Below are 63,410 nucleotides of genomic sequence, written 5' to 3'. Positions count from 1 at the left end.
TCCGAGACTAATTTCTAGTAGGAATGAACTTTTTCAATTATTGGCTTGTCCTCGGTCATTTGAAATTTTAGCTACTCTTTAACACATTTTTTTATTATTGCATCATTGATTCCGTACTTTTTTTTCATAGTTTCCCAGATTAACTTGGTAGATTTGTCTTTGATGAACAAATCAAAAAGACTATTAGTCATGTGACTGAGCATATAACCTCTAACCAACTTGTTGTCTCTTTGAAATTTGGCTAGAATGGCAGTATCTGTATTGTTGGGACCGTCGAAGGAATTGTAGCTTCAATAATGGCAAATGGGTTGAACATCACATAATCAAGCTCTAGTTGTTTGAAGAAGATGACCATTCTTTGAGACCAATAACGATAATTGATTTCATCTAGGGGCTCGAAGTTGGATAAATCGGAGATGTATTTGTTGATAGTGAGAGACATGTTGAAGATAAACAATTTATTTTTAAATTGTAAGAAATAAGCTCTGAAAAAAAAACGAATTAGTAATGTCAATTACAAAATAACCAAACGAAGAAGAAATTGTTATTGGTCGTGATAGTCCACTACTTTAGAAGTGGACTCGTTCCGACCAATACAATTGCAAAGTGAACGGTCATTCCCAAGATTAACATAACCCTCTTTGATTTGTACATTCGAACGAAAAAAATAAAACTTGTTGATTGCTCTTTTCTTAAAAATCAAAAGACAATTGAAAAAAATAAATAATAAAAAAAAATCGATCGGCTAGCAAAGGTCAAAGGGAATAGAGCGACTGCTTAACAGAGAAAGAGGATTGGAAGATGCTTTAGATGAGTGATGAAGAATGAATAGCAACCTTCCTTATATAGACTTAAAATAGGGACATATCTGAAAGAAATCGATAAAAATATCCTAATTGATTACCCCAAATCTCGTCATAAGATCACAACAGAGTTTAACTTCCAAAATTTGAATAAATAGGAAACAAAACTAGAATTTTATATTTAAAGATTTCATTGATCTTGAGTTTGTTAGTACTCACATTAAAATCTTTTTTTTTTCTTGAAATTTTTTAATTTTGATAGTTTACTTCATACTTGATTTTATAAATGCATATTTATCATAAAATCTTTTGAAATTATTAAATTTATGATAAAATAACAGATAATAATTTTTACTTATATGTTTGATTTTTAGTTTATTACCCATAGAAGTCTATTGATTTTTACTTTATTAGTATTCACAATAAAATCCTTTCTTCTATGAAAATTTATTTTTATTAATTTACGCACGAATTAAGTAATTTTTGTGGTAAAGAAATTGTTGTTGTTTCTTAAGGTCTCGAGTCCAAGCATCATGAATGCTAATGGTATAAGTGTTCAACGTCAAATGGTTGAAAAAACATATTTACCTTGTATTTATTTTAGATTAATAAAACTTTCTTTTATTAGTTCACTTCACAATTGATTTTATAATTGCATATTTCATTTAAATCTTTTAAAATCATTTAATTATTGATAAAATAACAAATATTTTTTTGATTAAGTAAAAAGATATTATGTTATCAAGATAAATGTCAGAATTCAAATCCATATATAGGAAATATGTACATTCTTAACCACTTGATCAATTAATTAATCTTAAATTTGATTTTTACTTATCTTGTCATAAGAAACGATCAAAACAAAAACTTTTATGAATAAACATTAAAGAAAAATGAATTATTTAATATAACATACTGTAAAAGCTTATTTAAATATGGATGAGTTGTTTGGTTTTAACGTAAGTTTTTTTTTTAATTAATCATCGGTATCCGATTAAAAGATTTATTGATCGACTAATCTAGATCGGGTACCGCAGAGATAATGGCAATCCTCCTAACCCAATTTGCTCCATTCGCAAACACTAGGATTCGAACCTCTGATCTTACTTAAAAAACCTAATGTCTCATCCCATTAGATCAACTAGTTATTGGTTAACTTAAGTTTATTAAAAAGGAAAAAAGAATAGAAGTTGAAAGCACATGATTACAATAAATGGAGTTGGTATTTAATCCATCAAAGGCAGCATGAAAATGGGTAAGGTAGGAAGGCGGTGAAGAGAACAGTTACTTAAATGCCTAAATCTGCCTGCACATGCAAATCATCTTTTAATATTCCTAAACTATAATTCACACTCACCTTCTGCGTTTCTTTCCACATCTTAGCGGCAACTGCCCCCTCACCTTCATTCTCTCACAGAAGAAAAAAAATATTCACGACTGTAATTCACTGTACGAAGTTGATTACCTTTTTATTTGTAGTAATATTTCGTATTAAATCTAGTAGTTGACACTTAATATCACGACTTTCAACACATTGAAAACAAATTATTTAATATATACTGAATGCAATTAGGTTATACATCAACCAATTTTATTTTTAAAAAATTACTGTCGAGCATCCGTAATACAATAATAATAATAATTTGGATACAAATATGAGATTCCTAGTTATCTCAAGAGTTGCAACGATATGAGTGCACTTTATATCATAGACCCTTTGTATGTTTAATTGTTCTCTTTGTTCATCATAATCAACAATCTTGACATTCAATTAACCTCTTTTAATAATTATTTTCTTTACAAAAAGTGACTGAGATGAAATATTTCATTAATGCCACTATAATTTTAAAAAAATCTAAAATCCAATGTCATTATTAATTAGGAAAAATGATGGTTTACGTGTTGGATCAAACTCTAATATTTGATGTCAAAATATAATAATTGAAAAAGATAAGAAAATGAAACCTCTGAATCCCACTATGCCTGAATTATACTTTAATCCGGGAATAAAGGACACAATATCCTCTTGGGAAATTGGAGGACTTCCAAACTTCCTTTAAACTAGATTAGTTTTATGATGGAAAAGGAGAAGAAACGACCTGCAAAAAAGAAGAAGAGGAAACAATTTTAAAAGTGAACAAACAAAAAGACACCATTGCTTAAACTAGAGAGAACAACACTCATTTTAACCATTGAGGTCGGTTGATGAGTCATTTGCTAATAAACATTAACACTATATTAAAGGGTATATATTATACGTAATATTCATTTAATGCATTTAAATTTATAAACAAGCTTATAATTGTTATATTGAATATACGTGACAATTTTGTGTTGTTTCTAGGCGGTGCGAATCATGTTTGAAGTTGATTTTATGAGGGGGATCATAGCTTGCCCAATTTGGTTCCAACAATGAAAATGGGCACATTGGGAGCACAATTACATTTTTTTGTAGACATTTTCGTAACTGGTTTTGCTAATCAGACAGCTCCTCTATACCTCAAAAATCTTAGCCTACTGTATAATCTTGCAGTGCTGAAATTCACTAAGTGAGAAGTCATAGGTCATTGATTTGAATGATCAGTCCAATTTCACTGAAATTGCTAGAAGCTAGGATCACAAGGCTGTGCAGCCAATTAACTCACCGGCAGTGTCCCCATATTCTAAGGGAACGTATACCTATCTAAAATCCCACTGCATTACTATGACTTCTTTTTCTTTCTCGTGAAGTCATAATCAGCATGATGAAATCACCTACGTCCATCAAATATTCCTTGACCCCATCATTTACGCTGGAAAGGTATTTACTCATTTTCTCCTTCTCATTCTTGGCAGAACCCATTTTGTAGGCCTAAGTTGAGACTGGAGTAATTGGTCACTTAGCATTTGGGCCCGGCCAATAAATAAATTTAAAAACCTGAATACTAGATTTTGTATATTCTCTATGTGGTGTGTAAAATAAAAAAAAAGATAAATATTTTGTTTATTTTGTTATTTTTGATCATATAATAATTGTATATTTAAATATATAATATTTTTTATGATTTATTTTTATCTTTTAAATTATCTTCGAGATGATAATGCTAATAGACAAATATTCCCAACAATACACGTCCCTATTCGGCTATTTCTCCATTTTAAAATACAAAAATCAAGTCATTAAAAGTGATGGGGACGTTCCAAAGAATTTAGCCTTTAAAGTTTTAGGGTAAATTACACTGAGATACCACTGAAGTTTAGGTGATGTATAGTCTACATATAGAACTTTCAATTGCTTCAATTAAACCATCAAATTTTTATTCAATTATACCACTAACTTGGTAACGATGCAACGACGTGGATGCCACATCAAAATATCATTATTTTAATCGTACTATCTTGATCCAAAATGATGTCATTTTGATGAGAAGAATTAAAGAAAATCAGAAAATGCACCTGACATTTTAGTGGGCTATTCATTAGGGCGACTTGCAAACGAAACATGCAAATGAATTAGCCGGAAAGGGTCTTGATTTTTATAGCCAACTTAATGATTGGTTGGGCCACATACAGCCCAATCCCCTGTCTGGATTTGAGTGCTAAATTTAATTTAGTTTTGATAAAGCTTTCATGTTGCTCAAGTATGTAGATTTAATTGTTAGGTATTAATTGAAATTTTAATCAGTTTAATTTTATTGTTCGATAATTATTCATTGATTTAAGGTTGTTTAGTATGTGGATAGCTTTATATTTGTAATTGATTATGGTAAAGTTTTCATGTTCTTTAATATTTGGATTTAGTAGTTTAATTAAGTTGTTACTAATATATTATTCAATTAAATTATTATTTAATATATATTAGATTGAATTCGTGGCATAAACTAATACCAATATTATTAGAGAAAAAACCCCCAAAATACTATAATTTTAAAAACAACAAAATATACAATTGTAATAAATGTTTCTATGGATAAAAACCTAGAGTTACAGTAATACATGCAATCCTGCAGACAGACAATCGTATATTCGTATACAGTTAAACTAATATTATGCCTATGAATTAAAGAATCTCAATATACACCTGTAACCTTCTCGTATCTTGTATCCCTTCAGATTCTCCGAGTCAAAAAGATGACAACAAACTCTCCAAATAATCACTCCCCAGATCCTGAAACTCAAGTATATCATATCCATCCTCTGCAATACTTGCCGTCCTCTTTATATTAGGCTGCTCAACCATAAGAAGCTCACTGTTTTCCTCCCAATCTCTAGACTCTCTTTTCCGATGACTTGTGAAATTCTGGCCGAAGCTGGGACCTGCGCAAGCAGATTCGTTACGATGACAGTTAGTTGCAGGCAAACACCGGTTGACGTTAGTTATTGTTTGATCGATCCCCATAGCCTTAGCTACTCTCTCAAGTGGGAAGTTAAGATATGCCTTGGGGCCTCTAATTCTCAAAGCAGCCTTGTCGTAGGCCATAGCTGCTTCCTCAGCTGTGTCAAACGTCCCAAGCCAAACTCGAGCTCCTTTCCTCGATGAGTCCCTTATCTCTGCTGCATACTTACCCCAAGGCCGCCTCCTCACCCCCCGGTAGTGTCTCGTTGCCAGTTTCTCTACTCTCATCGGATTCGCTTTAAGCCCTCCGGTACTTATGTCTTTGACGGTTATATCGTTACATGATTGGTCTATGTTCCGTGGAGGAATAATTCCATCCAGAAGATCCTCCCAGGCGTCAGCTCCCATTGATATCCACCTCCCAAGACTTGGTAGCCTTTGTAAAATCTCCATGGATCCGTCTCTCCCATCCAGGCTAGGCAGATCTTCCCAGGATTTGGACGATGATTTCGTTCCTCTATCGGCTTCTTCTCCACCAATGAAGTTGGCCCATACGTTCTCCAGTAGTGACTGATCATCTGCTTCATGATGACCGCTTTCTACAGCCATCTTTCTAAATCCGCAAATAATAGGGTTTTGAGAATTGAGATATGTATATAACCTATAAATACTTTTAATTTCTATCTTTATCCTATCCCATTAGCGAATTCCAGTTGGAAACTTGTGCTCTAAGCGACTGAGGCGTTTAATTCATGGACTGATTTGGAATTCAAACAATAAAGAAGGATGTGGAATTGTGTGTTGTAAGGCTCATGTGGTTGGTCTAATCATTTGGCGGCTTAAGTTATGGAGATACCTGCACTTTGTCCGTCCTATAATCCATGATCAAGAACCCGCGGAAGCAGGAAACTGAGGAATCAATTGACATTTATACTGTTTAACAATTGACTTTTGCCATTTTATATTACTATTTAAAATCTTCAAAGACATAAATTGCCTCGGTTTCATACTTGAATTAAGCTCTAATTTCCCAGATAAAGGCTTAACCTGTAGTTTAAGCTACCGAAACAGCAAGGATAATGGTTATATATGTTTGAAGAAAACGAGGGTCTGAGTTTTTTTTTTTTGGACACACATCGTATAATCACTTCTTAAAAATGTTTGTTCCCATTGAGATTAATTACAGGTTTATGTTAATACTTGACACCCCATCTGTTGCTAAGCATATCTACTCAAGTGGAATGACTTTATGGCCATCCAAGAAATCTCATGCCAGAAGTTGAACCTTAATCACTGAAAATTAAGAACCCAACACGATTAAGCATATCTACTCAAGTGGAATGATTTGTGATTGTGAAGGGAGCAAATGTAGTAGTTTGCAAAATCCAAATTTTCTTGAGATCCAAGCATTGATATCCTTAATTAAGGAACAAGTTCCATAATAAAAATAGAAGGCCACACGATTCAACATTTTAAAAAGAAGAAATTTTAAAGTGGAAAGGGAGGAGAATTAAAGGGTTAATTAAAACCAAAGAAAGATGGGAGAGTGTTATGCAAATGCGGCGGGTAGGATTCGATGAATGGGGAAGAAAGCTTCAGAGACAGATCCTCTGTTTTGAAAATTGGATCGGACCGGCCGGTTCAACCGGGAACCGTTGCTTAGTCCGGTTCAATTTAAACCGGTTGAACCGCTATTAGTGAACCGGCCAGAACCGCTGAACCGTTCGAACCGGACCGGCTGAAAACCGGAAAAAACCGAAAAAAATGGGAAAAACCGGGATTTTTGTTTTTTTTTTAAAAAATTAAACCAAACAACGTCGTTTGTTAAACGAACCAAGTCGAACTCGAGTATTGCTGAGCTCGACTCGAACTTGAAAACTTTAAAAGTAAGCTCAACTCAACTCAAACTCACAAGCTAAAAATTATCAAGTTCAACTCAAACTCGAAATATAATATTGAAACTTGAACTCAAAAAGGCTTGAACTCAAAAAAAAAATTAGAAGCTCGATTGAAACTTAAAATTCGAGCTTGATTGAAGTTAAAGAATAATTATATAATTTTGTTATGATTTTTTTAACCTCAAATTTATTTTTTAATTATAGTTATATAATTATATTTATTATTTAATATGTTTTACCTTAAATATTATGTTGTACTTAATTTGAATCATTTTGTTTCACTTGATTTTATGGTTTTTAACTTATATATGTTATGACTTGCTTTGAATATGACTTGTGATATAAAAAATTATTTTTATTAAATATTTTTGATATTTTTATTTAATTTTTTAAATAATTATGACGTCATCCGATTCTTCCGACCGGTCAGACCGATTCGATGACTTGCTTTGAATATGACTTGTGATATAAAAAATTATTTTTATTAAATATTTTTGGTATTTTTATTTAATTTTTTAAATAATTATGACGTCGTCCGATTCTTCCGACCGATCAAACCGATTCGACCAGTTGAATCAGTGAACCGATAGCATGACCGGTTCGCTAATCGGTCCGATTCTGAAAACCATGGACAAATCAACGGATTTGATTAATGGGTTCAGGCGCTATCAAATCATTTGACTTTTGCATCCTTGGTTCAACCATTATTGTTTAATTCTTGATAAATACATATTCATTTATTTATTTATAATTAATATTCATTGATTTGTAAAATAATTTTCCCATTTTTTATTAACATTAAATGATTGACTTGTGGTTAAAAAATATTATTCGTGGCGATAAATAAATTATAATATATAATTTACTCAATGAATCATGAATATATTTATTGATAATAATTAAGTTCAAAATACATTTGTATGTCACTACCAATTCTTTGAAAAAGAGGTATTTCAGTTAATAATCGCTTTAAAATTATATATTAACATCTCGTATCTAATATATATATATACATATATTAAAATTATTATAACAACTGCATTAATTTTTATAAATATTGAAAACAATATTTTATTATTATTAATTTTATTAGGATACAGTAAACTTATTTTACTTATAATAATTTATTCTTACCGTCGTTATTAAGTTTCATTTTACAACATTCTTATTTTAATCATATATATGTGATTGTTTTTATGGACTACTAATTAAAAGATATATTAACTTTCAAGCAAATTGGTGGTTGAGTTCAACCTTCACAAGGAAAAGAATAAGATGCTTCAATCTTTTGTTGAAAATGGTGGTTCATGTGTCAACATTTAAATTCTTGCAGCTTACCACAAACTTTTACAAATATGCACTACATGCCATAACATATGTATTCTTTTTAATCTGACATATATGGAACTATGGTGTTTATCGAGCGAGTCGATGGTGAATTAGATAGTGCTCAATCTTTATTTGAAAATGGTGGTTTATGTGTCACCATTTAAATTCTTGCAGCTTACCACAAAGTTTTACAAATATGCACCACATGCCATAACATATGTATTCTTTTTAATTTGACAGATATAGAAATATGGTGCTTATTGAGCGAGTCGATGGTGAGTTGGATAGTGCTCAACTCGTGCTCGTTAAAAAAATTATTGTTCAACCCGATTTGTTGTTCGTTAAGCTCATTAAAATTTTGTTCGACTCGTGCTCGTTAAAAAAACTTGTTGCTAAACTCAATTCGTTGCTCGTTAAACTCACTAAAAATTTTACTTTGTTCTTTAACTATAGGTAAAATCTACTAATATATAGCTTAATATAAACATAAATTAAAAAATTTAACTAAAACAAAATATCGAAGAGTGTATGAAACAATTTCAAGATCTAAACTCCAAAGTACAAATCCACAAATACACTAACTAACATATTAAAATTAAGGTATCAATCCACAAATACATCAAATTAACATATTAAAAACATTTTTGAGAAGAAAAAGAAGTTCAACAATACATAATAAGTACTAAAAACAAGGAAATCAATATCTTTTCACTCCATTGTTGTTTGTAATCAATCTATTAAAAAAATATAAAAAAAATTAACGAGTTATTCGCGAATTTATTGAGTCAAGTTGGACTTTGCTCGAATTAACTCATTAACTCGAGGCAAGTTCGAATTGAACTTTGATAGAATTTTAACCGAGTCGAGTTCGAACAGCTCACGAGTAGCTCAACTCATTAATCATTCCAAGGAATGACTTGTACAAATTAAATTCATTGTAATTATTATAAAATTTTCTTGTCTTTTTATGTAAAGACTTGAACTAACATTTTTTTTTACTAATATGTTAATAATTAGGTAATATTATCTGTTTTTATAATGATATTGGGATCTCTGTCAATTCATATATAAGGGTCAGTGAATGCTTTGACCTCAAATTAATACAATGTCATTTTAGTCTTTTCAAAAAAATTAAATATTATAATATACCCTATAATATAATAGTATAATTATACTATTAATCTCATCAAAAACTACTAATTCTATACTAATGGGAGTTGATTTAAGTGATAAGTAACTTGATATCGCTTTATCAGGTTGTGTATGCAAAAAATTATCGCTAGAAAACTTACCCATCACAACCAAGTGTGCGACCTAGATCAATCTAAATTAGTTAAATCAAACTTTGGAACAAGGAGGGAAAAGGAAAGCTGTTTTCTAAAATGAAAAGTTGGGAAAATCACATTATTCTCTCCTTTTTTAGAATTTCTCCCATTAAATTATGCTTTCCATATGAGGGGCACTTGCTTCAACCGCAGAGTGGAGACACTTCGCAGTGGCCCATAAGCTATTATGGCAATACATTTTCAATCCGATTGGCTTGAAAATTTAGCTGTCTGTCTAAATATTATTAATAACTTTAATGTTTTTGGTGATGAATTCTTTTGGAAGCAACTAAAAAAATACAGGAATCTGCTCAGCAAGCACCAGCGTTTGCCCTCCCCGTAGCTCACTGCAGAAGGAAACTTCCTAGTATTATGTTTATGGATCATCATCCTCACCAATTCTCAACTGTTTTTTTATCTTCTCGTGTTTCCTCCTATCAAGTGGCTCCACATCTTTAGTACTAAGTATAAAACATAATATATATTTGATATTGAACGTCCCTTCACTAATTGGTACCTACCATCTTCTTATAGTTAATGTTCAGTACAATATAGTTACTTCTTATGTATAACATATTCAGCACAACTTTCACTGACTAATTTTGTGAAAAGCCCCTTTCTAGTTAATTTGGAAATATTTTCTGTATATTTAGTAGTTGAGAAGCTTTAGACTTATCTGGAAACGTTAGGTTTCCAAACTGCAACAACCAAACTAAAATAGAAACAGTGACGAATCGCACTGTACATTGACTACGCTGGTTTTGTCGAGAAACTTCAGCTGGTTCTTGAGCCTGGCCCAACTTAATTTTAAAAAAAAATGACACTCGCTAATGGGAGTGTATATAAAAACAAGCTTATCCTATATGCTCAAAAGTCATAAATCAGTCCACAATATATAATATTGCTCAATTCCGAAAATCAAAACTATCTGGTCACATGGAATCTCATGCATATTATCTTCCTTTTCTTGCTGTTTTCTCTCTCTGCATGTCATTTTTTTTCGTTGCGGATGTTGAAGCTTCGACATTGCAAGGCCCTTCACAACAACATTTCGTCTGTTTTTGTCTTTGGAGATTCGACGGTGGATCCTGGGAACAACAACTTTGTGCAGACCCTCTTTAGGAGCAATTTCCCTCCCTACGGAAAGGATTTTAGAGGCCAAACTCCGACCGGAAGGTTTACTAACGGGAAGCTGACCACCGATCTCATTGGTAGGTTGATAATTATTCATTGAAATGAATCGTGGTACTTGGTATTCTTTTATTTTGGCACGTATGTAGCATTATATGCTGCAAATATATGTGAGTTCGTTGTATAGCTTGCTTTGATTATTTTGGTCCATATGGGCAGCTTCATATAGGGATAAAGAATATTTACCACCATATTTGGATCCCAAACTTAGCATTGAGGAGCTGATGACAGGAGTTAGCTTCGCCTCCGCCGGCACCGGATTGGATCCACTTACAGCACAGATAGCTGTTGGCATCTCTCCCTTTCCTTTTTCCTTTGATATACTATAATTTATGAATTATTATTCGATATAGTAATTATAGAATCTCTGAACTTCGCAAATAAGATTAATAAATTCCTTTGTGCCTTATTTAGTTATTTTTTGTCTTTTTTAAATCAACTAAGTTTGAATATTAATTTTTGAATCCCAGAGCGTGATTTCATTACCAAGCAGCTAGAGTATTTTAAGGAGTATAAAAAACGACAGCAATCTGCCATTGGAAAGGAAAGGATGGAAGCTAATATCAAAGCCGCCGTGTTTCTCATCAGTTCTGGCACTAATGACTTCGTAGTAAACTATTTCACCTTACCAATTCGACGAAAGGAGTATTCTGTGTCAGCCTATCAACTGTTCGTGATGCACAATATGAAGCAACTCCTACAGGTTTGGCTTAAGAACTGCTACAATTATTAAGGATATCATAACATAATACTTGATTTAACGAATCAAAATTTCCTATTTATAACAATATAGCATCGAGCGTATTTTAATCTTGTAATTTTAAAATGAGTAGAAATATCTTCAATATTTTTTAGTGATATAAATAGTTGTGTTTAATATGTGGACAGAGATTGAAATTAATTATTTATTTTGATAATCTAGGGTGAATTCAATATAGTATATGTTTAAAGATTCTCAATATTTTGATAATGAACGTTCATACTCATGCATATGCGGTGCTCGAACTCGAGTCTCAAGAGATAATAACAAATCATTTAACTATTGAGATCGTTTGGTTTTTACCTAGATTGAAATTAGATTATATAAAAGTAGATAGAAAATGTATTCCTGCCATACTTTTACCCAAAAAGTCAACTAATCGAGCATGAATTAAAATTGGCTACATCCGTACAAATATTTGTTGGATAATTTAAAGCTAGTTAAGGCTGTATGATAAATGGGAGTCGAGTCTGAGGACTCTGAACCTACTTGTCATAGAAAAAGGATCTTTAGGAATGCATGGGGTCCTAACATTAACTACATGGTTAGTATCCGTATGAGCACCAGCCAATTCTTCCATTGTCTGACTTTATTTTATTGTAATCAACTTTATGGGTAGTCTTTAAGAAGTCGCTTAAATATAGATTTTCAAGCCCTGCAACTTGGAAGAATTGATTTTTATTAGTCAGACAGGATTTATGGGATGAAGGAGCTCGGAGAATCGCCGTTACAGGACTGCCCCCTATGGGCTGTTTGCCGGTTGTCATCACCCTCAATTCCGGAAATGCCACCCTGGAACGTGGTTGCATTGAAAATTTTTCTCGGGCCGGAATGGAATATAACCAAATGCTCCAAATTGAACTGAACTCCATGCAGGGTAGATTAGCTCATCTCGGTGCAAAAATCACTTATATCGACATTTTCACACCATTGGTTGACATGATTCAAGGCCTTGGAAAACATGGTAAGCATAATCTTCTATTTTGTCCTAAAAAGCATAGTGGTTTCTTCTTTGCAATTATATTTCCATTTTCCTCTTAACTTCTCTGTAGATTTCGACGAGGTTAGCCACGGTTGCTGTGGGAGTGGTTTCTTGGAAGCAGGATTTTTGTGTAATCCGGAATCATTTGTGTGTTCTGATGCGTCAAAATATGTATTTTTCGATTCAATTCACCCTACTGAGAAGACATACACAAAATTATTTGAGGCTAATCGTTCTATCATCGATTTATTGATTCGGGACTGATATCTTGTTGATTCATCCGTGATATAATTAAAATTAGCGCTAATATTTCTCTTTTTTTCTTTTCTTTTGCATGTTCTGGTGAAGTAGTCCATTAAGTGATGGGTCACATTTAATTTCTTTTGGCCACATGTAAATTCAATGCAACATAAATTATTGAGAATTTTATATGTGACTGAAATTTTCAGTAAAAAAAAAAAGCTTTATGAATCATAACTAGAGCAGATGCGTTCAACTATTACCTCTGATGCAAAATTAATTCATTTTGTACACTAAATTAAATTCGTCTGCAATTAGATTTATCATGTTTTGGATATGGCGCATAGCCAGGGATAGAGCCATTAATGGCTTGGGTTGTCACACTTTTTTATATAATAATATTTTAAGTTTTTCAATTTAAATATTAATTAAATTAAAATAATTTCCCTTATACTTTTGAAATTTAAGTATATATTAGATTTTTATTTTATGTAAAACAACTTAATTGTTCTTATAGACGACGTCACGAAAATAATATAAACGTAAACAAATTATATTTTTTTCAAATAAATACTATTTAATTTATTGCTGATGATGAATCTCACACACCATTGATAGATTATACGACGTCACATCATTAATAAATAAACAAAAAATCGATTAAAGACTTATAAATAAACGAGTTCGTATACTTGAGCATAGCACGTGAATAATTGTATGCATAACTTAAAATCTATATGGTTTTCAATTATATATAAACTCAAATAAATTGTATAAATATAATAATATTTCACTAATATCTTTATCTAATGCACGAATGTATAAATTATGCATATGGATGATATTAATATATTATTGTTATTTTAAAGTAAAATTCACGAAATAAATATAATAATATAGATGAAGATGATATTAGTATATTTATATATTTTAATAAAATTAATATTAAATTATTTTAAAAATGAAAATATTTATTTTATAATATAATAAAATTTTTATATTTTTTAAAATAAATTGTATAAATATAATAATTTACTTACATTTTATATTTTTTTAACATTTTCTTATTAATAAGACATTGACATATATCATTATCTTATTTGAAGATATTAATTTATTAAAGAATAATTTTTTTAATGTGTCATGTCAGGTTGTCGTTATTAATATAATAATATTTAATAATTTATCGATCAAATACTATCAATAGTTTAATTAAGTGATGACAAAATAATACTATCAATAGTTTAAATGTAACTTTTTAAATTTTAATGATAGAAAGAGAAATTAATTCAAATTCTAATGAACGTTGACGTTATTTACCTGATAAAAAATTATATTTGAGAAGGGTGAGAGGTAAGCGGTAACGGGTGAGGTACTTGCTTGGGGTTTAAATTTGGTATTTTATTCATGGTCCAACTTGTTTTAAATATACAATTATCTACAACTTTAAGCGGTAGAGAGTGTTCTTCAAGTCGTGGATCCACCTAAAGTTGTAGCTAGGCCATGAGCTGTTTCCGGAGAGATTCAATGGCCTGGCCAGCAATTATTTCATACATTCTTTCAGTGGGATGAACAGCATCCCAGAATATATATTTTGATGCATCAGCACATGTGCTCATGCCCTTGCATGTATCTCCATACTCTACAGTCCCCGTCCCGCAACACCCTTTGGATGTCTCAATCAAACCTGTCATTTTTCAATCCCCCCCCCCAAAGAAAATTGATTAGTATTACTACCTTATCTTCTGCATCTTTAACTAAATGAAGAAGAAATAGAAGGGATAGATTAAAAGCTAACCATGTTTTTCTGGGTTATTGACAGCATCCTGAAAGATACCGTAAGCGTCGACGTAGCCAATTTCATCCCTAACGTTTTCCTGGCGATATTCAACTTCACATTTAGCTTGGAATTGAATGATGAGGAGAAATTGTTATACTTCTCCACACATGTTTCCTGGTTCATTAGAGTCTTGATAAGGGGCATACAACCCAGGGCAGGCACCCCAACTACCACTAATCTTGTAATTCCAAGACTTCGCATCGTCTGTAAGAATAAGAAACCAACAGATCTGTAAAGTGTAACTCTTTCAACTAATCTTCAAGTGTAATGGAAGTTCAGAATGGTTGAATGTTAGTGCTCAACATAAGATATAGACTATGTTATAGCAGAGAGAGAGAGCAAGGCACCTTAACGTCTTCAGACATACAAGAGGCCAAGTAATTTTGATACTCTTCCAAAGTATACTGCTTGGGGCGAATGGGTTCTAAGTAGTAGTTTTGAAGAAAATCATTTGTGCCCATACTCAACACAGCTACCGCATTTTTTATAATACTTTCTGCTTTCCTCCCTCCAACCATTTGCCTCAACCGCATCTTATATTCCCTGAAATACTCCAGCTGCTTCGAAAGCGGCAGCACATTCTGTTTCACCAACAAAAACCAAAAGGGAAAATATAATATATACATATATTTATGGTAATGAGAGGGACGAAATTTAAAACTGACAGAGAGATTGGCAGTGAGCTCATCATAACCAGAAGCAGCAGATGCGAAACTAACACCGTGTAAGATATCAACTGGTCTCAATCTCTTGTGAAGGAAGGGTCGAATTGCTTTAGAGTAACCCAAAGCTTCAGCTGATCAATTATTAATAAACAGAAGATGAGATCATCAATATTAAACTAATCATGCATGAAACAGGGAATATTTGCAGTTTTCACTGCTTTTGAATTGACAAAGATGTTTGGCCAAAGAATATCGAAGGTGATCGACTAAATAGTTAGCTCCAAACAATAATACAATACGAAGCTTGTCATCAGCTGCAATCATATATGATTTTTAACATATGAAAGCATCATCGGTAATTGAACCAACGATTTGAAAAAGGTTTTACGTAATACCGCCTACCCGAGACGGGATTTTTTGTACCATGATAAAATATATACGAAAGTAAATTACCAATAAAATCTGTGGCTAGCCTTCCATTGCTGAAGCGTCCAGTTGGGCGGCCTCTGAAGAAGTCTTTCCCATAAGGGAAGAAATTACCCTTCATGGGCGTCGCGATATAGTTGTTGTTGCCTGGATCGACACTCGAGTCTCCGAACACTACCACACAAGTCACGTTGAATTTAGCTGCCAGTAGCTTTACTTGTTGATTATCCAAACCTCCTGAGAGCAGTGGCATAACAGCGGCCAAGGCTAGCGCCAAAACAACTGCTCTCCTCGCCATTTTTTGGAGCTATATCTGGCTTGCTCAAGTTTGGAAAGGGAACCACCTCCGGTATGTTATTCTTTCACTGATGAACTTGCAAACTTAAATAGGCCTCAGACGGTCTGGTTGGTGTTGGTTGAAACATTTAACAGCATCCACCAAATTAGAGAGAATTGCTAGGTAGAAAAATAATTGCATTAAATATTGGCTTTTAACACTTACTGCCATAATACTGTAGGACTTGTAAGGTTGATAATGGATGTTCTATTAACCAGATTTTTAATTTTCCACTCGGTGGAAACCACGTTGCAGGAAATGAGTACGTAGATGTTGAGGAGGATTGTAATCCAGCGGATATCAAGTCATACGAATCTTTCCAGTACCTCGATTCCAAAGTCATAATTTGAACAGTGATTCAATTTTAATTTAAAATAAAAATCATATTACATGAATTTGTTTAATGAAAAATAATTTAAACTCTCATAGTCAACTTTATCCTTTTAATTATAAATTGAGCTTTAAACTTCTCTTTGTAAATTGTCAGATGAAAAACCCTAGCGTCTATTGTTTCCTCCCCTGGCAGCATTTTTTTTTTTTTCACTTGGTTTCAAAGGTGACTGACACAAGACTTAGTGATGGTAGTCGATTTCCTGAATTCTTGATTTTTCATTTAATTTTTATATGCATATTTACGTTTTGTATTTTTTACTTTCTAATAATTATGTTTGTATGGTATGTTCTTTATCGTTTGTCTATTTTTTTAAGGTTGTATTTTATATCGTCTTAACTGATCAAGATGATACATATTTGTTATTCCGTTGATCTTCCCTACTTTGGACCCTCGGATTGGACTTGGACACGTGATTTGCGTTCATAGATAGTTTCTCACAACGCTCGATTCTGATTTGTTGTTATCGTTGGTCTTTTACTATTTTAATCCCATGTTGTGGTTCATTTCTCGATGCAGTCAAATTTATTCGAATCTATATTTTATTCGAGTTTCTTGGATGAGTTTTAACTTTTTCATTGTATAATCATTGAATGATTTCGAGAAACTAATTTATTGTATTAATTGTTATTGAAAAATATTCTAATAATTGTTTAGTTTTTGAACTTCTTTATAATTTTGAATATCTTTTTCTTTTTAATAAAATTAGGGGCTCTATTTGAATAAAAGAACATTGAATTCCATTATTTATATCTGTTCATTTCAAATTTAGAGGTTTGAAATTGATTTATTTTTTAATAATAAATTAAAAAATTAACCAAGTTCAAGAACTAGATTTAAAATCAATTCACTCAATAATTAAATTATTTAAATTCAAATATAATGAAATGATAAACCAAACTAATCCAAATAAATTTTAATGTTTACAGTTTAAAAAGTTTTTAAATTGATACTATTTTATAATTATTTTTTAATTAAAAAAATCTATGCCGAATATAGATATATTTTTAAGCAAAATAAAAATCAAGGTTTGGTTTTGACAACATATCATGAGTAATTAATATCTAAAAGGCATGTTATTAGGTGAGGTCCTTATTCGCCATGTAAATTCCACCAAATTAGACAACCATCAGCATGAAAAATGATTGTGTGAAGATTTAATGATAGTCTGTATAGAAATCAACATAATTTAGTATATGTGAGAAGTTATTCTAAAAAAAATTAAGGAAAAGAGTAGTAAAAAAAAGTAATAGTCGATCCACAAGGACTTAGAAAATTCTCAAATTTAAGTTTGAGTTATCTATGATCCAAGCAATCTGCAATAAAATAGAATAAATGGGGGGGTTTTGATGGAAAAAGAATTGGATAGGAAAAAGTAATTTATAGTGAAAATAAAGAAGATAGAAATGTAAATTTGAAAATAACTATGGTAAAAAGCAGCCTCAAACATCGCTTTGATTCAATTCGTTTCTGATCATTGAAATGGATTTTTACTTCGTGATTCACATCGGTTACAGTTTGAAATGCTCAAACCTTATAACTTGCTTTTCACTTCTGTAATCGATTTTCCCAAGGCCAATCTTTGGAACTCAAGCTTTTAATTGAACCAACTATGATAATTGTCCTTAGCACAAAAATTTTAGTTTGGAAAAAGTCCGACTCGGACTATGTTGTGTCGCTGAGAATCGAATCCGATCTCAGTTTTCCTTAACAGATTGCCGCTAAGTGTGTTAACAGGAAATCGGATATACTACTCACCGATCTTTCCTCCAAACTTTAAATCAGAACAACATTCAAACCAATGTCGATTTATTGAAATGAAAGTGTTTTGATTTTAAAGGATAGGTCGATTACCTATCCAAGTTTCCAGAAAAATGAGAATGACATCCTAAAGATGTCAAGTGCTTTTCAATTCTCACATATTGAATCAAGTCATTGCTTAGCCTTTTGACTTATAGAAAATTAGCTAAGCATGACAAGAGTCGTACTTAGCATTTTAAAAAATAAAATTAAAAATAAAAATAAAAAAATGAAAACGAAAGAAGAAGAACAAAACTTTTTTTATAAAAAACGAAATCACCGAAAGTTACTGAATCTAAAAACAAGTGTGTTATGAGTCTTATCCCAAGGGTATTTATAGCTTCTAAAATCCTAGAAATATGAAAAAATAAAAATAATCCTAAAGATAATTTCAAAATGTTTTCAAATTCAAACTTTAAATTTGAAAAACAAATTCTCTTAAGATATCTATGCCCGTCCACCTTTTAGAAGGTACTACTAAATCTTCTAGAAACTGCTACTGACTGAACCTTCTAAAACATACACTCATCAATATGAATTAGTAAAAAAATAATTTCATTTATTTTAAGGCTATATTAGTATTTATTTGAATTTTTATCATCATTCCAATTTTAAATTTATAGTATACTAATTATGCTTTATATCACATAAATTATTTTCAAAATTATATAATAATTGAATTTTTTTATGTTACTATTTTTTTGAACAATTTCTATTTAAAGGGGGAAAAATAAAATTTTGTTCATATGAATATTAATCCTATAACCAGAAAGAAAGAGTGTGAACTGAGAATTTTAACCATTACTTTAGAAATTGTTAACACCTTAAGTTAAATCTATAATCAAACGTAGTATTAATGATATATAGTGCTTATTAAAGAGTAGAGCAAATAATTAAAGTGGACCTCTCCTTGTCCAAGAACATATTATTTAAATTTGGATCCGTTGGAAATTTAAAGGGTGGAAACAGTGTAAAATGTTGGGTATCTAGCCGTTGCCATATATATATATATATATATTTGGATAAATTGAATTTATTATTCAAGAACCAAAGTCTGGTACAAGCACTTCCAGTAACAGATACGAATCAAACTAATTACAGCCTACATACAGAAGAATTATCGGTTAACCTATACTCAAGCATTATAAAGTTGAATATTAACATAATTTAATTGGTTAATTTTCTTTTCTCTGAATTGAATCCCTACTATCTCTTTGATAGATTTAAAGATATCTTCAGGTGGTCTGAAGCATCCTTGAAAAAGACGCTTGTTTCTATTGGCAACGCGTTGACACATATAAAATCGAAAATGCTGGCTCCAAATCATCTGATTTGCTTGCCCTAAATGCCGGATTGGTTCTAACCAAAATGTAGCTTATTGATTGCGTTTGCACTACTCTTTGGTTTAAACTGGCCACGCCAACTACCACAATATATATATATAAACGAACATAAAATTTTATATTAGGTGATGCTTTTTTACAATTTTAGGAGGGAATAAACTTATAAAATTTCAGGGAAAGAAAACATATTGTCAATAGAACATACATAGAAAAATTTAAAATATATGATAATTTTAAATTTTTAGTGACGACTGTCCCACTCATTGTATTGTGTGAATTCATGTATATAAATATATATCTTAAAAGCCGCTCAATCCCTACTATGGTGTTGGATTCATGCTTCATTTGGATGATCCACGTGAAGTTTAGTCTAATATATTTAGACCACATTAAATTAAAAAGTCAAAATTCAAAGTTAAAAATTATGGATCCTTTTGATCTTCATCGTAGGTAAACAAAACAGCTATTATCGTTTTCAGCAGTGGATGCACTAAGCTGCTAGGACTCAAGTGTATCTATTTATTTTGGAGAAATAATTAAATTTAGATTAATATGTTAAGCGAAAAAATTATATACCCATCCTTTTTTAAGAAAAGAATATTAAAATTTGGGATCTTATTTTTTAAATTTATAGGTTTTCCATTGAATTTTGAAGCCCTGTTGGTCATGCACTGTATGGATTGAATTTCTGGCGGCAGAAGTAGTTGTTTTTAGTGTTGTTCCGATTTTTTTGGTTGTCATAATGCGTTAAGCTACTCGACCCAATAAAACAATAAATGCAGGGCGTGAATACTTAATATTAGAAAAAAAAAACCTATTCATGAATCATGATATTTATTTTCGTAAAGTCGTTCCATTTTAAATATTGCATTATTTTGCTTTGTTTATAACTGAATAAAAACTGATAAAAGCAAGGTGGGTGTCGAATACAACAAATAATAATATTTGCTTTTAGAAATATAAATTTGTAGTAGCGGTAAGCAAGGTCAAATCCATAGGGAATGGATAAACTTATTTTAATGAAAATTAAAACAAATAAAAGGGATTTTAAAATTGATAAAAAATCAAAAAGAAAAAGCATTTAAAATCAACTAAAAATTTAAAGAGATCAATATCAATAAAATATCCAACTAAATGTATTATTTCAGAATTGGTTCAGAGAATTGATCATAGATGCAATGATAAAATCTTCTACTTTTCACTAAATTGTTTATGGTTATTAAGAAGCTCTAACAACCCGTCTCTCCTTAGTTTCTCGATAATCAAGAGAAGCTCTTTGATTATTTCCCTTGTTAATGAACAATCCTAGACAATCTCTTAAGATTTAATCTACCAACAACATTAACCACTAGAGGGACCACCAATTCTAGCCAATGAATACACAAGCGCGATTCATTTAGACTAGGTTATATACCTTCATAACATAATCAAAATCAACTATGTTACTTTATCACTATTATTAGAACGTTTAAACAATTACGGATTTAAAGTTCTAAATGACAATTTATCAACCTGATAATTGAACAACGGGCCCTTTACACAATCAATCAAGACAATAATTCTTAATAAAAACAGAAGATATATAAATAACAAAGAAGTAAAAGAACAATGAAAATTATTTAGATCTCACAATCCTTGAAGAACCAAAACTTCAATTATCCTCCAGTTGGAACAAAAGTATTTAGCCACTCATAATTGAAAGAACACCAAAAGAAAAACTTAAAGAAAACCTAATGAAAATTTGATGCCCTAGCTCCCCTTTTATAAGGATTTTCCGACTCTAGATAAGGAAGTTTCCCTTGAAGAAGATCCCACAAAAATATGAATTTTAAATACCATCATACTTTTCTAAAGATAAGAATAATTCAAAAGAGTCTTCCAGCCGTCATTAAACTCTTTTTCTCTTGTAAATTCGTAACCCTAATTTAGGGTTGTACATACTGGTAAGGCGAGCCCACGCCTTAACTGAAGACTTCTTATGCGATAGCTCATGATGAATAAGCCGTGCCCATGCCTTATGTGAAAACCTCTTTTGGTCTTGTCAACTTTTTGAATTCCGATTTTTCTTTCTTAATTTGGGGATTTTGCGAAGATCATGTTAATCATTAGATTTTCAACTTGTTTTATCTAAATCTTCAACCTAATCCACAAAATACGAAATATAATTAAAATCCATGATTTAAGCCATTTTAGTTATTCAAATATGAGGAAAATATCATAGAATATATGTCTAATATGCATCTTATCAAAGCATTAGAAATCATTCACATAATGCGTGTGATGTAATCTATAGTTTAACAAAATAATTTGATAAAAGCAAAACAGGAGATTAATATTAAGTTGAACATGAATTTACAACTTGATTTTTACCATCTTCTATTCTTTTTAAGGTTTTACGAGCGCAATTATCGTGAAAGCGTTTTCTAAAGCACACATAACAATAACTACTTCAAATTTTGACTCTAAATCTGAAGACGCTTTATGATTTTGAAGGTCAAATATGTCCGTTTTGGTAGTTTTTTTTTGGGTACACTCCGTTTTGGTAGTTTATGTAAAGGAAATAGTAACTTAAAATGAAACAGGAGCATCAGTTTAATGGTGAAATCTACCAAATTTCCTGCTAAGATACTTCAAAAAAAGAAAACATTTGAGAGGTAATGGAAATAAAATGTCCCATCTCCCGAGCCCCGATTCAATTCTCTAGATATGCACACAATCCCAATCAATAAATAAAAGAGCCTACAACTCAAAAGCAATCTGAAAGGGGGAAAACCAAAAAAAGGAGAGAGGAAACAAGCTGCTTCACATGTGCATACTACAAACTTTCCGTTTCTCTCCATGTCTTCTTCCCCTTTTGACACCAATTGAGCCCATTTTGTCCATAGCCGCCGAGAAGGCCTGGAAGAACTTGGCCTTGTCTTGACCAAAAGATTGTACTATAGGCTTCGTCCTCTGGTCCAAAAACAGACCTTGGTCCGAAGCTAAAAGCCCCAATTTGATCTGTAAATTTGCGTAATAAGCATGGTCGAATGCAAATGGGGTAGTGACGTCAATGGAGCCACAATGTCAGTATTGCCAGCAACTTGTGGGCATGACATTTTCAGGGCCTTTAGTAGCCTTGGATCAATGGAGGGATCAGCCTGCTTAGTGCCTTTATAATTGTAGAGTCGGTCCAAAAAGTTATTGCAGTGGGCAAAGCCGATAGTGTGCGCTCCCGAGAGCACAACCAGTCCTGGATACTTAACCCCTTCGAGCTAAAGAGTTTGATCAGTTGATCGACGCTTGAATTTGCATGTGGGAGGTTGTAGGGTACCCTGGATGCCATTGATATTTTCCCATCCCACCTTCCTGTCTTCACCGGGTAATAAGGTCCCCCAGCCTGGAGCACATTTAATTTCGATATCAGATCATCATAAAACTAATGCCCAATAGATAATAATAAAACCAACAGATTCGATTTTCTTAACATTGATAATGATATAATAAAATCTAACAATCTTGGATACATAAAGATCAAGTCAACAGCAGGCAGGACAAGCTTAGCGGTAGATCATTGTCTGTAAATGAACAATTTTCGTTGCTGACAAATTAGGCCCATAAAACATGAATATCTTTCGTGTCTTATTAGAACACAGCGTGAACTGTTCAAGTATAGCTGTACTGCAGAAATAAGTATATAAAATTTTCACCAATCCTTCGGCTCTAGAAGCATCAGCCAAATTGGAAAACATGCAAACAAATATAAATTAATTTCTTTTTTTTCTCTTCTTTTTCCTTTTGTAACAGAGATAATATCAAATGCATGTGAAGCAATCGACAGTAAAAATGAGTGAAAATGGTTGAACTAACCAAATGGATAAAATCTCTGTTGATATTGCAAGAATATCAGCGCAAGAAACAATGCCAGGGCATTTGCTCTCCACCAATGTCTTGGCTCTTGTTATTGTATCAAACCCCTCTGTTCTCAGGTCCTTGTTGTCCTCTGCATCTTTCTCTGCTAATATTTTACTTCCAGGCTGTGTTGCTATAAGGATAGACGCATCGCAGCCCTACAAAATATAACATAGATCAATCATCTGCTAAATCTTATCTGGTTGGAAATCCCAGGGACCATTGTAGCATTGATGCTAATATTTGCATGTATGTGTAAAAACTAATCAATAACTGCATATAATTAGCATTACTTCAACAAAGCAGTCATGGAAGAAGAGCGAATAGTTGCAGGTGCAGAGACAGGGGCTTCTTGAATTGTTGGGAGTTGACGAGCTGTTGAGGCATGATTTTGCATGATAATTGACAGAAATCTGGCGTGGGCGGCGTTTGCCATTGGTGGTGATGGATAGACTATTGGAGAGTTTAGGGTTACAAAGAAAATGATGAAAAACAAGTGAAAACGAATAAAGAAGAAGAAGATGGAGAAAGGACAGACATGACTGTATTGTTTGTTTGGTCGGCAGCTCAGGAAAAATAATGCAATAGTAGTGGAGAATATAAAGGTGTTAGACCAGGTGTAAATATGCTTGGAGTGGGACAAATTGCCTAAACCATAAACGAAGATAATCAACTCCCGTGAACCCAAAAGTACATGAATGCTAGGGAAAAGGGGATTTTCAGCTAGTAATAGATTGCCCTTTGACACATTCTGATTATGACTAGAATATAAGCAAGGATCTGCTTATTCATAGCCATATTAGAAATCAATAATAGATATGTCGATGATTCCTCACGGGTTCGTGTAATGATTAAAATTCACATATAGGTTTACCTCTTCTATATATTTATTTATATATAACCATTAAGATGATATTGAACAGGTTTATGGTTGGAATTTGTAGATTTATATGTAATCTTTCTCTTACCAAGTGATTTGGTTTTAGCATCTTGGTAGTTAATTAACAGTGAGGACGCAAATACATGATATAAAAAAACCAGAAGGCTCGGTAAAAGCAGTGAAGCTAATGGTTAGAGATCGTACTGAACCCCACTAGCCAACCAAACCTTGAGCTCTTAAATGCAATGCATGTGCAAACGAGGGAAATCACCAAATCATAAATAACTCTTTTGATAAACAGATTAATCAGATTCAGAGGCATTTGCTTTTTATTCTCTCTCTATAGGTATGCGTTAATTGCTATTTTACTTACCCTTTTCAGTCATGTCTTGAGTGCGAGGTAACCTTTTCCCTGTGACCCTATTAAAGCTGCTTGCACCATCTCACGCTCGAATTTCATTTTTTCCCTTTCTTTTTGTACCCACTAAATTTTATACATTAGAATATACATTCCTAGCTAAGGTAAGCTCTTACTTTTGGCTTGTAGATTTGAATACGGATTGTCATTATGCTTATTTTTTTAACTCAATATTCATTTTTTGTCTAATTAACTCATATTCGAGTATGTTCTATATACTTTATGAACATATTTTACAACCCAGATTTTGTCACATTTGAACTTTGGTCCCAATTCCCAATGTGGTTTGAGTAAACGTATTTCTCTTTTAGAGAGTGGGTGAAACTGCAAAAAGGCAAAATGATGTGTCAGCATATAAATCAGGTGTGGTTGTGGCTTTCATGTGTGGGAGTAATGTTACATTTGTATAAAACCGATTTTTAACTGCCGAATTCTGTTGCTTTTTTCATTGTCTTATAGCCTGTTATGATGGTTAATCTGGTCCAGTTCTAACTTCCAGATAATGACCTCTTGTGACAGTTTTAAAGTCCATGCTTTCATTTTAAAAAAAATTATGAAAATCATGGGCAACTGAGATTGCTCGGAGTTTTCCTGTCAAAAACAGAAGAGCCAATGTTTCGATTATTGAAAAGACAAGTTGGCAGTGGCAAACTGGAACAATTTTTATTTAAATTTTTCGGCCAATAGAAACATTTTTTTTATTAATTTAATTAATAGGAAATTTCAGAACAAGGAAATGTGAAACGAAGTACATTGTCGTTAGGCTTGTTTCTTTAATATATTAATTAAACCTGATTAGATTCGGTTTGTCCGTCTTGATGGAGCCGTTCTTTTGTTGCCTTGTTGATGGTGGCCTCCTTGCAAGATGTAAATTTTGGTGGCCTAAACAACAAACTTTTTTCTAAGATGGGAAAACAGTTTCTGGTTTCATCTAATAAGACGATTGATTTATTTTTGTGATGGGTTAATTCATTAGTTTGTGATATTATTTAACCTATGATTCGACATAGGGATGTTGAAGCTGCTGAAGTGGCAGGTACTAACTAAGGCGGTTAGAGCAGTTAATTAGTTATGCAGTATAATTGGACTTTGATTGCCAATTTGGTTAGGCACAATGGGCTATAAAAAAAAAGCAGTGTTGGCTGGCCCGAAACGCTATTTTTTTTTTCTGATGGCCTACATTGTTAATATTCTTCTAGTCCAAGTTCCTTTCTAGATAACTAAATTCTACTTAATTGTAATATGCAGTAATTCTCCGATCAGCACCTCCGGTTGTCGTCAGGCACCGTTCATAAAGGGAAAATGTTTTCTATACTACAGTTGTCATAATCATGTTATGGTTTATTGTATCATTCCTGTTGTAGCAATGAATGCAGTAAGGCAAAGCATCTGGCTTTTGCAGTACAAAGAGCATTGGAAATGTCTTCTTGCCAGAGTTTCAATCTATTGGCCATTCTTGCGCTTGCATGGATGATTAATTGAAGGAGTTTAACAGACATTTTGGCTCCTGATTTCCAAATTTCTTACAACTGTAGGAACCAGGAATCCTAATTGAACATGAAATATGAACCAAACTATCAATAAAAACTCAGTCAATGATAGATCCTTTGTCATTCTGAGTTCGCAGCGGCATCACAATCTCAGTATCTGCTTGTGATGCATTGGGATTCTCCATGTTAGCGTGAATTGGGCTCTGATCATAGTCCGACGTTGAAGGGCTCCATTCATTGGTATCTGGTGGTTGATAAGGAGCTACTGAAGCTTTCTCTCGAATTGAAACTAGATTCCCATGATAAAGATATTTGGCAACTCGAACTGCCTTGATCCAGACACTCCCATCTACATCATCCCCTAGGCGATGGTAATATTTCTTTAGCAAGTGAACGAGGTAGTATAGCAAACAAATGGTGGATGTAGCCCAGATACAAGGTAGAGACCCCAGAAACTGCAGACACTCAAGCTATCGGTTTTGTTGGTGTCGGTTACATCGGCTGAACAATCTAGTGAAGGAGCAAACCATTCTCTTCCAATGACATCAGAGTTCCATTTTCAGATAACTTTAAATGGCTCTTGAAGCATCTTTAGCTATAGGAGAACCTTTCTGAAATACCTACATAGAGAATTACGCAAGTTCTTTCTCAGTAATTTTTTTTTAACTTTTTTAATCTTTTCCTAGTAATTTCTTGTATTAAGTTATAGTAATAATATAATGTACTCACAAAGCCTAGACCACCAAATCTGTAGGTAGGTGTGGAAGTGGTGAATTGGTTGCAGTACTGACGAAGGAAAACTTTTCCATAAGGTAGTTCAAGAAAGCAGCAGCAATATGGTTGCTTGAATTCCCCTTCATACTTATATTGACTGTTGACGTTTTCAATGTTAGAACTTTTAAACTCAAGTACCTGCTCCAAGTATGTCCTAACAAATGAATCTCCATCACAGCCAATTTTCAAGTTGGCCTTCTTTAGCGATTCAATCTTTAATATTTGGTCCCAATCGCTTGACAGTGAGCATTGATGTTAAGCTAGCGGTGTAGCTTGAGTTCAACCAGCACAACAAAGAGCCACACCACAACCACAACCGTGTGAGGTTACTATAAATCTTCTCCCCTGCAAAAGTCAAATCAAGGGAAGCATATGAACGGATGGTTTTAATTTAAAAGCTGAATGTAGGATTGGGGACCATTCATTTATTTTATCTTTGAATTTTATGCCATATTTTGCTGTCAGCCATAGGTTAGTCCAATTACCATTAATGCTCTCGTTAATACTATTCGAGAGTTCTTGGTTTGGCAATGAAACTTACTGTGAGCGAAGAAAAGAGAGGAGAAAGTGAACCAAAGTGCAGTTCCAATCTGATTGTTCCAGGGACCGCTAAACTCAGGGTTGGACTGGTGCTCCAACATCCAAACAATGAACATTGTGTAGATTAAGATGGAGGCGGTGACCAACCACATTTCCGTCGTGAAAGGTTTCAAGAAAATCCATGCCGAGTCCTCGGACTTTGCCGGAACTATCATGGACAACCCCGACTCTGCATATGGCTGAGTAAATTCCACATAATCGCCCTCGTAGCTATCTGCCCTCGTAGCTAGTATAGTATGTCACCGACAGCTGCATCATAAGTCTTCCATTGATTTGGTACACAAGAAGAAAAAAAACAAAAACCTCATAAGAAGAAAAGTATAACCGAATCATTAAAAAATCAAGGAAATTTAAACATAAGAAAAAGACGTTCAAGGGGTATTCAATTAAGTAAATAAGTTGTCTCGTTTTTTAATTTTTAAAACTGAATAGAAATATTATTAACAAAAAGATTGAGAAACATGAATTCAAAGATAAAGAGATATTACCTTGTTGTAGACTTGTTACAAGTTCATCTATGTGCCATTGTGGGGATCAATCGATAAGGTAGATCATAGCCTAGCTCACCAAGAACTTCATAGAAAAGCTCATGCAGAAACCATCATAGTGCTTTTGGCCGGGATTTTACCATCTTCAATTTACAAATTTCTCAAATGAGGTCTAGCTGGAACTCCAATAATCAAAGTTTTTTATCTGGGCATTGCCCATCCTTTTGGAACACCTAGCTTAGGATCACCAGCCAGTGACTCTACGAGCCAAGATTCAGATATATCACCAATAACCTGTTTCGTTTTCTCTACAAGGTTTCTTGAGAACCCGATCCTGGCAACCAGAATCCAACTCTTTATACTTTTTGCCAACCACGTTCACAATCCTTAGTATAGGATCATGCGACAGCTTGCCTTCTTTGAACATATTTCACCGCTTAAACCTGTAAAATTGCTTGAATTATTTTTTTCAACAAAGCACTTGGACTGCTTTCATTACTTTTTGATTCCTCCATAGCCTGCATAATGATTCCAATGCTATCATATGCCCGTAAGGAGTTAAGACCTGGTTGCAAATTATCTTCCTCATGATATTCATTTCTGAAAGTTGTCCGGAACTTGGGATAAAATCTCTTGTAAAGACTAGTATTCTCAGAATAGTAGGTCTTGATTCCTAAAGTACCTTCCATGAGGAAATTACTGAACTGTTAAAAGAGTCGAGGTAACTCGAGATGGTCTCTGTAACTATCCAAGCTGAGTTGGTTCCCACAAGTCCACTCTCCTTAGCTTTTTGAAACAAATGTATTGTCATTGAACAATAAAAACCCGGGATGAGTAGCTTCATCACCTCCCCTTGGACAACTTCATTCATATTAGGTTTGGCAGAGAAGAAAATGGAGGAAGAACCAATCGGTGTTCAATCTCGGAGCCCACATGTTGAAGAGTCTCAGAAAGAGCGAACTTCCCAGATTCACTACTAAAGGCATCGTCTTCGTAAATAACTATAACCCTTTTCCAGCTGAATAAACCACGATAGCCGCAATGCATTCCATTTGATGAGAATCTTCGTTAGCCATTGTTACCAAGAAGGGCCAGCGAGTGGTTGCTAATGGAGGTGCGATGGCCGGTTTTGCGAAAGAAAGAACTGGAACTTGAGCTCGGCCTCCAATATCACCAACCATAACTGCTTCTTCCCATGTCTCCAGGCCAACGATCACTTCAACTTGTTTTTCTTGGATCAATTTCTGAGCTGTTATCAAATTTAGTAAATGTTCCATTGAAATCTGATGATTCAGAGTTGAGACTAACACAAGGCAAGCATATTTATTTAGATAGAACAATGGCTTACCAGCAGTAGCAGCTACGAAGGGATTTCTTCCAGAATCCTGAATAAAGAGGGATAGTTTGTGATTGTTTGAATCGTTGTTATTGAAACTTTCAACCGCAACATCCAGTGCAGTTTTCTCTTCTCTTCCACTACGCGAATGAAAATCGATGATCGCACCGATTTTAACAATCTTGTTATCTTTCGTGGTCTGGTCACCATAAGAGAGGACGATCAGAAGAGATACGAGGACGAAGGAGAAAAGCCAAAGCTTCAAAATTCTGTTGGCAAAAGTGATACAGCGAAATCGAGGGAATTGGCATTTGAAATCGTAGCAAAAAGTATCGTCCATGTTGTTCAAGAACTCCTAAAAATATAGTATACGAAAGTAAAAGCTTTCTTATAGCATATATCATAATATGTAAAGACCGTCTGAACTATCAAAGCCTTTAAGTGCAAACAAAAATGTTGTTTTGGAGGCAGCAAAAAATTAAATATGGCCATCCTTGGACTTGGTCTGCCAAGAAAACACAAGTATGACTTCACTAGTCAATATCTATGCATACAACGTGAGAATTACGGCCAATAACCATTAATTACATTGAATCGGCACAGGAGATGCTACCACTACAGCAAAAGTGTTCTATAGCGGCGTTTCTAGGGAGAAAACGCCACAAAATTTAAGCATTTCACGGCGTTTATAAAAAAATTGCCAAAAAATATACTTTAGTGGCGTTTTTTTAAACAAACGACGTAATAGAGTAGTAATTTAGCGGCGTTTATAACTAAAACGCCGCAATAGAGTTGTTTATAGTGACGTTTCTTCAACAAACGCCGTAATAGTTTGTTAATTTTGCGGCGTTTGTATAAAAACGTCGCGATAATGTTGTTTATAGTGGCGTTTATTCAACAAATGACGCTATATAGAAGTAATTTAGTGGCGTTTATCAAAGAAACGCCGCAATAGGGTTTTTTTAGTGGCGTTTGTACAAAAAGCGTCGCAATATAGTAAACATTTAGCGGCGTTTTTACTACAAACACCGCTAAATGTTGTTTATCGTGGCGTTTTTTAGAAACGCCACTAAAAAAACCCTATTGCGGCGTTTCTTTAAAAAAATGCCGCAAAAGGGTCTATAAATGCTCCACACCTTTCTCCTGCCCAATCCCTAGAATCATTTCAACGTAGCTTCCCTAAAAGGGATTTCTCTGGTTCAACAACGGCCCTCACACGATTCCATCTGTAACATCCTAAGTAACGGGTTAGTGACTAAATTGAAAAAATTCAGAATTTGGTGATTAAAGCAGAATAAATATATATAGGTTAAAAATAATTGTTAGTAAATATGAAATGAATTTAAGGACAAAATGGTCATTTGCAAGGAAAAGATAATAATAATTAAAAATTTTAAGGGGTTATATTATAACCCACGTGGGGCATTAGTAGGAAACAAATGTTTCCAGAATCCTCTCATCTCTTCTTCCTTCTTTCTTATCTTCACTTTTCTCTTCTTCCAAACGTGAAGACCAAGTTTAAGGTAAGAATCTGAACCTTGGTAGTTTCTTTGATTTTTAGATTGGAAATGGAAGTTTGGATGTTATATAAGCTAAAGGAAAGCTTATATGACATTAAGACAACAAGATAAGTGTTTTAGGTATAGATTTGGAAATGAGTTTTTAGATGAAATTTTGATATGGATGAGTTTTTAAAGTTTGAATAAGATTTTTGACTTGTCAATAAGTTAATTAAGAAGTATGAGGTAATAGAATTGAAATTAGAACAAGTTGGAATTTGAGTAAGATTCTTCAATTCTATATGGATGATAGTTTTTTTTAGTTTTAGAGGTATTGAATGGATAATAATTAGTTTAAGTAAGTGTATGAAAGCTAGAGTATTAAAGGGAGTGAATAGGTATGTTTGAGCTGAAATGAGATGATTTTCGAGCTCAAAATAGGATTTCTGGGCTAGGGGAATCGGTACCCATTCAAGGGAATCGATACCCCCTCAACGAATATGAATTTTCAGAATGCTAGAGGGGAATCGATACCCCAGGGGGGGAACCGATTCCCCCATGTAAAAAAAAGAGAAAAGAAAGAAAGACTAAACTATTAATTCCTTAAATTGGTAAGCTATTAAAGATTAATTTCAGACATAGACATCTGATGATCATCTTGAAAATTATGTTTATGTAGATACCGAGCCTATACGAGTTCGGGAACAATCTACAAGTAGGATCGATCGAAGAGAAGGCAAAGAAATATAGGTGAGTGCATATGCATCATAATTATAGAAATATACTCCATTCTAGACTTGTGATAAGTCTAGATTTTATATCTTGGCACATGAGCATATTTTGTATTATGAGACATGACATGAATTCATATAAAATGCATTATATGACATGAATATGCAAGAAAAATTATGAGCTATGTGAAAAGGTAAGAATTTACATGTCTACGCGATATAGACTACGTGAAATGTAAAAGCCCATGTTATGTAGATGAGAACTATAGGTATAGTTGGCATGCCAAGGGTAGAGGGTCTACGCGGTCCTTCGGGACAAAATTCTACGCGGTCCTTCGGGATATATATATATTCTTTGGAACATGTGTGAAGTCTGGTGAGACACATATGTGATCCCTAGCATTTGTATATGATTCTTAAGGAATTCTATGTGGTCCTTATGGACATTATTATATGGCACTTCGGTGCATTTATACGAGTTGTGGTGACAGCATAGTGCACAACCTCACATTACTCAGATACCTTAGGTTCTCAATATGATATCATGGGCCAATAAACTTATTAATACAGATTCATGAATGTTAAAGTCATACGCTTACAGGTATGGATATTGATGATGTAGACTACATTGATTAAGTACATGTTTGCATCTCATTTCATATGATTATGACATTTTCATTACATTGCCTTGTTATTATTAGTACATTGCCTCACTAAGTCGATGACTTAGCGTGTGAGTGTTTCACACGTAGGATTCAAGAAAGTAGACGAGACAGGTGAAGCAGCTTGACAGCATTACTCCTGCAACCACCAGATCAGAAGCAACTTAATCAGTAGGTCATTTTGTTATGTAAATGGCAGTTGGCATGTAATTAAAGAGTTAAGTTGTGTATGCTCTGAATATTTTGGTAAACTTATATTACAATATGTATATTATCGTATTTTCTTAATATAAGTTCAAATATTTTGCTATTATTTGTTAAAGAGTTGTGTTTTAAAGTCAATGTAGTATCTCTGACTCATATTCGGGTCGGGTACGGGTTGGGGGTGTTACATTTAATGGTATCAGAGCTATGGTTTAGCCGATTCTAGGCATGAACCAGAGTCTATAGAGTCTTTAAATGGAATACATGCCAACAAATAATGAGAACTTCTGATCTGGTATAGTATGAGTATGCTGTTTTGCTAATAGAACAATGTGCTTATTCTTATTAGATGTCCGAACATAATAGCTCCCGAAGTGAAGCGGGAGAAGATAGGCATGCTGAAAGCAGTAATTCACCTGCCCTGGCCAGGCAAGGTGAAGAACAGGCATCTCAAGGAGTGCATGTGCAAGATCAAGATACGTTCTTCAGAACGTTACATGCTATTCTGACGCGTCTTCAACCTTCTGCTCCACTAACTCAAAGAATAAATGTAGCAAAAGAGTTGAGAGGTTTAGGAACTCCCGAATTTAAGGGAGAAGCTGAGGAAGGTCTAGTGTCAGCGGATCTTTGGTTGAATGATTTGAAAATCATGTTAGATGGTCTCCACTGTTCCGAAGTGGAGAAATTAGATGGAGCTGTGTCTTTATTGAGAGGTCAGGCGAGGATATGGTGGACGAACGTCACCATTAGGATGTCAACTGACCAGTTGACTTGGTCTTTGTTTTTAGAAGAATTTAAAAACAAGTATATTGGAGATCAGTTTATCCGACAAATGAAGCAGTAGTTTATGAATTTGAAGCAGATGAGCCGCTCTGTATATGAGTACGAATGTGAGTTTAATAAGCTGAGCAGGTTTGCAGCTGAGCCTGTGCCTACTGAAAAAGATGCTTGCGAATGGTTCGTGGAGGGCTTGCGCCCTAGACTTAAGGAATTGTTGATAGTATTAAACTTGTCCTCGTTCCAGGAGGTGATTAATCGTGCAAAAGCTCTTGAAAGGGCTCAGAATGAAAGATTTGGGGAATCAAGAGTTCAGACATCAAAGAGGACGACTACTTCTTCTAGCTCAGTACCATCAAAAAGGGGAAGAGACTTGGGATTTCGATCACAAGCTAGATCAGAATCAGTTGCATCGTCTGCTAAGGGAGCAAGTCAGGCAAGACCTAGACAAACGCAGTCAGTGGAATCTGGTACTGGGAGATCTACTCCGAGTCAAGGGAGACAGTGTCAACACTGTGGGAAAAACCATTATGGGGCTTGTCGTATGGCTGCTGGGACTTGTTTTCGATGCGGAGACGCCGAACATTTTATCCGGGATTGTCCATTGATTGTTGGTGAGCCTGCACCATCTGGAAGAGTTGGTTCTTCCTCACAAAGAGGACGAGGAAGAGGCAGAGGAAGGAACCCGTCTGAATTCTCTGCTCAACCTGAAGTTCGATCCACTGCTCGGGTATACAATCTAAAGACAAGTGAAGACCGTGATGACCCTGATATTATAGCAGGTACTTTTCAGTTGTATGATAAATTAGTATTGGTGCTGATTGATCCGGGTTCTAATTATTCTTATATTACAAGTAAGTTAGTAAAGGAGTTGAGGATTCCTATAGAAGCTACGAGTAATGTGATGATAGTAACTAATCCGTTAGGGCATAGTACTCAGGTGGACAAAGTCTGTAAGGGGTGTCCCATAAAGGTTCAGGGAATTGAATTCCCTGCTAATCTGATGGAATTACCCTTTGACGAGTTTGAAGTGATTCTGGGAATGGATTGGTTGTTTCATTATTATGGGAATGTCGACTGTAGATCGAAAAAGGTAACCCTGAAGAGTCCAGAAGGAATAGAAGTTAATGTGATCAGTGAAATGTGTAATCCTTTAGCAAATGTAATATCAGTGATGTCTGCCAAGAAATTATTGCTACAAGGATGTCAGGGTTTTCTTGCAAATGTGATTGATTCAAGAGCTCAAGAGAAAAGGTTAGAGGAGATTCCAATAGTTCGAGAGTTCCCTGATGTTTTTCCTGCTGAATTGCCAGGATTACCTCCGGATAGAGAGGTAGAATTTCAAATTGAAGTAATGCCAGGAACTGCTCCAATTGCAATGGCACCTTATAGAATGGCTCCAAAAGAATTGCAAGAGTTAAAGAATCAATTACAAGAGTTGCTAGAGAAGGGATTTATCCGACCAAGTGTATCGCCTTGGGGAGCTCCGGTGTTATTTGTTAAAAAGAAGGATGGATCAATGCGTCTTTGCATTGATTATCGACAGCTCAATAAGGTGACAATCAAGAATAAGTATCCCCTTCCACGTATTGATGACTTGTTTGATCAATTAAAAGGAGCTTCGGTATTCTCGAAGATTGACTTACGTTCCGGTTATCACCAATTGAAGATTCAGGAAAAAGACATTCCGAAGACCGCTTTTAGAACGAGATATGGTCATTATGAATTCATTGTAATGCCATTTGGAGTAACGAATGCACCTGCCGCTTTCATGGATCTTATGAACAGGATTTTTCAGCCCTACTTGGACCAGTTTGTTGTTGTCTTTATTGATGACATACTGGTGTACTCGAAATCCCATGAAGAGCATAGCACACATCTGAGGATCGTCTTGCAAATTTTAAGAGATAAAAAGTTGTATGCCAAATTGTCCAAATGTGAGTTCTGGTTAAAGGAAGTAATTTTCTTGGGGCATGTGATCTCGACAGTTGGGATTAGAGTAGACCCTCAGAAGGTTAAAGCTATAATGGATTGGGAAGTTCCTAAGAATGTGTCTGAAGTTCGGAGTTTTCTTGGACTTGCCGGTTACTATCGAAGATTCGTTAAGAATTTTTCGATGATTGTGTTGCCTCTAACAAAGTTAATGAGAAAGAACGTACCATTTGTTTGGACTTCGGAATGTCAAGAAAGTTTCGAAGCTTTAAAGAGAATTCTGACGGAAACTCTGATATTAGTTCAACCGGAATCTGGTAAGAATTTTGTAGTATACAGTGACGCATCCCATAACGGGTTGGGGTGTGTATTAATGCAAGAAGGAAAGGTGGTAGCGTATGCATCGAGACAGTTGAAACCACATGAAAGGAATTACCCTACTCATGATTTAGAAATGGCTGCTGTAGTATTCGCTCTCAGGATTTGGCGTCATTATCTTTATGGGGAACGTTGTTACTTATATACGGATCATAAGAGCTTGAAGTACCTGATGACTCAAAAAGAATTGGATTTAAGGCAACGTAGATGGGTAGAGTTCTTAAAGGATTATGATGTGATAATTGACTATCATCCCAGAAAGGCTAATGTGGTAGCAGATGCTTTGAGTAGAAAGACGTTTGCAGCCTTACGAGCTATGGATGCAAGATTATCTTTAACGGGAGACGGTGGTCTTTGTGCAGAATTAACCCTTAAACCAGCATGGTTGGAACAAATAGGAGAATTACAAAGTAAAGATGAAGTGTGTTTGAAAAGAATTGAACAAGTAAAGAACAAAGAGATTAAAAACTTTGAGATTAAGTCAGATGGAAATCTATATTGTAAAGGAAGAATTGTAATACCCGACAATGATGACTTGAAGAAAGAAATTTTATCAGAGGCTCATTGCAGTCCGTTAACGATGCACCCGGGTGGAACCAAGATGTATATGGATTTAAAGAATCGATTTTGGTGGTCAGGGATGAAACGAAGCATCACCGATTTTGTGTCTAAGTGTTTGATATGTCAACAAGTCAAAGCCGAGCATCAAGTTCCATCAGGATTATTGCAACCGCTTTTCATTCCTCAATGGAAATGGGAAAATGTTACGATGGATTTTGTTTCGGGGTTACCCTTGACTCCGAACAAAAGAGAATCAATCTGGGTAATTGTTGATCGATTAACTAAGTCAGCGCATTTCCTTCCGGTTAGAACGGATTTCTCTATGGAAAAGTATGCAGAGCTGTATATTAGAGAAGTTATTAGATTGCATGGAGTACCTGTTTCCATAGTCTCTGATTGAGACCCTCGATTCACTTCTAGATTCTGGAAATCTTTGCATGGAGCGTTGGGGACTCGTTTAAACTTTAGTACGGCTTTTCATCCTCAGACTGATGGGCAATCAGAGAGAACTATTCAGATATTGGAAGATATGTTGAGAGCATGCGTAATGGAATTTAAAGGATCATGGGAAAAGTATTTACCGCTGGCAGAGTTCGCTTACAACAATATCTATCAGTCGAGTATTAAAATGGCTCCCTATGAAGCTCTTTACGGAAGGAAATGTCGTACGCCTTTGAACTGGTACGAGCTCAAAGATAAAGAAGTGCTTGGTCCTGAGTTGATTCAGGAAGTAGAAGAAAAGGTCCAAATAATTCAGAGTAATCTCAAAGCTGCAGCAGACAGACAAAAATCATATGTAGATCTAAAAAGGAAAGAAATTGAATTTCAAGTTGGAGATAAAGTGTTTTTAAAAGTGTCTCCATGGAAGAAGGTGCTAAGATTTGGTCGAAAAGGAAAATTAAGTCCTCGGTTTATTGGACCGTATGAGATTGTAAAAAGGGTGGGACCCGTAGCATACCAATGGACGTTACCACCAGAAATGGAAAAGATTCACAATGTATTCCATGTCTCAATGCTTCGAAGATATCGATCGGATCCCTCCCATATCGTAAATCCAGAAGAGATCGAGGTACAACCGGATATGACTTATGAGGAAGAACCGATTCAAATTTTAGCTCAGGAGGTTAAGCAATTGAGGAACAAGACTATTCCTTTGGTTAAAGTGTTGTGGAGAAATTACAAAGTAAAAGAAGCAACGTGGGAGCGTGAAGAAGATATGCGACATCAATACCCTCATTTGTTCGTGCAATGAAAATTCGAGGACGAATTTTCTTAAGGGGGAGAGATTTGTAATATCCTAAGTAACGGGTTAGTGACTAAATTGTAAAAATTCAGAATTTGGTGATTAAAGTAGAATAAATATATATAGGTTAAAAATAATTGTTAGTAAATATGAAATGAATTTAAGGACACAATGGTCATTTTCAAGGAAAATATAATAATAATTAAAAATTTTAAGGGGTTATATTATAACCCATGTGGGGCATTAGTAGGAAACAAATGTTTCCAGAATCCTCTCATCTCTTCTTCCTTCTTTCTTATCTTCACTCTTCTCTTCTTCCAAACGTGAAGACCAAGTTTAAGGTAAGAATCTGAACTTTGGTAGTTTCTTTGATTTTTAGATTGGAAATGGAAGTTTGGATGTTATATAAGCTAAAGGAAAGCTTATATGACATTAAGACAACAAGATAAGTGTTTTAGGTATAGATTTGGAAATGAGTTTTTAGATGAAATTTTGATATGGATGAGTTTTTGAAGTTTGAATAAGATTTTTGACTTGTCAATAAGTTAATTAAGAAGTATGAGGTAATAGAATTGAAATTAGAACAAGTTGGAATTTGAGTAAGATTCTTCAATTCTATATGGATGATTAGTTTTTTTTAGTTTTAGAGGTATTGAATGGATAATAATTAGTTTAAGTAAGTGTATGAAAGCTAGGAGTATTAAAGGGAGTGAAATAGGTATGTTTGAGCTGAAATGAGATGATTTTCGAGCTCAAAATAGGATTTCTGGGCTAGGGGAATCGGTACCCATTCAAGGGGAATCGATACCCCCTCAACGAATATGAATTTCCAGAATGCTAGAGGAGAATCGATACCCCCAGGGGGGGAACCGATTCCCCCATGTAAAAAAAAGAGAAAAGAAAGAAAGACTAAACTATTAATTCCTTAAATTTGTAAGCTATTAAAGATTAATTTCAAGACATAGACATCTGATGATCATCTTGAAAATTACGTTTATGTAGATACCGAGCCTATACGAGTCCGGGAACAATCTACAAGTAGGATCGATCGAAGAGAAGGCAAAGAAATATAGGTGAGTGCATATGCATAGCATAATTATAGAAATATACTCCATTCTAGACTTGTGATAAGTCTAGATTTTATATCTTGGCACATGAGCATATTTTGTATTATGAGACATGACATGAATTCATATAAAATGCATTATATGACATGAATATGCAAGAAAAGTTATGAGCTATGTGAAAAGGTAAGAATTTACATGTCTACGCGATATAGACTACGTGAAATGTAAAAGCCCATGTTATGTAGATGAGAACTATAGGTATAGTTGGCATGCCAAGGGTAGAGGGTCTACGCGGTCCTTCGGGATAAAATTCTATGCGGTCCTTCGGGATATATATATATTCTTTGGAACATGTGTGAAGTCTGGTGAGACACATATGTGATCCCTAGCATATGTATATGATTCTTAAGGAATTCTATGTGGTCCTTATGGATATTATTATATGGCACTACGGTGTAATTCTACGCGGCACTTCGGTGCATTTATACGAGCTGTGGTGACAGCATAGTGCACAACCTCACATTACTCAGATACCTTAGGTTCTCAATATGATATCATGGGCCAATAAACTTATTAATACAGATTCATGAATGTTAAAGTCATACGCTTACAGGTATGGATATTGATGATGTAGACTACATTGATTAAGTACATGTTTGCATCTCATTTCATATGATTATGACATTTTCATTACATTGCCTTGTTATTATTAGTACATTGCCTCACTAAGTCGATGACTTAGCGTGTGAGTGTTTCACACGTAGGATCCGAGAAAGTAGACGAGACAGGTGAAGCAGCTTGACAGCATTACTCCTGCAACCACCAGATCAGAAGCAACTTAATCAGTAGGTCATTTTGTTATGTAAATGGCAGTTGGCATATAATTAGAGAGTTAAGTTGTGTATGCTCTGAATATTTTGGTAAACTTATATTACAATATGTATATTATCGTATTTTCTTAATATAAGTTCAAATATTTTGCTATTATTTGTTAAAGAGTTGTGTTTTAAAGTCAATGTAGTATCTCTGACTCATATCCGGGTCGGGTACGGGTTGGGGGTGTTACACCATCCGACGTCGTCTTCTGTATATCCCAGCGACCAAATTTGCCATATCAGTAGCGAACAATTATCTCAGGATTGCACGGTTTGATCCCTTCTCTCACTACTGAACTTTTTCATTTATTTTTTGTTGGTATTCTAAAAATGGGGAAAACCCAGAAAGCTAACGTAATGGAGAAAAATAATAGCTTTCAAATAGGAAAAAAATATCTATACATATTGTTTTACTGGTTTACTGCTTGGGAGAAGTGTTTTTTTGCTTTCGAATAGAAAAATAATTGCTTTCTAATAGGAAAATAATACCTTCTGAAAGCGTGAATATCTATACGAAGAGCAGGTGTTGCATTTAGTAAGAGAAAATATAGTCGGAATGTCCACGTGGCGTCTTTGCTCTGACGATGGATCAAATTATCATTGGGAGGCAATCAGTTCGAACTTGCTGTCGAAAGTCGCTGATTACCCGAAAGGCCCTCCTATTGCAAAATACCCTTCCATGGCCGATCTCCTAAGTGAAGGTAATAATTAATCACTGAAATTTTATGCCACTATATTGTTACATTGAACTACTACAAAATTTCATAGATCGCATGCATGTAGGATGTTCAAAGCTTATTGAGAACGATGATAGAGGAGTTGATAAATACCCGATGATTAGAACCGAAATTGGTAACTCAATGGCGTTGAAAGAATCTTCAATTGCAAAAGCATTATCTATCTTCAATGATGACGACGTTGGCTCTACTGATAGTCCAAGTAAACGTTTCTATCTTGCATTTTAATTTTTTTTTAATGTTTGAATCAGTTCCAAGGCACCTCCAATCAAGTTTCATACTGTAGGTGGAAGGTCGTTATCTGTTTCAAGTGAAGCACTGAAGCGCGCACGCAATCTTCTTGGTGAACCGGAGGTAGGGGATTTATTTGGTGAAATGGATGAAGAATTTCTCCATATAGAGTTTTCACGGGGGAAAAACTTAACGATGCGTCGTGAAACAAAGAAAATAACTTTCTTACGTCATTTCCCCACGAAGGAGCAATGAAGACTAAATTGTAGTGAACAATATGGTGAATACTGTTTATGCATAACTTTAATGTTTCTATATTTTAATGTATTTTATTGTTAAGTATTTTTATGCAAAACTTCTGTCAAAATTAAATGTATGATCGTTGTTAATTACATAAAATTACTACATCAATGTAAATTTAGTATATGTAGACTAGGATTATTATGTAGATTAGTATTTTTATTAAACATTTGCTCTCTATTTTTATTTTATTTTAAATTTTGGATTGTATGTAAATGTTCACTTTTTTTTCTTGTTTTTGAATATGCGGTTCTGATTAGTTTATGGATATTAGGATTAATGTTTTTAGGAGATTCTTTTAAATAAAGGAAAAAATTAGGAAAAATTAGGCTACAAATGTATTTTCTCATATAGCGGCGTTTACAACCCAAACGCCACAAAATGAAATTTTTGCGGCATTTTATTAAAAAACGCCGCTATAGAATAAATTTTAACGGCATTTTTTTAGTAAAAATGCCGTAATAGGGTTAGTTTATAGCGGCAGTTTTTGCATAAATGCCGCATAAATATGATTAATTTAGTGGCGTTTGTGATAAAATGCCGAAATAGCAATAAACTTTAGTGGCGTTTTTGAGAAAACGCCGCAATATCCTTATACTTTAGTGGCGTTTGTGACCAAACGCCGTTATATCCATGTTATTTAGTGGCATTTATAGGAAAAATGCCGTAATAGTTTTGTCATTTAGTGGTGTTTTTTAATAAACGCCTCAATAGTTTTGTGTTTTAGGGGTGTTTTTGTAATAAACGTCGTATAAGTTTGGCGTTTTAGGGGCGTTTTTGTAATAAACGCCGCCATTGTCAATCGTTATATCAGATATCCCCAATTCTGCCCGATCCCTATTTTTTAATTCATGATTTTCTATCGATTGCCACTGCGTCTTCATCAAATCGGAACAACTCACCACCGTCGAGCCTCTACTGACCAACATTGCGCCAACACTCATCATCATCGCGCCACCGGTCACCCCTCGGTTTTTTATTCCGGCTCAATACCTCGCTTATATCGCTTTGCTCAGTTCATCTTGAAAAACCCATCGGTTCGAGCTCTGCTCTTCTGTGGATAAACCCTAGGCGCTCTTCATACCCTTTTTCTTTATGTTCCAGTACATGCGATTCTCATTTCTTATAAGGTGATTTGTTGATATATGAGAAAAAATTATTACAACTTTATTTCTTGTTTTAATTTAATTACTGCATTTATCAGTAATTTCGCTTTTGTTTCCGCTGTTTTCTGTTGGCTTGAATCAATTTAGACTCCATTTAAATAGTTATGAGTTATATTGAAAGTTACTTTGACATTTAGTTTCTGATTTTTGTAGGGAAGATTATATATACTGATTTCTTTTGCTTGTCTGTAATGTGTTCCGTTACGAGTTTAAAGTGTTGTATTTTTTTTCAAGAACTCGTGACAATAGTAGGTGCATGTATATTGCTCAAAGCTAGCTTTTTTTCCTTTCCCTTCCCATTCGAAAGAGAAACACCCCATATTTGAAGTAGATATTTTCTGCTTATATTAGATTTTAATACTAAATACAAACTTCACCTTCATCCCCTCTTTTGTTATGTTGTTAATAAGAACATTTTATGCAAGTCTAGTCTTATAAGAAGGATAACCCTAGGCTCGATTGTATGGAGGGATGTTTATTATATTTTTGAGGTATTATTATTAAATTCAAAGCATGAGAAAGAATGTTTCAATTCTCTTGATGACTATGTAACCATAGCTTTTGCTGGATGTCATTTGATTATCTATGGCTGGTAATTGAGGTCTATCGATAGTTACTTCACTCTTCCACTTCATAAGTTCCCAAATATAAGTTCCCAAATATAAGTTGATATAACGAAGGTGACTACTAGTTTTTGCAGGGGTGTAGCTAGTTCAGCACAAAACGGTGATCATCGCTAATAATTAATGACGATACCGTCACTGTAATCCCCTTATATTCTGGTTTGATCTATATTCTTTAACGGTTTCTCACTTTACTGTAATCTGAAGAAATTCTTATATGTTGTATTTCTGGTTGCATTTCTTGAACTTTTGTAATAATCATTAACATGGAAGAATATATAAACGTTTAATTCAAATAATATAACATTGGATGATGTTCTAATTACATGGTATCTGTGTTTGATATTCAAGTATGATAGGAATTTGAATATGGTTTCTAGAGTATGATCTTCGAATTATATGGTATGGCTTAAAAATTGGTGCCACCACCATTTCATCGTTGTCATTTCTTTCTTTTCATTTCAAGAACACTGAAGAAGTGATATCTTTTTTATTATATTCTGCAGGTAGGTATTCATAGCGAGACCATTTAAAACCAGATTATTAAGGTAATTTAATTCATATATATCTATATACAGACTTAAGTTATAAGTATGTCTTCATTGATTTTGAACAGAATAGTGTATCTTTAATATTTGTTGTATCATGACTATCATAAAAATGACTCATTCTGGTACTCTAGGTGAACCTTGATAAATATAGGAGTGAAATTGATACTCAAGATTTGCATATCATTATTTAAATAGGGGTATCTATACCAATTGAAAAAATATATTATAGGCGTCGTTTGAAATGAGACACGAGTTAGTTGTTTAAGACTAATATAAAGTACTAGATCCTAGAATGTTGAAAATTACATGAAGGAGTATAGTTAACATCTTATAATAAATTGAAGGACAATATATGATAGTTTAATGTTTCTGTCAAGTGAAACAAGTATTTTATTGTCACGATCCAATGGATGACGGTTGGTATGTTGTGCTTCGAAATACTCCCAGAGACTTGATAGACATCGGGGATAGAAGTAGAGATGACATTGAAACAAGATCAGAGTGTTTACCTCTACTACCACAAAACTTAGATGAAACTATCAGTAATACAACACAATTTCAATGAGTTCGGGAGGACGTTGATGAAGATATTTATGACAACTGACATTACATAAGACTGTTGTACGATTTTATATCTTCATTTATTTATTTATAATGTTATAACCCTTAACATGTTGTCTTTCAATGTATTCATTAATTAAATCATTTTTTATTACTCATGTTTGTTTATTGCAGATATAATGCCGAGGAGAAAAATATCTGATTTGTGGGTTGTTCGAGCTTCTGAAGACCATGAAGAAAGAAATAACGAGGAAACGAATGCACCTGAGTCTTTCGAAGTTCCTGAAACTGTTGAAGAAGTAGAAATTCAAGGTAATCTTTGAAACTTTATTTACTACTTTGTTCATTTTCAAAACTGACATTTAATAATTTCTTATATAGTTGAAAATGCTGGAACGTGCAAGACTTGAGGACGTACAACTTTAAAGGAATTATACCAACTTCCTCCTGGGCATCGTGTCAAAGTTTCAAGAAACGATGCCGGTCAACCTATTGGCCCAGAATCACGTCTTCTAGCAGGTTACTTAGGCATAGTTGGACGTAATGCGAATCTGTTACCGATCAATTATGAGTCATGGCGTAAAATGCCTAATAGTAACAAAAATCAAGCGTTGGATTTTGTTAAGGTAATAATGTCATTATAATAGATACTCTATATAAATTCAATACTAATTTATACTTACGGTGCACACTTATTTGTTGTATAGGAGAAATTTGTTTTAGAGGTCTCTGACGATTATGTGAAGCAAGCATTAGGGAAGAGATGAAGGGACCACAATAGCTCCTTAAAGAAGAAATACTTCAAGAATGATCTCAGCCTTGAAGAGAAGTTGCAAACAGTCCCACCAGGAATGCTCAGGTACCAATGGGAAGATGCAGTCAGATTTTGGAGTTCTCAAAAAGGACATGTATGATGTATTTTTCATAAATACTTGTAAAAAAATTTAAATCATCATTATAAGTGGTTGTTTGACATTGTAGGACCTAGAGCATGTTGGTGTTGCTAGCAGGCAACAACAAAAGTTTACGCACACAGCTGGATCGAAGAGCTTTGCTTGTATAGCTCATGAGGAGGTATTATAGATTATTGAAATAGTTTTTTTGTATTCCATGTACATACTAACTCATAGTAATTACATTATGGTACATTGTAGGAAAATACATCCGGTTCTAAAGTTGGTCGAATCCAACTCTTCGACATGACACATACGAAGAAGGATGGCACTCCTATGACTACTGACGCTGCAGAAATTATGGTACGTTTATTGGGTAGATGTTTTAAATTTACCTGACTTTATTTATATTTTTACCATGATATTTTTTATTTTAATTAATTATTCACTTTATTATTAGGAAAAATTGAGGGAGAAAAGGGCAGAGTATCATGCTACTGCTTCGAGTCAAGGTATTGTTAATGATGATGACATTGAAAACCAAACTATTAATGACGTTTTGGGTCCTGAAAGATATGGTCGGGTGCGTTGTCAAGGATCATTCGTTACTCCCACCAAATATTTTGGATCCAGTTCATCACAGTACATGTCATCACAGTCTCGATCTTCCCAATTAGAAGTTGGTCATTTAAAAGAAAAGTTGGCTGAGATGGATCAACAAATTGCTAACTTGAAAGCGGAAAATGAAGCAAGGGAAGGAGAGAGAGCAGCAGCGGAAGCAGCTAGAGCAGCAGCGGAAGCAGAGGCAGCACAGAGAGAGGCAGCGGCAGAACAGAGAGAAGTAATATATCAGCAGAGATGTAAAGAATTTGAAAAACGACTCAATGATATGATGCTGATGATACAAAAAACGCAACCTCAGAATCCACCATCGTAGCCTCATTTATGTTATGAGCATTATGTTAATGTTACTGAACCGTGTTTAACTTAACTTATATTACGTTAATGAAAATTTTTATTTATTATATTGGATTTGATGTTATTGTTGTTTTGTTTGTTGGATAATGGAACAAGTTGAAAAAACATATTTGGGGTATTAAGCATAATTTTTAGAACTGTTAAATTCTGTGTTATTTAGCGGCGTTTGTAACAAAAAATGCTGCAATATACCATACATTTAGCGGCGTTTATGATAAAAACGCCGCGAAATCGCAAGACATATTGCGACGTTTTCGACGAAAATGCCGCTAAATCTCAAGACATATTCTGCGGCGTTTGTAGGAAAACGCCGCTAAATATCAACATCTTCTGCGACGTTTGTAGGAAAAACGCCGGGAAAAATAAACATCTACTGCAGCGTTTGAGAAGAAAACGCCGCTAAACATCAAAGCCTATTGCGGCGTTTGTTGAAAAAACGCCGCTATATGTTGTCATCTATTGCGGCGTTTTTTTGTTAAAAAACGCCAAAAACGCCGCAAACTTTAGCGACACTATTTTTAGCGGCGCTTTTAGCGGCGTTTGTCTTTACGTCGCATGTGTTTTTAGCGGCGCTTAAAAACGCCGCTATAAGTAAAAAAAAACACCGCAACAAGCCACTTTTGCTGTAGTGTACACTTGTATATCCCACGAAACTTACCCCATACGTGGACAACAAATAAATATTTTTAAGGGTAAATTACAACGTTTCTCACTGAATTTTACTCTCTCCATTGTTTTACTCACTAAACTTTTAATTTTTCCAATTTGTTGATTGAACTTTACATATCGAATTATTTTACTCACTCAACCGTTTTCTTTTAACGGTTAGATGATGTGGCTTTTTTATTAATATATAATGATGATGTATATATTTAAATAAAAATAAAATAACAATTCTTAAATTTTATTCCTAAACCCTAATCCCAAATTACAACTCTACCCCCACCCCCACTCTCCAACTCCCACTGTCATTCTATATCTCATTTTAGCTCGCGTTGAAGCTTTAAAAAAGCTATCGTGGATTTGATTTATGAAACTACCTTTTACTCTTGAATTTGAATCATTTCCTTTACACCAATGGAGAATATTATGTAGCAAAAGCTACTGTAAACCAAGGCTTTAAAGTTTATGTTCAGTTGTTTGAGAGGGTCAATCGATGATGCCAGGCCATCGATGAGCTCCGTCGTCGGTGGAAGAGTGTGACTGTCAACGATGAATGACAAATATCTAAAAAAAATCGAATCTTTCAACGTTGGATCAATGAAGTTTAAGGGATTTTTAGGTTAAATGAACACCAGTTTGCGTTCAAGAGGACAAAACGAGTTTAGTGGAAAATTTTGGAGCTTAGTGGCCATTGTCAACGACGACAGACGGTGGCCGGCGTGGTGGTCGACCACGACAAACGGTGGTCAGAATTCTACCATGTTGAGAGAAAATGAAAGAAATAAAAAGAAGGAAAACGAAATAAGTGAAGGAAATTTCAAGTATATAGATGCAACACGACGTCGTTTTGGTAGAAATTTAGTTTTTTAAACACGAGGTCGTGTTGATGTCATGTGTCATGTCATAACGCTATTAATTATTTAACGGTGGGGTAACCAAAACATGAGTAATATCAAAGTTTAGTGAGCAAATTGAAAAAATTAAAAGTTTAATGAATAAAATGAGAGAGAATAAAGAATGGTATAATTTACCCTATTTTTAAATTTAGGACTACATTCATTCATTAATTTACAGCTTGAGGTTAAGACTAAATAACAGCCATGAAAGAGAATTATTCTGAATTTATAAGTGAAAAATAATAAAAAATAATAAAAAATAATATCAATTAAAATAAGACAAATATATAAAATGAGATTTAAAGTGACATTTAAAATCCTTCATTAAATTTAAATTTCACTTAATTGGGAATCAACGTAAATAGTATGCTTGGCCTTAGAATTTTTGTCCCGACATGTTTTCTTATTCGTTACGTATATTAATTATTCTATACTTATATTGGTTACATATATTTAACCAAAAATACATTAACATTTTACTTATATAAAAAGTAACATCTTACATACGAAAAATAACTATAAAAATGGATGTCCCTTTTTCCCATATGTATGAGGTAAGGGGAGGTAAGATAGTAGGCTATCCATAACACTAGGTTGAGAGCAGCTTCCGTAAGAGACCTCCAAATTATGAAACTATAAAGTAATTCATAAACAATCTTCATAACACTAAACCTATTAATTGATAATTACTTCACCATTATCAAAAAAATACGTTGAATATTTGCATTTAATTAATTATGGAAAGTAAATTTTTTGAAGGAAAAGGTAATTATTTTAATATTAAACATAAATATTTAGCCTAGTTAATGTTAATCAGGGAGATTAGTGCAAGATCCGGAGTGCATGTTATAAAGAAAAATAATTCAACCACTTCATTTATCTGGGAAAAATAGCTAAATGAGCTTTGAATTGAATCACTCTCAAAGAGTAGTTTTCGTCACTGTCTCTCTAAATCTTGAGTGCCAATTATTTCATCCCTACAACTTTGAAACCTTGTTGACGATCTCTCCCCACCAAGCATCCTTCTAAAGGAACCAAATCTTGACCTTGACCCTGACCCTGACCCTGATGCTCCACCTTCCTTTCCCTCTTGGGCAGCACCAATGGACGCGCTTTCCATTAAAGTAGGAGCCGTGGGTTGAACCCTGCTGCACAACTCTTTATCCTCTGCCGCCTGGACCGTCGGTTCAGCCTCCGTGCGACATATGGGGCACGTTGTATGTGATCCCAACCACGTATCTATACACTCCACATGAAACATGTGCTTACAATTTGGTAAAAGCCTGACTGTGGACTCTTCCGTGATGGTTCCCAAACAAACAGAACACTCCATGGACTCGTCATGGTCATCAACCTGACTGGTGGTTAGCTTGTACGTGAACATCGGCAAAGTCGCAAGAACCAAAGGGTCGAGCCCTGACTTTGGTGGATTCATGATGGAAGTTTCATAAAACGCTGCAATTCGAGTCCTCGGGAGATTAAGGGCAGCTCGCCGTCTCCTCTCTTGGCGTCTCAGAAGATACCTTGTGTAGAGATGGAGCAAGATTATGATAATCACAACTCCGAGTAAAGAGGCTATTGCCGCGACTATCAACTTGCGGCTGACACCAAATCCTCTATTATCATCATCATCTGAACCCATAGTTGCTTACTTCTCTCTTCCAATGGAAGCCGAGGGAGGTGTGTTGTTTAGCTTAACAAATGCATATATATATATATATATATATGTCAATTTCTCAAGAAGAGCCATTAATGTGAATTGTAGGAATTTTCCTAAACTTTTAGAGGTGGAAGCTTTTGAAGATAGGTAGCCACGCTTTCCTTTTGACTTTAAAACACTCTCTTAACATTGTTTAGGAATCCGTGTTTGTTTTCGACAATATAATATTATGAGGCTAAAACATTATAATAATGCGTTAGCTGATCAATCAAGCGAAACGAAAGACTGAAATGTTTATTTATTTGGGCATGAAAAGAATTTTTGTTTTCAGATGTAAAATCTTCAACCGCCCGCAGGTAAATGACTGCTGTTTATCTAACCCATTACTGATTACTTTATTCACACTGTTTTCCATGTGCAGACTAAAATATTGAACTATCAGTTTCAATGATCAAGTCTTGATATATGTGCGTTGAAGGTCTCCGGTTTGGGACTTTTTTGTTATTTTCCAAGTCAGCTTGACGAACGTTTGCTTAACAGTTTAACATCCGAACGTCCGATTCAATCCGGTCAACATTCCACAAAGACCCAGCTATACCATAAGTAAACTCGTACCCAGAATGTTCCCAACTCCATTCACTATCCCAACAAAATAAAATCTGCAGAAACAAATGTTGTGGGGGGAGAAATCAGTGAATCATAGATTCACATAGGTCACCTTTTTCTGCACCAAAAAAACAAGTCATTGTTAGTTAAATTTTCTTATATTCCATCATCTCTCCTTTTGTTGAATGTTCTTAGTAAATCATAATAATAAAACCAACCAACACGACAAATTTCCCCAGTTCATAATTCACATCAGTTGTTGAGCCCTTGATTGACGAGAGAGAGAGAGAATTAAAGAACATATTTTTAATATGATTTCTCTTAATTTTTCTCTCTTCCATTGGACCAGCTTTTGATTATTTGTGAGACAAAAAACAAAAATAAACAGAAGAAATATAAAACGAGAGGAAAAAGCTGGTAAATGGGCCATGACAATGCACATTCCACACCCACCCTTTAATTATTCCTTTCTTTGATCTCAGGCTTTCCTTCTTCTTTACTGCAACTCGTACTATATTTGTTCACCACATTGCCCTTTATCTCCCAAAACCTTCACTTCACTCCCTTCCTCCAAAACCAAAAGTACCTCTTTTGACAGCTTTGTTTGGTATGTTCTTGCTAACTCGTATTTTGGTTTGGTTTCTTATAGATTCTTGTTTTGTTTGCTTAACCAGTGGAAAAAATGGTTATATGGGGATGCGGGATGCCCCATGATTGGGAGGAATCCTAGGATCTGGATGATTACAATTTAGAAACTAATTTATTGTCTAAAAATCAAATCTTTGGTTTATGATATTATGGAGTTAATGTAGCTGCTGCAATTTCAGCTTGTGTCTGTTAGTGGTAGGTGGGTTGACTTTGATTGTTGCCTGGTTGTTCATTTGTGAAAGAGCTTGCTGATTCTGTTTAGTAACTGCTAGTTATTTTCCTTGAATAAATGTTCCAATTCAAATCAAATCAGGTTCATAGCATAAAATTCAAAATTTTTTGAATCTTTTCGGTCATGCTCTTTTAAGAAACTGAATTTTTTGTGTTCCAATTTATTACTGTTGTTGTTTCTGATTATATTTGCTCTGGAAAATACTGCCAGGTTGATGCTAAACTGGGTAGAGATACTTACTATCAGCAATGGGTTCTGGAAATTTCTTGAAGACAATAATTAATAGAGTGAAAGATGATGGCTCAAAGCAAGTAAAGGTATATATACCAGATTCATAAAGGTTACTTAACAACCCTTAACTAAGCAATGCAATTCTCTGTATTCCAGTGATAAATAATTAGTTTGCAATTTGAATCCTTGGGGTTTAAATTATCCATGATCTAAACCTTTGGAAGATTGTATTTCCCATAAAATGGTTTTTTAAAGCTTTTACAACTGAAAGTGTCGTTACCAATTATTCATTACATCTTTCTTGATAACGTTTGCCTCCTCCAATTTATCTTTCATTTGTTCCCTTTATTGAGGTGACCTTAACCTTGTAATTGGTCTCATCTACTTGGGACAGGAACCTTCTGCTTCTACTAAATCCAATGGCTTCAAATGGAAGAAACACCAGCGGAAGGCATCCTCTAGAACGAGTTTAATTAGCAAAAATCCCAACACTCTTGGCATGCCAATTGAAGATTTAGCAGCGAAACGGATTCAAACTGCATTCAGGGCCTATACAGTATGTTGATTTGGAAGTTCTATAAATAAGATCGTAATAGGTGAAAGCTTTTATATGTGCATGTCTTTGCTTGCATTGGTGGTGATCATGTCTAAGTGATGTTTCCTCACAGAGCAAACAAGAAACCTTTACAATTGTAATTACTGTCAATTTTTAGACAATAGCATTTGTTTTGTTTATGAGGTTAAGTTTTGCATTCTTCTTTAGATGATACATTACACTATAAAAATACATGTATGACCTCTTTTAAGATTATATCGGGCTTCAAAAACCTGACAATAGATGGTTTGCACACTGCAGAGATATTTTGGTCATGGCATCACTTTAATAAGAATCTTCTTACTCTCTCTCTTTGCTTCCCCATAAATTCTAGTTTCAGATTCCACCTGATTTTCCTTATTTACGTTTGGTGATTCAACCGTCTTGTATTTCAATTCTCTAGCTGCAACTAGATTCTGCATGTTGCATCATTCACTGTTAACTGGATCATCAAATTGGAGTGACTAGTGAAGTGACCTTCTCTAGTCTCTTCAAAATGAATTTGTGAAATTATTTCTAAAATAGGAGCAATATAGGCACGTAGTATGTGATAATCAATTGATATCAAGAGCATGTGCCCAACTATCTCCCCTGTTTCGAATTTGTTTATAAGTTGACAATGCAAGTGTAGTTTTGGTTTTCCTCTTTCTCCTTTTAATCCACTTGGAGGTAAGATCATATGCTCGCCATTAAGTTGGTAGAATGGTTTAATAATTTCTTTTTGCATGATGCAGGCTAGAAAACAATTACGTAGATTGAAAGGTACCGTAAGGTTACAGGCTCAAACCCTAAATGTTTCTGTCAGAAAGCAAGCTACAACAACATTAAATTATCTTCACTCATGGAGTAACATACAGGCCCAGATAAGGGCTCGCAGGCTCTGTATGGTAACAGAAGGCCGTCTCAGACAGAAAAAAATAGCAAATCAACTAAAGCTCGAGGCAAAACTACATGACATAGAGGTTGTGGACAATTAGCATCACCTTATTTTCCTAAGTATCCTGCTTTACACCTAATGATCATTGATGGGTATAAATTAAAAGCTTGCGAGGATTTGAGTATAAGAAGTTGACACCTAGAAATCTGTAGGAATGGTCATTTGGCATGCATAATGTGGTATAGAATCAACAGTAGTTTCTGTTCAGCCCAAGTCACCTGTTCATTTTCTGATCGAATCTTTTGTTATAATTTGCTGTTCTAAATTGTAACAAACCAGTCTAAATGGTAATCACAAGAAAATTATTAAGGTTTAAATTTGTGATGGCCTAGAGCATTGACTGCAATGATCAAGTAATCTATTTTCTTGAGTTCTCTTGTTGTTTAAATAGTTTCTGGTTTTCTTCCCATCATATCTCTTTGTGCCTTCTTTGCATGTATGTATCTTAGTAGTATTTTGTCAATTATCAGCAACTCATCAAATGGAGATTCCAACTCCTGTATATTGCAAGCTCATTTGATGCTCCTGAGTCGTTAATGGTATGAATAGTTAAGATTTGGTATGTCATGATATGGATCTTCTGGGTTCTGTTTATGCAAGCTGCTTGTGGAACAATTGAAGTAGGCTCATCCTGGTCCAGAGTCCTTTTGGTTCTTCTAGACTTGTCTTCAAGCAGCATTTGTTATGTCATACCAATCTGTTTTATCCTTTCCATTTTATAGTTTAAAATTCTTAATGTTCCATTTGCCAAAGTATCTAAAACTTTGCTCCTACCACGTGATGAAAGCCTCAGGATATCTTTGTTTTCTACTTCCATTTAATCTGCCAGTTCGAGACTGGCTTATTCGGTTCTCTCTCTTTTAATACTAGTTTAAATGGATGATAGGTAGAATGGTCTTGTGGTCCTGACACAATGGAGAAAATTCTCACAAAAATACATCATAGAGAAGAAGCAGCAGTTAAACGGGAGCGAACTATGGCATATGCGTTTTCTCACCAAGTATGCCCTTTTCTGAAGCTGTAAGTTTTGTTATTTTGGTGAAAGTTGTCTAAGCAATAACTAACCACGGCATATACATGATTTGTAGTGGAGGGCCCCCAGCTCTAACTATAATGGGATTGGCAATTACGAGCTTGCTAAAGCCAATTGGGGTTGGAGCTGGGTGGAACGCTGGATTACTGTTCGTCCATGGGAGAGCCGCCTCCCTACTCAGTCCATTATCCCTAAGAAACCACAGAGCAGACAGATAAACAAGGCTAGTAAAAATTCGAATTCACCAAAACCGAAACCATCCGTATCAGCGAAAACCCATATTTCCAATGAGAAGGAAACCATGAAGATGAAGCCTAGGAGGTTGTCTTACCCTGGTGCTGAGAAACCAGCTGCACGTCAACAAAGCACCAAAGCTGCAGAAGTGAACAATAAAAAGGGAGTGATAGCGATTCAGCAGCAAGCCAAAGACTAGACATAGATCATCCATTTGGTTTTCAAAATTCATGTTGCCACTAAACTTATCGGCTATGCAAGTGAGCAAAATCCTACTTTCTTTTACTTAGGTATTGAAAAATTAATGTATTTATATCTTCTTGGTTTTGTTTCGTTTTTTGTATATGAAGTGGTGAGAACTGAAAAAAATGACATGCTTGACTACAAAACTGTCAAACCTGTTGGTTTTGGTAGCAGAACAGAGATGGTGATTCTTTACTATGTGATATTTTTGTTTTGTTTTCATTATCTTCTGTTATGTTTCAAATGCAGAAGTACTGGTGCAGACATTTTATTTTGCCTGAATCAGTACTTAAAGGGTAAATCAACTTTATACTAGATTCTTTTGAAAGGATGATAAGTATCCGCAGCAAGAGTAGGAGTAAAATATGTTCCCCAATTCTAAACGAGGGCTTGAAATGAAGAATCTTGAGGTGTGAAATAAAGCATGTATTATTCAACTAATAAGAAAGATTATAGCAGGACAAGATTTATTGTGGATTGCTTGGGTAAGAGAGTATATGTTGACGGTGTTTCTATATGGTATGCTTCTCTAAAAGATTTTAAGAGAAGAGGCTGCACCTGTCATTGCCAATCGTAATGTGGGAAACGATTGTTGGTATTATCACTGTGACACGAGGCGTTAACATTGACTGGACAATTAAAATAAGAAACAAAAGAATAGGAATTTACAAATTATGCCATGATAAATCACTGTCTTAAAAGTAAATTCGTATCGATTGATGTAATTTTTGCATTGGACGATACCCCAAGTAACAGTCTCTAAAAAAATATGGAATGAGAAAGTTCCTTATAAATCAAAGTAAAAGCATTTCTATTTCCAATGCATACTTTTTCATCTCTTAAGTAATACTAACAATGATAAGGTAACTCAAGGAACATGTTAAAGTTGGACTGAAGAAAATGATTTAGTATCCTTTACATATACCAAAACACTATTTTATCACTTGGATGACAATCTTAGCTGTATTTTATTAGTTCATTTTATTTAAGAACTTACGGTCTTCAAACTAAGCAATGAGACAAACAAACCAGAGAAGCCAACGTGCTAGCAATTACTAGTCGTTTAGCATCTTTTCTATGATAAATCAGTTCACAACTTAATACCCTTTTCGTACCATTGAGAATAAAAACAGTGAATTTACACACTTTTTTAATTTAATCACAACCCCAAAGTCCCACTATTTGATCCATTCTCCAGATAAAGTCCACTGGAATATGACAAACAAACTTGGCCCACACTAACATCAGCGGACTTTCCGTTTCACTATAATTTTGAATCTGAGTTGATGAATATTCATTTGCCATGCCAAACTCAAGTATATTCTATGTTATAGTCAGCAGACCACTACGATTTATAGTGGCTTTGACATGTGCTCCAAGGTTTCAAGGGAAAAATATTAGATGACATAAGTTCCAGTTCTAATAACAACAAAATAAATTATTAAAACAGTCTATTATTCTCATTATTATTATTATCTAATTAATTAAATTCTGCTTTTGTCTCTAGAAGAAGCCGAGAAGACGCGGCTCTTGCATGCAGCAAGCGGATATGTACTTGTACAGTTAAGTTGAACTCGAGCTTCCCTAAAAGCCTACTATATGCCTATATATACTACTTATTATTCAAAGCTTGGACGGACAAGAAAATGGCTCACTGGCGATCTCTTGCATTATGCTTGATACTGGTATTGTACTTGGTTTCAACGTCTGAATGTCGACTTCTTAATCCAAACATTGAGGGGCGGAATCCGACCGCATCGTCTCGAATGTTGTTCGTTGTGACTAGTTCAGGGAAGGTACTGTACCATTTCACTACAGAGATGAGAGATGATTTGTATAAAAACAAAAACCTCTATGACTCTAAACGTCTTAGTCCTGGGGGTCCTGATCCTGCACATCACTGATGTAAATCACTTGGCAGTACTGATTTCATGTACTTTCTGATGATGAAAGAAATAAAACTGACATATGAGAATTGCTTTGTACTGACAAAATCTGTTGAATGAAATGGGAAATCATCAACAATCATGTAATGCTATGTATTTAATGTTTGGATATAGTTTGTGTACTTTTTCTGGTTATGCATTCTGTGATTTTCATATCCATGGCGAGTTATTTAAGAGAGCGCTGTGCAGGATAATTTTGATAGGAGAATTTCTTGGTTTGGCAATTGCTAGTTGCTAAGGATATTAAACTGACCGTGTTGCATCTGTACACATGGATCATATAAATAGGATTCAAATGCTTTCCCAAAAATATGCTGAGCGACGACTATGTTATACCTCGGAAAATACCACTTTCCACCAATATGCCAACAAGTACCTCCAAAAGGATTTACCGGAGAGCATGAGTCCCCGACATGACTCTTATAAAAAACTCTTGATGAACCTAAGAGATTTGTTCTGATCAAATCTATTAATTGACTGCTACGTTTATACACCCGGCCAACCTATATATAGTAATCATAATCTTATTAGACATGACATAAACATTGCAAAGAGAGTCATTTCACGACCAATATATAAATTTCATTAATAGACGTAAGGAGGGAAATGTTTTCTTAAGGAAAGAATGACTCTCCTTCAATCCTATTCGACTAAAACTCTTCATCAACGGACTCGAATAGTTATAAAAAACAGTAGTCATTTTGTATCATTGAGATAGAGTTAATCTATTATCTATACATGATATTACAGTGCGAATATATCAAAGCAATACTCGGATCTCATAATAGGATGATATGGCACAAACTTGGCCCATAGGGTTGACTTACTTTTAGTACTACAACGTATGATGGGCATGCACGGTCATAGAGCACTCAAGAACCCAACAACGCCATCATCAGCGTGCCACTTTAATTTGATGTAGTGGATTTCTCGAAAAGTAACTCGAACATGAGACGTGACTCTTCGACATTTGCCTATTGGATAAGGAGAAAAGCTAAAACCTAGTTGCCTTTCTTAAATGCATTGAAGATTGGCTTACTCTAATACAAGACAGATTGAAACATATACCAAATATTTCTAAAAAGCATTTGTATGCGCCACATACGTTTGCAATTGTATGAATTTATCATGCATATTGGATTTCACAATAATCATGACATTGGAGCCATTGGTCAACTAATAGCATATCGTCAATTTCTCTGGTCTATATATACTGTACACCACCTCTCTCCATATTGAATAACTTCTTGTTAAAGTCTTAAACACCCACAGATGGCCAGCTTGCGGTTTTGTGCATGTCTGATCTTACTGGTATGCTATGCGATTTCGAAGTCTGAGAGTCGACTTCTTAATACTTACATTGATGGAAGGGAGACAACTAGGTCTTTCAAAGCATTGTCCATTGCTGCTAGTTCAGGTAAAGTGTACCACTTTAGCGTACCAGTCGTAGACCAAGAGACGAAGAAGTTGTACGAGTCGAAACGTCGTAGTCCTGGAGGTCCTGATCCGCATCATCACTGATCAACCAATTATAATTAGCAGTAGCGGCATGGCACAAAATATTTAGTTACTGTCTGACGATATAGGAACAAAATTTGTCATTCCAAACATGTGGTATTGACGAAATAAATCGAATGCAATAAGTGCCAAATTACTGTAACATGTAATCACTATTTAATGTCATATTTCAGAGAAATGTTGCATCTTTTAATTAAATCATTTTTTTTGAAAATTATTAATTTTAGCTATTTTAAAAGTATAAAAATTAAAATGCAATCCACAGGGACTGTACAATACACTATGGTTAACGAAAATTTAGAATCCTTAGCAATCTCTTGTTTTATTAGCCTTCTTACTTTCTTGAAGGAGGATGGGCTTGGATTCCTAACTTCTCATTAATAAATTTCTCGAAAATATAATGCTTATAAAAATCTGTTCAACAAAGAAGTGATTTGGTTTTGTAAATGTACCCATGCACCTTTACCAACATTTGTGCACGAAGGAGATTGAATATGGTAGCAGTATGCAAAGTCAAGATTTGGTAGCTATGGATATAATAAATTTACACAATACAAACTATCTAGAAAATATAATTGGAATATGATATTAAACATGAAAATGAGTTTCTTTGACCAATTTGATAAAGTTTACAAATGTAAATGATCAAATCTGTTAAATTATTCAAATCTGTCAAAGTTTACAAATGTATTATTATATCGACTTAATGATTACAATATCAATAATTCCATTAATAATTTAACGAAAATGACCACATTGATACAATTTTGTAACTTTGGTGACTAAATTTATAAGCACACCAGTGTAGTTTAACCTAAAATTTTCAATAATATTTAGTACCAGTTATTTGGCTGTTTGGTGGGCAGTTGCAGTAGGGTTTAGGCGTATCAGATTAAAAATCCAGCAAGTGTAGGACATAAATTGATACTGAAATGATCTCCAAGTACAATGATTGTCTAATTTTATTAAAAGCATGAGCCCACAAAGAATTGGAACAAGAAAATAGTTAGGTCTGCTAGTTTGTTTAGACTTTACAGTCCAACATCACTTAACAATTGCTTGAAGACTGGTTGTTTTTTTTGTCTGCATACAACCTGGATAGATGCTTAAGAGGGATCTGAATTGTGAATACTTTAACAAGCTTTAAAATGCTTTTGAATATGGAAATGAAAATGGGAGAAGCATTTCCGCTCTATCTTCTTAATTTGATTATTTAGCCATTTAAAATGGTACACTTTTGCTGCCTTTTCAAACCTAGAAAGTTGCTGTATAATATTTATATATGTATCACTATAGCAAAACAGGTTTTTTGCAGCGTTTTTTTTTACCTTTAGCGGCGTTTATAAGCGCCGCTAAAAACACATGCGGCGTTAAGACAAACGCCACGAAAACCGCCGTTAAAAATAGCGTCGCTAAAGTTCGTGGCGTTTTTAAACAAAAAACGCCGCAATAGGTATTGATATTTAGCGGCGTTTGTGTGACAAACGCCACAATAGGTGTTGATATTTAGCGGCGTTTGTCAGAAAAATGCCGCAATAGGTGTTGATATTTAGCGGCGTTTTTTAGATAAACGCCGTAATAGGTAATGATATTTAGTGGCGTTTTTCTCTAAAACGCCACAGTAGGTGTTGATGTTTTACGGCGTTTTTCCACAAACGCCGCAATAGATGTTGATGTTTTGCGGCGCTTATTCCACAAACATCGTAGTAGATTTTGATGTTTTGATGCGTTTTTCTCACAAACGCCGCAATAGGTATTGATTTTTTGCGGCGTTTTTGCTAAAAACACCGGTAAAGTTCTGTATATAGCAGCGTTTCTAGGATACAAACGCCGCTAAATGTATGGTATATTGCGGCGTTTTTTGTTACAAACGCCCGCTAAATAACACAAAATTAACATTCCTAAAAATTATGCTTGATTACCCCAAAACTGTTTTTTCAACCTTATCTAACAAACAAAACAATAATAACATCAAACTCTATATCCATAACAAACAACATCAAATCCAATATAATAAATAAAAGTTTTCATTAACGTAATATAAGTTCAGTTAAACAAGGTTCAGTAGAATGCTCGTAACATAAATGAGACTACGATAGTGGATTCTGAGGTTGCATTTTCTGAATCATAAGCATCATATCATTGAGTCGTTTTTCAAATTCTTCACATCTCTGCTGATATGCTGCTTCTCTTTGTGATGCCGCTGCTTCTCTTTGTGCTGCCGCTGCTTCTCTTTGCTGTCTCTGCTTCCGCTGCTGCTCTCTCTGCTTCCCTTGCTTCATTTTTCGCTTTCAAGTTAGCCATTTGTTGATCAATCTCAACCAACTTGTCTTTTAAATGACAAACTTCTTGGTGGGAAGATCGAGACTGTGATGACATGTACTGTGATGAACTGGATCCAAAATATTTGGTGGGAGTAATGAATGATCCTTGACATCTTTAATAGCTTGGTTTTTAATGTCATCATCATTAACAATACCTTGACTTGAAGCAGTAACATGATACTCCGCCTTTTTCTCCCTCAATTTTTCCTAATAAAGTGAATAATTAATTAAAATAAAAAAAAATGTCATTATACAAATATAAATAAAGTCAGGTAAATTTAAAACATCTACCCAAAAAACGTACCATAATTTCTGCAGCGTCAGCAGTCATAGGAGTGCCATCCTTCTTCGTATGTGTCATGTCGAAGAGTTGGATTCGACCAACTTTAGAACCAGATGTATTTTCCTACAATGTACCATAATATAATTACTATGAGTTAGTATGTACATGGAAAATATCGCAAAAACTATTTCAATAATCTATAATACCTCCTCATGAGCTATACAAGCAAAACTCTTCGATCCAGCCGTGTGCGCAAACTTTTGTTGTTGCCTGCTAGCAACACCAATATGCTCTTGGTCTTACAATGTCAAACAATCACTTTTAATGATGATTTACAATTCGTTACAATTATTTCTGAAAAATACATCATACATGTCCTTTTTGTGAACTCCAAAATCTGACTGCATCTTTCCATTGGTACCTGAGCATTCCTGGTGGGACTGTTTGCAACTTCTTTTCAAGGCTGAGATCATTCTTGAAGTATTTCTTCTTTAAGGAGCTCTTGTGATCCCTCCATCTCTTCCCTAACGTTTGCTTCACATAATCATCAGAGACCTCTAAAGAATATTTCTCATATACAACAAATAAGTGTGCACCATAAGTATAAATTAGTATTGAATTTCTATAGAGTATGTATTATAATGGCATTATTACCTTAACAAAATCCAACGCTTGATTTTTGTTACTATTAGGCATTTCACGTCATGACTCGTAATTGATCGGTAACAGATTCGCATTCCGTCCAACTATGCCTAAGTAACCTGCTAGAAGACGTGATTATGGGCCAATAGGTTGACCGACATCGTTTCTTGAAACTTTGACACGATGCCCAGGAGGAAGTTGGTATAATTCTTTCAAAGTTGTACGTCCTCGAGTCTTGCGTGTTCTAGCATTTTCAACTATATAAGAAATTATAAAATGCCAGTTTTGAAAATGAACAAAGTAGTAAATAATGTTTCAAAGATTACTTTGAATTTCTACGTCTTCTTCAACAGTTTCTGAAACTTCGGAAGACTCAGGTGCATTCGATTCCTTGTTATTTCTTTCTTCATGGTCTTCAGAAGCTCGAACAACCCGCAAATCATTTATTTTTCTCCTCGGCATGATATCTATAATAAACAAATATGAGTAATAAAAAAATGAATTAATTAATGATATATTGAAAACAACATGTTAAAGGTTAACATTATAAATAAATAATTAAGATATAAATCGTACAAAAGTCTTATAATGTCAGTTGTCATAAATATCTTCATCAACGTCCTCATGAACCCATTGAAATTGTGTTGTAATACTGATAGTTTCATCTAAGTTTTGTGGTAGTAGAGGTAAACTTTCTGATCTTGTTTCAATGTCGTCTCTACTTCCATCCCCGATGTTTATCAAGTCTCTGGGAGTATTTCGAAGCACAACATACCAACCGTCATCCATTGGATCGTGACAATAAAAGACTTGTTTCACTTGAGAAGAAAATACATATGGTTCATCCATCAAACGTTGACCCGTGTGAATTAATCGAGAGAAATTCATCATTGTAAACCCGAATTTATCTCTTTTTATACATACGTTTACATCAACCCAATCACAGCGAAACAATCTAACTCAATAATGTTCGTAAGATTTCCATAATAATCGACCTCTCCCTCATACGGATTTATTGTCCCTTACAGTACATAACTTGTAGTTGATGAAGTAACTACTACTCCACAATTTTGTGTCCTTCTTAATCTTTCACGAGATTCATGTGGAACCTGAACCCATTAATGAGGAAGGCATTATATCTTTTAACTATCTATCGGACCTTGAGAAAGCCATTTAACTTCTTCACTAACTTCTCTCCCACTCCAAACCTATTACACATGAATGGTGAATTAATTTGTATTGACGTCGATATAAAAAGCAAGACATATATAATTTATAAGTGTTCCGTAAGATTTAGTTGCTTACCGTCTGGCCTAACCATTCATGAAAAGTTTCTGTGAATAACTTATGTAGCTCTCGCTGATTTAATCTTCGGGAGCGTGCTCGAGATCTCAATACTTCTTTAAACTCACTATAAAGAATATTATGTCGTTAAAAATTGATAAATATAAAAGATAAAGAGATTTCATTAGGATTGGGTCCGAAAGACTTACGTGCGAAAGGGATCTATTGAATCGTGATGGAAAAGAACATATCGATGTGCTTGTACCCAAGACATGTCATCTAAGTGTGCAATTTCAACTTCCCTAATGGTTGACCATAACTTCCAAGAATAAGTTGAGGTAAGTCATCAGTACTTAACACATAATTTTGATTTGGTCTATTCCATCTTGTTTCAACATCTTCCAAATATCTAGAGCAAAATGTCATACATTCCTCTGCCAATACCCTTCAGCAATTGATCCTTCCGGATAACGCTTATTACGACAATAAGACTTCAACTTGCCCAAGAACCTATACACAAAACAACATACTACGTAAATACATTTGAGTGAGAGGTATAATCAGTAGTAATTTGAAACATGTAATTCAAATAAAACCTATCTATAGGATACATCCATCGATAGAAAACTGGACCACCAACTCTTGCTTCGTGAGGAAGATGAATTAGCAGATGCACCATAATTGTGAAGAATGAAGGTGGAAATATCTTCTCCAAGTTGCATAAAGTCAAGGTGACTCGATCTTGTAGTTTATCAAGTTATTCAACCATTAGAACTTTCCCACAGATGGCTTTCATTATATTAGAAAGTTCAATGATACAAGACGTCACCTTACTCGACATGAAACCGCGAACAGCTACTGGCAGTAAATCTTGCATTAATATATACGATAATCATGTGACTTTAAACCATAAAGTCTTCGATCTTTAACACTGACACATAGAGAAATGTTTGATGCATACCCATTTGGAACTTTTATATCCTTCAACACCGTGCAAAACACTTCTTTTTCTTTCTTCGAAAGAGAAAAAATAGAAGGCGGCAAGAAATTTCTTCCATTTGGACGTAATTACGGATGAAGATCATACCGAATTCCCATGTCCACTAAGGCAAGTCGACTCTTAAGATTATCTTTAGATTTTCTGTCATCATTCAGAATGGTCTCGATAATATTCTCACAAACATTCTTCTCATTATGCATTACATCAAGATTATGTCTCAAAATCTGCTTTTTCCAATAAGGCAACTCGAAAAATGTACTCCTCTTTTTCCATAAGTCTACCTCGTTTGGATCATCCTCTTCATCAGTCTCATCATCAGTTTGTTCGTCAACTTCAACCTCTTCATTGACTTGCTTTGCCTTTTTCTTTGATTGTGCACTACTTGGTTGATTCATCTTTCCATAAGTAAAATTGATATTTTTCATCATTCTGAATATTTGAGAGCCGGTTGTTTGGTCAGGAGCATTTCAAAACTCTTCAGCACCATTAAACATATTCTTTTGACTTCTAAATCTATGATTATCAGGTAACCACCGACGATGTCCCATATAAGAGAACTTCTTTCCATTAACCAACCACTTCGAACATGTTTCTACAACACAACAAGGACAAGCGTAACGACCTTTGGTACTCTAACTCGATAAATTTACATACGCAGGAAAATCATTAAGTGTCCATAATAAAGTCGCGCGTAAATTAAAGTTCTCCTTTGTCAACACATCGTACGTTTCGACCCCTTCCCATAACTGTTTCAACTCTGCAATTAGCGACTGCATGTAAATATCAATATCATTTCTGGGGCCTTTCTCCCCAGGGATTATCATGAATAAGATGAAAGATGATTGTTTCATGCAAATCCAGGGAGGTAAATTGTATGAAACAAGTACAACAAGCCAAGTACTATACGAAGTACTCATAATTTTGAATGGATTAAACCCATCAGT

General features: G+C 34.4%; 3 protein-coding genes and 4 pseudogenes across 4 annotated transcripts; 2 read left to right on the top strand and 5 right to left on the bottom strand.

The window, feature by feature from the left end:
* Window positions 1–4,841: 4,841 nt before the first annotated feature.
* LOC120190276 (ethylene-responsive transcription factor ERF091-like) lies at window positions 4,842–5,951 on the bottom strand. The gene has a single exon (XM_039193375.1). The coding sequence runs from the start codon at window positions 5,725–5,727 to the stop codon at window positions 4,906–4,908; it is 822 nt and encodes a 273-aa protein (XP_039049306.1). The 5' UTR covers window positions 5,728–5,951; the 3' UTR covers window positions 4,842–4,905.
* A 4,615-nt stretch (window positions 5,952–10,566) lies between these two features.
* Window positions 10,567–12,899, top strand: LOC120190172 (annotated as a pseudogene).
* A 1,378-nt stretch (window positions 12,900–14,277) lies between these two features.
* Window positions 14,278–16,113, bottom strand: LOC120190337 (annotated as a pseudogene).
* A 6,306-nt stretch (window positions 16,114–22,419) lies between these two features.
* On the bottom strand, window positions 22,420–24,076 carry LOC120190540 (annotated as a pseudogene).
* Window positions 24,077–26,246: 2,170 nt separating this feature from the next.
* Window positions 26,247–29,866, bottom strand: LOC120190481 (annotated as a pseudogene).
* An 18,121-nt stretch (window positions 29,867–47,987) lies between these two features.
* On the bottom strand, window positions 47,988–48,692 carry LOC120190124 (E3 ubiquitin-protein ligase ATL41-like). The gene has a single exon (XM_039193253.1). It carries the CDS (start codon window positions 48,690–48,692, stop codon window positions 47,988–47,990), a length of 705 nt encoding a protein of 234 aa, XP_039049184.1.
* Window positions 48,693–49,542: 850 nt separating this feature from the next.
* Window positions 49,543–53,603, top strand: LOC120190324 (protein IQ-DOMAIN 1-like). 2 transcript variants are annotated; one of them, XM_039193415.1, is made up of 6 exons: window positions 49,543–49,923; window positions 50,407–50,513; window positions 50,822–50,983; window positions 51,757–51,984; window positions 52,846–52,959; window positions 53,048–53,603. In XM_039193415.1, exons 2-6 carry the CDS (start codon window positions 50,445–50,447, stop codon window positions 53,423–53,425), a joined length of 951 nt encoding a protein of 316 aa, XP_039049346.1. In that variant the 5' UTR covers window positions 49,543–49,923; window positions 50,407–50,444; the 3' UTR covers window positions 53,426–53,603. The 2 variants fall into 2 exon arrangements, with proteins under 2 accessions (XP_039049346.1, XP_039049345.1); XM_039193414.1 differs by lacking the exon at window positions 49,543–49,923 and adding an exon at window positions 50,067–50,277.
* Window positions 53,604–63,410: the final 9,807 nt, after the last annotated feature.

This window comes from Hibiscus syriacus, unplaced genomic scaffold (genome assembly GCF_006381635.1).
Source record: "Hibiscus syriacus cultivar Baekdansim isolate YM2019G1 unplaced genomic scaffold, ASM638163v2 tig00116962_pilon, whole genome shotgun sequence".
Lineage (NCBI taxonomy): Eukaryota > Viridiplantae > Streptophyta > Magnoliopsida > Malvales > Malvaceae > Hibiscus > Hibiscus syriacus.
Note: the sequence above shows the minus strand (reverse complement) of the source record. Positions and strands in the feature narration are given on the sequence as shown.

Coding starts and splice junctions, on each gene's coding strand:
- LOC120190124 (XM_039193253.1), bottom strand. CDS start 48,692: ATGGGTTCAGATGATGATGATAATAGAGGATTTGGTGTCAGCCGCAAG.
- LOC120190324 (XM_039193415.1), top strand. CDS start 50,445: ATGGGTTCTGGAAATTTCTTGAAGACAATAATTAATAGAGTGAAAGAT. Junction 50,514..50,821: donor ATGGCTCAAAGCAAGTAAAG/GTATATATACCA, acceptor TACTTGGGACAG/GAACCTTCTGCTTCTACTAA. Junction 50,984..51,756: donor CTGCATTCAGGGCCTATACA/GTATGTTGATTT, acceptor TGCATGATGCAG/GCTAGAAAACAATTACGTAG.
- LOC120190276 (XM_039193375.1), bottom strand. CDS start 5,727: ATGGCTGTAGAAAGCGGTCATCATGAAGCAGATGATCAGTCACTACTG.